Source organism: Rhinolophus sinicus, linkage group LG13, assembly GCF_036562045.2.
Source record: "Rhinolophus sinicus isolate RSC01 linkage group LG13, ASM3656204v1, whole genome shotgun sequence".
NCBI classification, from domain to species: domain Eukaryota; kingdom Metazoa; phylum Chordata; class Mammalia; order Chiroptera; family Rhinolophidae; genus Rhinolophus; species Rhinolophus sinicus.
The window spans coordinates 39,748,064-39,818,336 of NC_133762.1; the positions used below are offsets into that span (position 1 = coordinate 39,748,064).

The 70,273-nt window shown below is 50.1% G+C and overlaps 2 protein-coding genes, 1 long non-coding RNA gene and 1 other non-coding gene across 5 annotated transcripts; 2 read left to right on the forward strand and 2 right to left on the reverse strand.

Annotated features, from left to right (window-relative positions):
• Positions 1-9,336: 9,336 nt before the first annotated feature.
• Positions 9,337-9,443, forward strand: LOC141568426 (U6 spliceosomal RNA). The gene has a single exon (XR_012491543.1). It is a non-coding gene; the product is annotated as a U6 spliceosomal RNA (small nuclear RNA).
• Positions 9,444-22,249: 12,806 nt separating this feature from the next.
• Positions 22,250-30,198, reverse strand: SRXN1 (sulfiredoxin 1). Of its 2 annotated transcripts, none has more exons than XM_019755193.2 (2): positions 29,740-30,198; positions 22,250-26,285 (listed from the first exon to the last, which is right to left on the reverse strand). In XM_019755193.2, exons 1-2 carry the CDS (start codon positions 29,947-29,949, stop codon positions 26,082-26,084), a joined length of 414 nt encoding a protein of 137 aa, XP_019610752.1. In that variant the 5' UTR covers positions 29,950-30,198; the 3' UTR covers positions 22,250-26,081. The 2 variants fall into 2 exon arrangements, with proteins under 2 accessions (XP_019610752.1, XP_074174199.1); XM_074318098.1 differs by having other exon boundaries at positions 29,713-30,177.
• On the forward strand, positions 30,097-36,770 carry LOC109460112 (uncharacterized). Its single transcript, XR_002139481.2, has 3 exons — positions 30,097-30,230; positions 30,571-30,643; positions 36,286-36,770. It is a non-coding gene; the product is annotated as an uncharacterized LOC109460112 (long non-coding RNA).
• A 3,343-nt stretch (positions 36,771-40,113) lies between these two features.
• On the reverse strand, positions 40,114-54,673 carry SCRT2 (scratch family transcriptional repressor 2). The gene is made up of 2 exons (XM_019755208.2): positions 53,324-54,673; positions 40,114-42,889 (listed from the first exon to the last, which is right to left on the reverse strand). The coding sequence occupies exons 1-2, from the start codon at positions 53,454-53,456 to the stop codon at positions 42,099-42,101; spliced, it is 924 nt and encodes a 307-aa protein (XP_019610767.2). The 5' UTR covers positions 53,457-54,673; the 3' UTR covers positions 40,114-42,098.
• Positions 54,674-70,273: the final 15,600 nt, after the last annotated feature.

The following is a 70,273-nucleotide window of genomic DNA, read 5'->3' on the forward strand; positions in this document are numbered from 1 at the left end:
TCCCCACTTGCCTCATCCCATTGAAATTCTTAGAGAACAAAATCAAGACACAAGGTCAGTACCCGGCACATAATAAGCATGCAGAAATATCTGTCGAATGAGTGTGTTAAGTAAACACTTAAACCTTCCTTCCATAGAGATGCCAGGTTTCATTGTATTCTGCTGTTCTGCTCAGGTTAATGGGACAGCTACACTGACTTCACTCATGTGGTTCCTCTGGTGTGGAGCTGGTGCCTTTGATTCCACAGCTAGAGCACAGTCCCTCTAAGGTCCCTCCAGGCCATCATTTTCAAGAGTGAATTCTGGGAGATGCCCAGGTTTCCATGATTTAAAAAAATAATAAAAATCTGGGAAGCTGCATTCTGTATCCTCTTTCTGGAGAGTTACGGCACACTAGTATGTTAAAGGCTCCGAAAAGCCCTGCAACAAATAAACTCCTTAGGCTTTATTTCAATCTCCATTCTTGCGGCTCTTATCAGTGACATCCTCCTCAGTGTGAGTGGGTACCCCATTCTTTCTTGAGAGCATTTTTGATAGGAGTGTGGGGGCAATGAGCAGGTTGGCGCTGGTTAAGAGGGGGACTTTAGGCATTTTCTCAGAGCCCCACTGTGTAAGGGAGACTAAAACTTCATTGGAAATGTGATATGTTGGGGAAAAAAATGTGTTGCCTGGCGCTTCTGTTAGGAAAAGTGCACTGTAAATAGAAATAATAATAATATTATTGAGGGATTATTCTATGCCAGGCATTCTTCTAAGCACTTGTATGCATTTTCTTATTTAATCCTCAAAGCAAACCCATGACCTAAGTACTATTAATATTCCCATTCTGGGGGCTGACCCGGTGGCTCAGGTGGTTGGAACTCCGAGCTCCTAATGCCGAAGGCTGCCGGTTCACATGGGCCAGTGGGATCTCAACCATAAGGTTGCCAGTTCAATTCTTCGACTCTCACAAGGGATGGTGGGCTCCGCCCCCTGCAACTAAGATTGAACATGGCACCTTGAGCTGAGCTGCTGCTGAGCTACCGGATGGCTCATTTGGTTGGAGCGCTTCTTCTCAACCACAAGGTTGCCCCTTTGACTCCCGCAAGGGATAGAGTGCTATGTCCCCTGCAACTAACAACGGCAACTGGACCTGGAGCTGAGCTGCGCCCTCCACAACTAAGATTGAAAGGACAACAACTTGACTTAGGAAAAAGACCTGGTAGTACACACTGTTCCCCAGTAAAGTCCTGTTCCCCTTCCCCAATAAAATCTTTTTAAAAAATTCCCATTTTGCACATGAGTAGACTAAGGAACAGGGAGGTTAAGTAACTTGCCTAAGGTCACACAGATAGAGAGTGGACAGGAATTCTTTGATGAGTTGCTGTTGCGGGTATGAAGAGGAAAGAGCCAACTACAAGGCAGTTTAAGCTTAGATGCTCAGAAAAGTCTGCTACAGGGAGCGTGGGTCTGTTAGCTACAGTGCTCTGATTTTGTTGAATAGGAGATGCAAGTTTGGGGCCAGAGCAGAATTGCTCAATAATAGAGAGGAGGCTGATGTTGCCATGGGTGCCCTCCTTCAGTGTCATCCATCTAAAGAAACATTAGACTGATGCTTAAAGTCTATCAATATGAAGGAAATGCTAAATAATTTACCTTGCCCAGCCTGGCTCAGTGGCCCTAACACAGGGAGATAGTCACCAAGGTGATGCCAAATGAAACTACCATTGAAGGAGTACTTTGGAAGTTCAAGGAGTCCTGTTGAAAATCCTCCAGGCTGAGTGTCAGGGAGAGGGGCCCCATCCCGAGTTTAGCTGCTGACTGTTCCCAGGGGCAAAAATCCTCCCCTCTGCAGGCGTGTGTGGGGGATACAAGTTGAGTGGGCTCCAGAGAACTGTGATGTCGGCAGATCATGCGACCCCCAGTTCCAGGTTTGGAGCCCAGTTCAGACAGTAGGATTTCAGAGAAGAGTGAGATCAGAGACCCAGAACAGTCTGGGAAGGCTTCCTAAGAGAGGTGGCCTGGGTCAAGTGTAGGGGGTCTCAGCTAGCCTAAATGAGGGAGCCCTATAATGCAGTTGTGTTTTAGTTTAACTTCAATGGTCAGTAGTGATGCTGGCACAACAGGTGAATTTGTGGGTTGGCCTCTGAGGTTGGCATGCAGACATTGCTGTCTGCCTACACAATATCCACCCCTCCAACAAGAGAACCCCGGTTTGTCTAGGGCATCAGTTGGTCTAACTATAAATAGTCCCCTTCTCAGCCTTCGTTGCAGCTAGGGGAGGCCATGTGGCTTATTCTGGCTGATGAGATGAAGACAGAAGTTCCTAGGGAGGGCCCACTTCCTCAGATGAAATGAGAGTCTCCTGAGAAGGCTTTGACTTTTACCTTCACCTTCTTCCTACCTGGAATGGGGCTGTAATTCCTAGAGCTATAGCAGCCATCTTGGTGCCATGAGGACAAAAATCACATGCTAAGGAGGGCAGAGTGGAAAGCCAGGGTAGCTGGGTCACTGATATTCTCCTTGAGCAGCCACACTAGTCCCTAATCTCTTGGGGAAGAAAACCCCCCAAAACAAAAAGACCTCTTATTTGGTGAAGCCACTGTATTATATTTCTATTACATGCAGACAAATCCAAGCCATCATCAATATATCCAGGTCTCATCACGAATAATGTTCATACGATTACCATCTACAGTGCCCTGTGTGCCAGGCACTGAACTAACTCCTTCACACCCATCGTCTCACTTCATCCTCGCCATTCTAGAATTACCATCATATTCCAGAAAGGGAAATATTAGGACTCCTAGGAGTTAAGGTAGGAGAGGGCAGAGTCAAGATTTGCACCTGGGTCTCCAATTTTCTTAAGTTAATAGCTCTGGTGGTTTTAAAATGTGACCCTCATTCTTCCCATCAAGAGCTGGGGTCTATGTCCCCTTCCCTTGAGTCTGGGCAGGCTTGTGGCTGGTTTAGCCCATTGAATTGGCAGAAGTGACCCTCTGTGACTTCTGAAACTGGGCCATGAAAGGTGATGCAGCTTCTGTCTTGTTCACTGGAATCCTCTTGCTTGAAACTCAGAGCTATAATGTAACAAGTTCAAATGCCTTGAGACCACCACGCTCTGAGGAATCCCAGGCCACCTGAAGGTGCCTCAGCTCAGTTGTACTATTCTTCCCGTCCTTCCAGGCCAGGGGACAGATACGTGAGTGAAGACACCTTCACACCATTCCATTCCCAGCTATTGAGTCACTCCCACCGTCTAGTCTTCCCAGTGGAGGCCTCAGACATCACGGAACAGTGAGACGCCTCCCATACTGTGACTGTTATTATGAATCCTGAAGTACAGAATTTGTGAGCATAAGAAAATGGTTGTTTTAAGACAGCAACTTGTGGGGTAATTTGTCCCACAGCAATACTAAGTATAACAGTAGCTCACTGCTATGCCTCCCCAATATTATCTTCACACCTGAAAGTACCAAAACTCTGAAAATTTAATTGATTTTCTAAATGTATCATTATTCGCTGTAATTATATTCTGCAAAGTCACTGCAAACGTCGAATTAGCAAATACTAAACCATTGCTCCCAGGGAAATACAGAATTAGTTTCCTGTGAGTCCCAGGTTACAACATTTTCATCAAGCGATTAATACGTATAGCCTTGTTTTATGTGTGTTTCTGTTTCAAGGCAGCTTATTTACTATTTATTGTTGATTCATTAACATTAGGCTCATGGTCAACAGCTCTATAACTCACACCTGAATGATGCTTTTCTGACACATATTTTCTCCGTGAGGCGCACCGCAGTCTTCTTGAGCTTACAGAACACTAGACAGCACTTCAGCACTCTGCTCGGGGACCATTTCAAACAGTGAAATCACCAACGAAAAGCATAAAAGTGTGTGAAATGTGGCACCAAATAGACCACAAAAAGAACACTTGTTTCCAGTATGAGAGCAGAAACAAGAAGGCAAACCATCAGCTCGATCCACCTGCGCGGGTAACCTGTGTGTCCAGTGACTCAAATTTTTCATCGCACTGCACAAATTCATGAATGACTCTGAAAGCACTGGTGAGTATTCATTCTGGGATTACAAATCATTTTTAGCGAGTAGGCAAATTCATAAAGATGGAATCTGCGAATAATCAGAATTGACTGTATTATTTAATAAGTTCAGGGCTTGCAGTTCTAATGACTGATTGGGGAAAGTGAGGCATTAAGCAGGTTAAAAGTGTATTGCAAGAGCCTCACTTTTCTCATTTGTAAAATGTGGGTGATGACACCTCTCCTGTCCGGTTTGTGGAGGAAAGGAGTACAGTAGCTTCCCCTTACCTGAAGTTTTGCTTTCTACAGTTTAGTTAACCTGTGATCAACTGTAGTCTGAAAATACTAAAGGGAAAATTCAGAAATGAACAATTCATACGTTTTAAATTGCACACTGTTCTGAGTAGTATGATGAACTCTCACGATATCCTTTGTCCCCCCAGGACATGAATCGTCCCTTTGTCCAGCATCTCCACACTGCACATGCTCCCCACCCCTCAGTCACTTAGTAGCTGTCTTCGTGGTCAGCTCGCCGGTCACAGCATCACAGGGCTCGTGCTCAAGTCATCCTTATTTTACTGAATAATGGTCCCAAAGCACAAGAGTTGTGATGATGGCAATTCGGATATGCCAAAGTGAAGCTGTAAAGTGTTTCCTATAAGTGAAAAGGTATGCATGTACATATGTATAGGAAAAAACATAGTATATACAGAGGGTGCCAAAAAATGTATACACATTTGAAGCAAGGAACAAAATGCATTAAAATTGTAATACTCAATTTATACCGATAACAAGAGATGGATACAAGTCACATTTGACTTCTGCAAGTACAAGAGGTGTTCAAAGTCAATACCATCAGCGTCCAGACACTCTGATTATGGTGAACTACTGTTTGAGCAGCGTTGACCAAAGTGTCCACTTGTATACATTTTGTTGGCACCCCAGGTTACAGGGTTCGGTACTATCCTAGTTTTCAGGCATCCGTTGGGGGTCTTGGAACATATCCCCCGCGTATGGGGGGCGGCTACTATAGTAACAATAGCAACTATTATTTATCGAGGGCTACATGCTAAACACTCTACGTATCTGAGCTCGACTCCACAATAATCCTGAGATAGAGCCAATTATTAAGCCCGTTTTATAGACAAGGAAACTCAGACCCAACCAAGGTAAGGGACTTTGCCCAAGATCTTGCAAACTACAACAGGCATAGAGGGATCTCAGGCCCACTTCTGTCTGAGTCCCATGCCCACATTCTTTCCCATCTCGCTCCCATGAGCCCTGGTTACAAGATGCCTGGCTCACAGTCTGCTCGCAGTAATGCTTTGCTGATGATCCGAAACTGGGATCTGGGGCCTTTGAGGCAATTCTGCAAAGGGAAGCGGGAGGCTGAGCCCTGGGGTGGGGTGGAGGTCAGAGTAGGAGCTATTGGGCAAAGAAAGGAGCGTGTGTGTGGTAGGAAGGCAGGGCAGGGAGCTAGGAGGATCTAGAATCAGACCCCGTGGCCCCTCCCGTAGAGGGTTAAAGCAGCTCAGCCTCCTTCCAGCTGAGCGGCTGAGCGGCTGAGCGGAAATCAGATTCTGAGAGCTGAGCAGGGCTCCAGAGGGATGTTTTTCTTCTCCATTTGTCTGCTGTGGCTGGCCCATAAAATCCACCGGAACTCCATGCGGAACTGAGAAATTCCTGCTGACCGGGGACATGGAGAAGGCAGGCAGGGGGGAGCCCTGGTCAGGGCAGAGACCACCTCAATCTTCAAGGCCCCACCTCTGGGTCAGCTGACCCCCTCTGGAGGCCTCACAGGGTTCTTCGGATGGGTGCATGTATAAGGAAAAAGTGACACACCCTCCCCCAAATGAACTTGGGGGGCAAGAGAGGGGTCAAGCTGTGGCAGGTGGGTGGGGTGTGACTCAGGTCCTCCCCTTCTATGCTGGGTGGGACTGGGCAGGGCCTGCCTGTTTCCTCATCTCAGTGAGATGACCACCATCTATAATTTCCTAGTCAGAGTTGACAGTTTGAGGCTCTTTTTATCTAGCAGGCTTTTACCTTGCATGCTTTTCGCCCCGTGAAAAGTGACAACTATTATCACTTTTACAATAAAGCAAGGCTCAGAGCAGTGAGATGGCCTGCCATTAGAAGGGGCCGGGCATGATTCAAACCCAGACAGGCAGTGCCACAATCCACTTTATAAGCATTCTCTCTCCTGACTCCCAGTAGGTAGGTTCCTACGTAATTCTTCTTGTCCTGGGAGGGTCTCTCCCATTCCTCTTGACTTACCGCTTAATCTTTATGACTTAACATAAGCATTACCTCCTCCAGGAAGCCTGCCCCGACTAGCCAAGCTGAGCTGGGCCTCCTCTCTGGCTGCCCCCACCCCTGGGGGGTAAGTGTTTTGGTCCCTGGACTGTGAGCCTGGGTGAGCAGAGCCACTTCTGATTCCTCCCTGTGTCTCCTGCATCAGCCAATGCAGGAAAATGTCACCGTGCCTTGAAGATGCTAAGTGCTGCGGCTGTTTTAGAACATGGCCCCATGGAGAGATGTGGTCCATGTCCCTTCCACTTGAGTCTGGGGGAGTTTGTGACTGCTGTAACACACAGGGCCACATAAAACCAGGCAGCTTCCACCTGGTTCACGGGAACACCTGTTCCTGGAGCGCTGAGCTGCCATGTAAGAAGTCCCAGTGCTCTGAGGCCACCATGCTGTTAGGAAGACCAGGCCCCATGGAGAGGGCACGTGTAGTGTTCCTGCTCGCAGTTCTAATCTTCAAGTCATCCCAGGGGCTTCCAGATGATTCCAGCCCTCAGCTGTTGACTCATGTCTAGCCTAGAGTCTTCCCAGAGGAGGTTCAAGACACCAGGCAGCAGAGACGAGCCAGCCCCACCAGGCCAGGTCTGAATTCACGAGTATAATAAAATAGGTGTTGCTTTAAGCCACTGAGTTTGGGGGTTGTTTGTTACTCAGCCGTAGGAACTGGAACAGCGCTACCACCCTGGGCACGTCACTTTCATTTCTTGCCAGGATTTTTGCAATGGTCTTCTCACAGGGCCCTCTCGTTGCTTCCTTCCCCCTCTGCAGTGTGCTCGTGACACAGCAGCCAGAGAAGTCTAATAATGCACAAATCAGACCATGTCCCTCCTCTGTCCAAAAGCCTCCCTTAGTTCCCAGCTCATTTAGAGCAAAAGCCAAATCCTTACAATGACCTCCAGGCCCTGTGTGATCTGCCTCCTCTCCCACCCTACTTCCCCTCTGTCTTATCTCCTGACCTCTCCCCTCACTGACTCCGGACACTCCGCCTCCCGGCCTTTGCGCTTGCTGCAGACCGTGCTCCACTGCCAGGAACACTCTTCCTCCAGGTGTCGCCTGGTTCACACCACGATCTTGTTCATATGTGTGCTCAGATGCCACCTTCTCAGTGAGACCTGTCCTGTCTGCTCTCTTAACACCATGACCCTTCCTTCCCACTCCCAAACCACTTGCCTTTTTCCACTTTGTATTTTGCCATAGCCCTTATAACTGCCTAACGTACTATACCCTTTACTCAGTGTGTTTTTTATTTATTGACTTCTCTGTGCCCTAGAATGTCACCACTACAAGGCAAGGATCACTTTATTTTTAAATGTATCTCCAGTGCCTAAAACAGCACCTGCCTTTCAATGGTGATTTGCTGAATGAGTGAATGGGCTGCAGGACATGGGACTGACTGGGTGAGGAAGCAGATGGGGGTCGGGAAAGAGCAGGAGTGAAGAGGCCAGGCTGAGCCAGGGGGGCCAGAGCTGGAGAACATTCAAAGGAAGTGACAGCTTGCTACCCTTCTGGGAAGCCCTGAGGATGGGAGAGTACGAGGGCAAGGCTTTGAAGACACAAAGGTAGGGGATCTCCTAGGGGCTCCCTCCTTCCTGGTTTGGTGTGCCTCCGGCCCTGCCAGTAAACAGGATCTGTGGGCAACTGCCTAAAAATCCCGCCCAGTGCCCCAGAGGCCTTGACTTGCTTCTTCCTGAACTATAAATCGGGTTCCTTCAAGCTGTAACATCCTGGACACTGCTGGGGGAGGTGAGGCAGGGCAGATTTGTTACAAAGAGCTGTGTGTGGCCTTGAGCTGGGCACTGTACCTCGATTTTCTCATCAGCAAAATGGGAATGATAGAGTATGGACTTCAAGGCATGACTGTGAAGTCGAATGAATGAATGGTACGAAAGTCTTTGGCTAAGGGAGGTGCTCCAGGAACCCATTCGCGGGTAGAGGAACAGGGACCAAATCCCAGTTCTGCCACTGAGCTCAGTCTCTTCACCTGTAAAATGGAGTTAATGTGAGTCGCCCACTTCCTAGGGTTGTTGAGAGATTCAAAATGCAGAGGACATTCTTAGCACCCAGGAAACCTGCAATAGCTGATAGCTGTTATTGACAGTAATAATGGTAGAATAAAATGTCATTGAGAAGCCATCTGGGAGCCCAGGAGCCAAGGTTCACACCCTAGAGGGGACTGTGAACTTGACACAGCACAACTTCAGCCCTGTATCCTCTGTGTACATTTCAGTTTGGTCATGGAGACCATCTCCCAAGCACCAGGCCATCTCCTCCCATTGCTTCCGTCAAGGTCATACCCGTGAGAACACTGCTTTCCTAAAATGTGCTGCTGGAGTAAATGTCTAGCCTTGAAGCCAGCCCAGGAGTGGGGGGGATGGGAGTTCAAATCCAGGCCCCACTACTTGTCAGCTGTGGAAACATAGACATGTTACTTAATTGCTCTATGCCTTAGTTTTCTCATCTGAGAAAGAAGTGTAATAATAGTATCTACCTCTTACAGTCACCATAAGGATTAAATGTTAAAATGTGTCCCGTGCTTGGCAAGCAGAGAACATATCATATTGGACAGTGTTATTATCTTTATTCCACCAATGGCTAAACTGAGACTCAGCCAGAAGAACTTGGTCTAAATTGTCAGTTGTGATGTTTATTGGCCCTGAGTTGGGATTAGTTTCATTACACTATTAGAAGCCCCCACCAGTGAACTCATTGTGAGATAATTCCTTTTACCCCTTAGTGATTTTTTTTTTTAGTTAAGTGGCAGTCCATACCAGTAACCTAAGAAAAATGGGTAAGGGAAAATCATAACATTGAGAAGATGTCATCTATGAACTTTTTTTCCGGAGAGCTGAGGAAACACTTGGTCCTGGTATTGAAAGGTTTCGGGTTCCAGCCTGAGATGTACCAAGCAAGGTAATAGGGAGTCCTTAAAGGTCCTTGAGCAGGGGAAGCGTGAACTTAAAGGATATGAATTTGGCAGTGTGTATGGGTTAATTCAAGATACTGAAGTGCTGCGCTCGCTTCGGCAGCACATAGAATAAAATTGGAACGATACAGAGAAGATTAGCATGGCCCCTGTGCAAGGATGACACGCAAATTTGTGAAGCGTTCCATATTTTTGAAACTAATAAAAAATGTTAAGTATATATACATTTAACATTTTGTGTGTGTGTGTGTGTGTGTGTGTATATATATATATATATACACACACACAAAACAAAACAAAACAAAACAAAAAAGATACTGAAGTGCTGGTGGGGTACAAATGGGCACAGTATCTATAGAGGGTGACTGAATTCCACAAACATTTAAGATATATTTGTAGAGCCAGGTGCTATGGAGGTGCTGAGAATTTGCAGCAAACAAATCCAACCCAGTCCCTCAGTTCGGTGCTTATGATCTAGAGAAGAGACAGACAATAAACAAATGTACAAGTCGATACTCCGCATGTTCCGAATATGAAAGTCAATACTCTGCATGTTCTGAGACAAAATGTTATAAAGAAACCAAAGCAGGGTAAGAAGTAGAGCCTGAGTGGGGAGGGGTGGTGTTTGATTTGAGGTACAGATGAAGTAAGAACCAGTCACGAAGACCTGCCAGGAGAGAACATTTCAGGCAGAGGGAAAGTTAAGCGCCAAGATCCTGAGATGGGACTGCGCCTGGTGGAGAAGGGGAGGGCAGAAGGCACGAGGTGAGAGAGGTCGTGGGGTCAGACACGTAGCTTCAAGGCCATTGTAAGAATGTGTTACTCTGAGTAATATGGGAGAGCATCATGGGCTTCTGAGCAGAGGAGGGACAGGACCTGACTTGGTTTTAAGGGTATCCCTCTGGCTGCACATGGAGAATGGACCATAGGAGCCAGGGGGTCCAGGGATAAGGGTGCAGGGGGGTGTGGGTAGAGGTGGTAAGAAGTGCTTAGGTTCTGGATGTTATGAAGAGATGGAACTCAGGGGTTACTGAGGGCTGACAATATCTGTCCAAGGTGCAAGTGCACGTACCCTTTGACCTAACATGTCTGCATCTGGGACTCAGCCTACATTTATACTTGCACATGGGTGAAATGACCCACATATAAGAATGTTGATTGCTGTGTGAAGGGAGAACTGAACGGCTGGGTAGAGCCAAGTGTGGGTGGGGATGTAGAGATAGTGCTGGGGGAGTGAGGACTGAAGCTGCCATCTGGAGAGCAAGCTGTCAAGTTAAATATATATGTCAGAGCCTATAAAATATGGCCACCAATTCTTTGGCATTCCTCCCACCGAGAGGTGAGTCTACACCTGCTCTCCGAATCTGGGCTGGCCCATGACTGCTTTGACCAATGACTAGGGCAGAAGTGATGCTGTGTCTGTTTCTAGGCCCAGGTGTTCAAAGACTAGCAGCTTCTGCTTCCTTTTCCTTGGAATGATTGCGTGGGGAGAAGTCAGCTGCCGTGAAAGAAGTCCGACCACCCTGAGACTGCCGTGCTGTGAGGAAGCCAGTTAGCTACAGGGAGGTGTCCTCTAGGATGAGATGCTGTGTGTAGGGAGGGTGGAGGGCGGGGAGGCCCAGGTGCATAAAGGCTGTGGACGTGAATGAAGAAGCCAGCCATCTTGGAAGGGAACCTGCTGCCCCAGCTGTCTTAGCTGATACCACATGGTTCAGAGAGGAGCCATCCAGCCAAGCCCTTCTTGAATTCCTGACCCACAAAATCACAAAGTGGTTGTTTTAAAGCATCTAAATGGAGCGTAATTTATTGTGGTGCAAAAGATAACCAGAATACATGTAGCCTGTGACCCAGAAATGGCATTCCCGTGTATTTGTACAGACAAAATTCTCATACAGCTCAGACCAGGACATGGCAGTTCTGTTGGGGTGGCCGAGGGTTAGGGACCACCCAGGTGGTGGCCTACCCATTCCTGGAGCCGTAGAGAAGAAAACATGGTGGGTGCAAACCAAGGAGGCCTATTCAGTAATGAGCCACAGCTCAAGCCACAACCCAGATCCCAGATCCATATTAAACAGGGAATGAGCGCTAGAGCAAAAATAAATTTAAAATGTCCACAAAGAAAGCAACAATACACATACAATGATATTATGTTCTCCAAGAAGGCTTGCACATCGAAGAACACACACGGAACCCATCAGAGTGGGTCTACGGAGGTGCATCAAATGGGAAGGGGAAATGAGATAAAAAGAGGTAGGAAGCGAAATGTAAAACACAAGCGGCACGTGCAGGGGTCAACAGTAATAATCTGCCATAAACTGAGGAGTTTTTTTTAAAAACTTGACTTTCTACATGTGAAGTTGAAAAACTAATTTTAAAAAAAGGCAAATAAAATAAATATCTATACATAGGGAGTTGGTTGAATACATTATAGAGTATCCACATGGTGGAGTACTATGAAACCGTGAAAAAGAACAGAGAAACCTGCTGTGTACTAATATGGAAGAATCTCCAAAGTGTGTTAGTAAGGGTGTGTAGAATAGGCTTCCTTTGGGGAGGAAATAAAAGTGTATGTATTTGCATATATGTTTCTAGACAAGTGGTATCTCTGTGGAAGAATATTCCAGAAACTAGTATAAGTGGATACTTCTGGGGAAATGAGCCAGGTGTCAGCAGATGAAAGACTTCAGAAGGGCAGGTACCCAGGAACTGTGTTCAGAGAAGGAATGGCCACCAACATTAGGACCTCCTCTGGGCCTGGCCCGTGCCAGATACTGGGACACAGAGGGGAAGCAGAGCCCACCCTGCTCTGCTCAGGGTCCTGATGTTGCCCCACTCATGATGTGACCTTGGCAGAGAAGACCCTGTGTGATTTGGGCACTGCCCATCCCTCTGCTTTCATTGGCTGCCTCCCTTGCTTCACCCACACTCATTCATCTTCCGCTGTAGTTTTAAACATACAAAGAAACATAGAGAATAGTATAATAAAGCCCCATATTCTCACCAACCAGTTTAAGAAAGGAAACTTTTCAAACACAATTGAGGGTCTAGTGGTTTTAAAGTATGTCCACAAAATCTTTCACACTCCTTCCTTCGTAAGGTGGCATCTATTTCCCTCCACCTTTTAATGTGGGTTGGGCTTAGTGACTGCTTCTGAGGAAGAGACTGGAAGAAGTGATGTTTGAAGCTACGTCATAAAAAGATACAGCTTCTACACAGATGTCTGTCTGTTACTTTTGGAATCCAGTCACCTTGTCATGATGGGATCCAGGTCACACGGAGAAGAACTGAATAGAGAGGAACTGAATGTTCCTTCTTCCTGCCGCCAGCCCTGGTCAGGCCTTCAGATGACTGCAGCCCCCGCTGACATCTGAATGCCACCTCCTGAGGACCAGAACCATCCGGCTAAACCACTCCCAAATTCCTGACCCTCAAAAACCGTGAGCTACAATAAATGACTGCTGTTGCTTTTATTTTATTTTAAATACATATTTTTTTATTTTTCAATTACAGTTGACATATTGTTGTTGCTTTTAAATATTATGTTGTGGGGTTGTTATGTAAGAGAGATAACTAATACAGATGGCCCCCGGGTTCCCCTTGTAATAATAGTTCCCTTCTCCACACCAAAGAAACTACTATCCTGATATTTATTATTAACATTCCCATGAATGTTTTGACTTTTACTGCACATGTATAAATCCTTGCACAATATATAGGACTGTGTTTCATTCTTAAAAGTGTATAGCAATTCCATGACATAATACATACATTTGTATTTATAATATGCAACCTATCTCACTGTTTTTATTCCTTCCTCAGTAAGTGCCAGAGATCCCTCTGTGTTGAGGCAGGCAGTAGTAGTTCCTTTTTCATTGCTGTATAGTATTCCACTACAGTAATATACCACAATACAGTTCCCGGAACTCCGTGTTGATGAACATGTAAGTCACTTCTGGGTTTTGCTATTATAAACACCGATGGCAGTAATATTCAGTCACCCTCTGCTCTTCTTCACATGGCAACTTCGAAGTCTCAGCTGTAATGTCACCTCACTGACCACCCTTCCTAGCTAACAGGCTCTCTGTCCCCAGTGCCTCCCTGCCAGATGTGGTCTCTATTGGTGCTTCCTCTACTTTTCCTTCCAGTACCTATTAAGCTTGGTCAACATTCAGTTATCTGATCCATTCCTTGAAATGGAAAGTAAGTTCCACGAGGGCAGACGTAGTAGTGGGTTTTCTCCCCGGTCCCTCCCCGCTCCCAACACAAACCTAGCAGAGGTCTTGAATACAGTAGGCCCTCAACAAAATTTATATTAGGAATGGCTGAATATAGCTTCCCTACTTTGGGCCTCAGTTTTCCCATCGGCATGGTAAAACCTTTAGATCAATTTTGGGGTGACTTTAGATTCAGCTTCCGAGAGGGGCCTCAGTGGCCATCATAAGGTGTAGAGGAGACCTTCAACTTACATCTTAGCATTCTGGAGACCACTTTCTATTTGCATAAAGAGAGATCTTTTGCTGATTTTACAACCTTATGTCCACCTGAGATTCCATCCTTCCATCCACATTCACAAATAAGAAAAACTGAGGTCCAGAGTGGGGAAAGGACAGGTCCCCAAGCTTAGAAGGCAAAGCAGACCCGAAACCAGTCCGGGACCATGCACAAAGGAGTTGACAGGTCTCACCGTTGGGGAGACAGGCCTTCCTGGGACCCGCCCCAACAAGCTGCCAGACCCAGGCTCATAGCCCGATTCCCAGCCTGGCTTTTCCCCGCTGCTCCCCCACCTCCAGGTCCCCTTCTTAGGGATTTCCCTGCAGCTTCCTGCTGAGCCAGGCCTTGGGAGCCCCATTGATCCTCTGACAGCCCAAGACAGATCGTCAGGGAGTGTGTATTCAGGTGCAGGCTAAGCACATGGAGGCCAGATGAGAATGGGGTGGGGGGGTGAGGGGCCCACTTGGGTGGGGGAAAGAGGGCTGGGGAGGGCCAGGATAGAGGATCCCACAGACACCTGCCTCCTCTGTCCCTCCCCCACAATTCCCACCATCCTTGGGGCTTCTGCTCCCTCAGCCTCCTCTCACACAGGTGGGGCTCGCCCTGTCCTCTCCTCTCTCCCTTGCCTGCCAGGCCTCAGGGGTATAGTGAAGAAAAGTTGGAATAAGGAGTAAGCCCTGCTTAGTTTGAGCACAGCCCTCCTGTGAGGGTCAGGCAGACAATAGCTCCTCCGGAGCCTCAGTTTCCTGGGGACAATGAGGAGGGAACGTGCGTCACATGGGTCCAGCAGACTGTGAGGCGTGCCCTGTAAATGTCTCCATAGCCCTTCACTGGCCTCTTAAAACTCTTGCTGCTCAGTCCCTCTCTGGTTATGGAAACCCCCGGCTGTTTTCCCCAACTCATCCTTCCCCCCACCCAGAAGCAACTGGGGTTGGGTCTGTTGACTCAAGAGGATTCCTGGAACAGGCACCTGGGGCTGCTGAGTCATGTGCTGGCAGGAGTCGGCGTGTTGCCCCTGGGCCTCAGGTGATGGGTGCTCGCTCCCTCTTGAGGTGGCCCTCAGCTCTGCCTCTTGGCAAATTCTCCCTTCTCCTTCCAGAAACCTGTTCCCTGTGGCTTCTGCAGGGTAGTGTGGTCCCCACAATGGAGGGGTCTACCTAGATGTCCTGCCCCCTCAAAGACCTTTAGATGGCACATGCATCTCAAGGGGGTACCTGAGCATTGTGTGTTGTGCAAGAGGGTGGGGGACTGGGAGGGGGGGCGGTGCATACGCTCAGAAGGGGAAACAGGCTGGGGTGGAAGTTGGCTCGGAGAGAGGGATGGGGGTAGAGGAACGGGGCTCAGTGAAGGAAGAGGAGACTCAAAAGAGAGGTAAGCACTGGGAGGGAACAGGATTCAGTGAGATAGACAGGGACTTTGTGAGGACCACGGGGTCTCAGAGAGGCCGGGGCAGAAGAGCCAGCAGAACAGAGGGAGGATGCATTGTAGATTCAGACTAGGGCCATGATGGCTCAGATGAGGGGATGGGGGCAGAGAGGAGGGTGGACTGGGGGATCAATGGGTGCACACTGCCCACTGCAGCTCAGGGAGGAGGGAGGCTGTGCCTGTGGAGGTGGCACCAGGACAAAGCCCCGGGGAGTGGCCTGGGCCCTGCAGCTTCTTCCCAGCTGACAGATCCTGAGCTAATAATGATCATTAATGAGCAGCTGGGCCCAGTTTCCCAGGATTCGCATTGGCAACAGCAATCAGCACATCGGTGGCTCTGTAGATGGCAGCAGGCGCTAGCCTCCCAGGGGGTGGCAATTTAGGGAGCAGAGGTGAGGGCTTCCTTGGCCTCGTGTGGGGCTGGGGAAGGTGTAGTTTTGCCTTCCCTGTGGATTAGGAGATTGCAGGAGGGCAATCTTGACTGGAGGCAGGGGGCAGGCATTAATTATCCCCCCCTAGGCCAGGACCAGGGGAGAGCATCCTGGGGAGGAGGCAGGGGCTGTAGATCTCATAAACCCTAGGACATTAGGCTTGGAGCTCTTTGGATCACGTGGCTAGCCGCTCATTGCAGAGATGATGAAATAGACTGGAGAGGAATAGTGTGTTGTTCAAGGTCACACAGTAAAACAGAAACACTTGTTGAGTGTGTCTGTGCCAGACACTGTCCAAAGCTCTTTACTAAATCCTCACTCCCAACCCCAGGAGGTGACTACTATTATTAACCCCATTTTACAGATGAGGAGACAGAGGCACAGAGAGGTTAACAGCTGGGATGTGAACCTAGTCACCCTGCCTGGCCTGTTGCAAGGATAGTAGGGCTCAGGAGCTCTCAGACCTGGGCTTCCCCTGGCCACAGAGGCTGACAGTGGCCCCTCTCCCCCCATTCTCCTCTCTGCAGGGATGCCGGTATGTTTGGTGCCCCCGGCAGGGTTGGGAGGTGAGACTTAAGTATAAATAAATAAACAGGGAGCAGATGGTGGTGGTCGTGGGGTGGGACAGGGAGGGGCAGGGCCAGGGCCTCCTACTTCTCCCTGGGAAAACATTGCTGGCCGGAGCAAATGGATTCCAGACTCAGGGCCTAGCAGCCTCTTCCCCAGGCCTGCTCTTCTGTCTGCTGGTCTGGGACCTGGCCCTGCCCTTGGAGAAATGGGGTGGGCTGGGGCCCTGAGTCCTAGGTTCTGCCCATTTTTCATTTCCTTCTCTTCTTCCTGTGCAGCCACTTACTTCTGTGTGCCTCCATTTCCCCATCTGTCAAATGAGAGGAAAAAGAATGAGTGGAAGGAGGTGGTCAAGTTTCTGCTCAAGGGCAACCTCCTCAGGGAAGCCTTCCTTGATAGCTCCAGGCAGACTCTTTAGAGCAACAGCTCAGAGTATCAAGGCTGACAGAGTGACCAGACTATAGTTTTTCTCTGTAGCTTTAGCAGCTGCCCCAGAATAGCTTCTAATAAGCATTTGTCATGTGAATGGACGAATGAATGAGTGGGTGGATGAAAGAGCAGATGAGGTGCTGCCTTGTGGAACCAGCATAACTGGGGTGAGGGTGGGAGTAGACAAAAGGTGATGTGGGCAAACTGCAACAGGGAACAGTCAGCCCCTCCATATTCACAGGTTCTGTGTCCAGAGATTCAACCAAATGCAGATTTTTAAAACTTCCAGAAACAAACAATATAAGAACTATTTACCTAGCACATGCATTGTATTAGGTATTGTAAATAATATAGAGATGATTTAAAGTGTATGGGAGGATGTGCGTAGGTTATATGCAAGCACTACGCCATTTTATATAAGGAACTTGAGCAGCTTAGGATTTTGGTGTCCTTGGGGGTCCTGGAACCAATCCTGTGCGGATACTGAGGAATGACTGTATTAAATAACAACAAGATCACAGTGGGAAAGTCATTCTTTTTTCAGTATCTCCCAGTCCTTCCAATCAGCCAAGGAGAAAGTCTCCAAGGATACCAGTAACACCTTTTTTAATATCTGTGGGTTTCTCTCTCTCTTTTTCTTTTATTTTTAACCTGAAGAAAGCTGGTATTGGGCTCAGAACTTCTACAGGCAACAGTATCCAGCCAGAATTTGAGAATATTATTTTGTTTCCATTTTATTTATTTTGGTCAGTTGCTTTTTATTTGTGGTAAGGGGTTCTGACTCCATGTATGTTTGGATATTGCTGATGGGAGTGCAAACTGGTTCTGGAGAAACTCTGGAGATGTGTTTGAAACTTTCTGATAAAGTGATTATCTGGGAGCAGGATGGCAATGGGGGCCTGATTGCAAAGGGGCACAAGGAAACTCATGGCGGTGATGGAAATGCTCTGTGTCTTGACTGAGGTGGGAGATACGTGGATGTGCATATTTGTCAAAATGTATTGCACTGTACACTTTAAATGGGTGGATTTTATTGTGTGTAAATTATACCTCAATAAAATTGATATAAACACACATGTATTTAAATTTAAGTCAGCCCCCTAAGGCTGACTTAAGATGTTATATACATAAGATATACGTACTTGGGGCGGCCAGATGGCTCAGTTGGTTAGAGCGCGAGCTCTGAAAAACAGGGCTGCCGGTTCAATTCCCACATGGGCCAGTGAGCTGTGCCCTCCACAACTAGATTGAAGATACCGAGCTGCTGCTGAGCTGTCAGAGGGGCAGCCGGATGGCTCAGTTGGTTAGAGCCTGAGCTCTCAACAACAAGGTTGCCGGTTCAATTCCCACATGGGATGGTGGGCTGCACCCCCTGCAACTAAGATGGAAAACGGCGACTGGACTTGGAGCTGAGCTGTGCCCTCCACAACTAGATTGAAGGACAACGACTTGGAGCTGATGAGCCCTGAAGAAACATACTGTTCCCCAATAAAAAAAATTTATTAAAAAAAAAGATATATGTACTTAAGATATTAGGTACAGATGCTCTGTGGGGTGTGGCCAAAGTCATAAGGAAACAGAGTCAATGAATAAGTGGATAGATAGGAGAATGAATGAATGAATGAGTAAATGAGCAAGTGAATGAATATCTATCCCATATATGGTAATGAGTCCATTCTACATGGCCCCAATACATCAGGCGGTCCTGATCAGGGTTGTCCTACCTCAGCTTGCGTAACTCCTGTGATGGGGTGCTCCCACCTCATAGTCTTTTCCATTGTCTGATCACTAGGACTGCGAAAGGCTTCTCCTTGTATTAGGTTGACCTTCCTGGTGACCCCCTGCCCTCTGTAGCTCCACAGAAACATCTGCTTCCCTACCTGGAGACAGTCCAAATGCCACCTCTCCCAGTCTGCTCTTCTGTGGGCTCTTCATCCCAGATGTTTAGCTGCTCTGCCCACCAGGGTCTGCTTGCACAGTGCTCACATCATGGTGGGGCAGCAGAACAAAGAAAAAGTATACAGGCAAATAAACAAACAATTACAAGCCATGAAGGAAAAACATAGGGTGAGAATAGTGGGGGGACGATGGGAGGGATGAGGAAGCAGAAGCCTAAGGAGTTGACATTGAGCTGAGTCCTGAAGGATGTGAAGGAGCCAAAAGAATCAGAGAAAGGGCATTTCAGCCAGAGACAGGAACACGTGCAAAGGCCCTGAGGTCAGAAAGCATTTGGGAACTGTGAGGCAGCCAGCCTGGCTGGAGTGGGATGAGCTGGGGAAGAGTAGGTCATTCAGGGCACTAATGGTGAGGAGCCTGGAATTGTTTTCTAACGTTGATCCTCAAACACTTTTAAGCAAGGGTGATATGATACGACTTAAATTTTAGTGGACACTCAGTAAATACTTACTGAATTAAAAGGAACTGAAGGCCCTTCTCGTTCCAATAGTTTGGCACTTCCAAAGTGAAAATGATAGGCCTTCAATGATATGCCTGACTGGATTGGAATCTTGGCTCTGCCTCATTCCTGCGGTGTGGCTGTTGGCAAGGGACTTCATCTCACTGTGCCTCAGTTTCCTCATCTGCAAAATGGGGATGTTGTGAGGATCAAATAACTTTATATAGGGAAAGCATTTAAATATGATCATGAGTGCTTTCTGTTTGTTGAGTAAAATAAAAAAGGGTGAGGACACAGAACATGATCCTGACTGCTGCAAGGAGAGTCCGGGGTGGGAGAGGGTGGGTTTCTCAAATACTTGCTACAAAGAGAGAGTCCCTCAGCCAGATCTGGAGGAAGTTAGGAACATTGTTCTTTACATTGCTTATATTGACAGCTACATTTATTTATGTCACATGATACTGATTTTCCATTTAGGCTGACTATGTCAAGTTTCCTTAATTTTTTTTTAAAATTTAAGTAAAACAAAAGCAGATAGATTAAACAATTCAAAAACAATGATCCCCTAAGGTCGTACCAAGTCTTCCTGTCTCAAGTGACCCAAATTGTGAAGGCGTCTTGTGATGGGATTTTAAGAAACCTTTCTCTAAGCTCACTTCCTCATTGTGCTCTTGGGGAACTGGGGCCCTACTATGAAGGTTCTGGAAAGGGCTGGTGGAGTCCCAAATCTGGGGGTCTTTGGAGTCTTTCCTCTCTCTATCCCTCAGATCCAGTTCCATCCACTGGAAAATTCTGGGGCTCCATCTTCAAATTTCATCTAGATTCTCATCACTTCTCTCCACACTGGTCAGATCCATCAGCCATCACCTGGGCCTGGTGACAGCAGCAGTCTCCGCCTTCACTCCTCCCGGTCCCTCTCCACTCAGCAGCCTCACCATGACTCCCAGGTCACTTTGGAGGAAAAGCCAAAGTCTTCCGTGCCTACGAGGCCCCTCCCAAGCTGAAGGTGTCCACCTCTTCCGCCTCATCACCTGACCTGTAAACCTTGTCCCATCCTGGCTGCCCCACCACACTGGGGTGTAGACCCATGTTAGGTGTCCCTGGGCAAGCCAGCGACCTGCTCCCAGCCTGTGTCCTCATCTGGAAAGAGGTAAGACTAAGGAGAGTGATCAGCCCTTGGGGAGTGACTATGCTTGTCTCTATTTTACAGACAAGGAAACAGGCTCACAGAGGTGAATTTATCTCTGGGACAGCTGGAGCCACAGTTTGCTCCTCTGCAAAATGAGGACAATAACGCCTCCCTCCTAAGGTTGTTGTGAGGACTAAATTCGTTACATAAAGCCTTTAAGCACTTAGTGTGTCTGACACATAGTAGGTGCTACTATGTTGGCTACTATTACTGTTCTGAATTGAAAGGTGAACTTACTTACCCAGGTCCCGCAGCCAGTAGATGGCAAAGCCAAGATTTAAACCCAGGTCTGTCTTAATCCCCTCACTTCCATAAAATAATAAAAATAATAGTAATGGCAACAACAACACAACAGTAACAGTAACACCACCACCACCAATAATAGTATTTTCCATTCCGTTTAGTAGCACTCAGGGTTAGTATAAGGTTATCAGGTGGCAGCACCTGCCTAGTGCCCACGACCAGAACTAGGGCCACAGATTCCGCCAGCCCTCTCGTTTCCTCCGCAGGGAGAGGTTGGAGGCCAGCACAACCTCCTGCTGGGGCATCCCCCAATTCCGCTGCCTAGGGAGTCAAGCGTGGGACCCTGGGAGGCCCGGGGAGCCCCCTGGGGGAGGCGAGCCTGGCTCGGGCTCTGGACGTTGCTGCACGGCCTGGAAGACATTACACGGCTGTCGGCCGGGGGGCGTCGCTCGGAGTTCCGGAGGGGGTCCCGGCGGTGGACGCGCCGGGTGAGGGGACGGCCCGCCACAAAGCGCGCTTTGTTCTGTGCTCCCCCCGGGAGCTGGAACCAATGGATTGGCGGCAGCTGAGGTCATCTGTCAGGCAGCGCCGGGGGTCAGGCCCAGGGAAGGGGCTGCGAGGGCGGGGGCGGATGGGCCCTCGGGGGTCGGTGTGTGCGGGCCCATTAACCAGGCTGCTCTTGCCAGGCACTCTGCGGCACGTCGCTGCTCCGTTAGGGGCCTCAGTTTACCCATCTGCCCAACCGGGAAGATTATTCCTGCTCTGTCCACCTCTCTGGACTACTGTGCCAAGGATGGAAGCGACGGTGGTGGTGATGATGATGATGATGATGATCGTGGTGGTAGTGATAATGACAGCCTTTCTGTAATGAGACTCTCTACCTTCCTGCAGAATGGAAGTGCTACAGCCAGGATTCGAACCCCAACAGCTGGGTCTGACCAAGGCTGGCTCTGACCAAGGAGTTTACAACACACAGTGCATGTGTATGGGAGGCAGGTAGGGATGCCTTGCAGCCTCCTTCGGGCCCCAGGGGAGTCAGAACCTCCTCCTGGTTCCCTGCTTTGACCCTGGATACGACTTTGTGTGCTTTTTGCCAGGGCTGACAGGTGGAGCTGTCCAGACCTGAGTACAGGGACCTCTTGGAGACTATCCTCAGGGCCCCACCTGGTCCAAGGTAGAGCAGGTCTGAAGCCCTGCCCCTTGCCCCCCAGATAGGTATTATTTTCCTGCTGGAGACAGAGCAGGGTCTGAACACTTACATCTACCCCCATAAAAGTAGCTCCCATTTACTCAATCAGTCACACCCTCATTAGTGTGTGCCTCAGCATTCCCATTCGTAACACAAAACGATTAGGCTTCTAAACACTCAGTGCAGGGTCCTCTGGGGTGTGAGACCATCAAGTCCAGGATGCCCCAGAAATTGCCCATAATATTTGTGTGTTTCTGGAGAAAGGGATCATGGCTTTCTTAGGATTCTCAACCATGTTCATGACCCAGAAAGAAAAAGGTTAGGAAGACGCACTGTTTGGAGTGTAAGGAAAAAAAGCAGCTCCCAAACTCTGCTGGAGGGAGGGGTACTTGGAACCGCCGCTCTGGAAAGCAATCTACCAGTACCTCAGAAGCTGCAAACTGAGCTATGTATTGGCCAGGCTGTCCACTCCTAGGTACACAGTTGAGAGAGCACAGAGAGTGATAGGTGAAGGTGTTCAGAGCAGCAAAATACTTAACTGTAAACCCCCAAATGCCCATTAACAGAATGACTAATGATTACAGTCAGACCCTGGAACATCATGCAGTAATGAAAAGAATAAGGTAAGCCTCTAGGGAATATAGTCATTCAACAGCTATTTATTGAACACTTACTATGTACCACACTGTTTTTGGCACTGGGCCTGCAGTGATAAACAAGACAGATCAAGTCCTGTCTCAAGAACTTACATTCTAGTGGGTGAAAGTCATAAACTGACACAGAAGATAATTTCAGGGAGTGTGATAAATAACATGAAGAAAACTGAGTAAGGTGATAGAATGATGGGAGAGGGAGATGTTTCAGATGGTATGGACAGGGAAGGCCCCTCTGAGGAAGTGACTAGAATGAGGGAGACTCTGGGAGAAGAGCAGACACGAATGAGGGGGATGACTAGGGCACATGCTAGGGAATAAGTGCAACCTGCAAAATACTGTAGAAAAGAAAAGCATTCTTTACTTACACACATATACACACTGCACAGTTGAAAAAGTTCTGGAAGGGTATATGCCAAATTCACAAAGGTAATTGTTCCAATTAGGGAGGACGAAGAGACAAACAAAACAGTTGACTCATGGTGGGCTTGCTTCAGCTTGCCTCTAATATTTCCATTTTTAAATATTTAATTACTTAGCATTTTACTATCTTAATGTTTTAAAGGTGAATTTCATGTATAACGTGAAATTGAAACAATTGTTTAAATCTAACACAGTGAAGAAGTTCGGTTCCAGGGTCGTAAGGGAACGAAGGGGTCCCCACAATACTGCCTTTCATTGGACCCAAGTTCCTGGGGACAGCCGTTTGTTTGGGGAGGGGTGTCACAATTGGATCAGGGGAGCCCAGAAAAGACATGTGGCTCAGCCTGGAGGATCAGGAAGCTTGGAGGAGGTGTCACCTTTGCTGAGCCTGACACCTTCTGGCCCAGCTCTCCCAGTGTAGACTAGGAGACAGCCCTGGAGAAGCTGTAATGTGTGCAAGGCCACGGAGCGAGAGCAGTCAGAATAAGTAGAACTTCCCAGCTAGGTCTCCTTCTTACACCCAGAACCCCTGCTTCTCTGGGCAACTGATGGGCCCCTCTCAAAATTCAGGTCCCTCCATCTATCTTTCCCATAGATCTGCGGGTTAGAGGCCCAGCCCTGTTCCAGCAGGCCAGAAAGCAGCGCCACCTGCTGGCGTAAGAGGGAAACGCAGCTTTCGGCTCAAAACTCAGCTCTTCCTTAAGAATGACCAACCCCTCCCACTCCAAGTCTGTTCTGCACCTCCAACCCAGTGCTTACTTAGCAGGGCCCCTAGCATTGCCTGCTTGAGTCTTATCTGCAAGAAGAAAAAGCCCTTTCAGGAAGGAGCAACCATTCAGTCACTCTAGCCAATGGGTGCAGGAGACGATTACACATGTGAGACACTGGCACCTCATGACAGCACAGACAAATCATGTCCTTAGCTTCCTGAATCTTGGTACAAATCTTAGGGATAGACAGTTCATTTGACAGCTTAGAAAAAGTCCCCAGGGAAGGGCTTGTCCAATGTCACAGTGGAATGAGTGTACAAGCTGGCCCCAGACCACAGATCTTCTGGGCGCCAGCCCAATGGGGGTGGAGCGGGTGTCACCATGTTTGCAAATAGTTGACATGGTCTATCTAGATCAGCTGCTCAGCCTGTGGTCCCTGAACAGCAGCAATAGCACCATCACCTGGGAATGTGTTAGAAAAGCAAATTCTCAGGCCCCACCCGACCAACTGAATAAGAAACTCTGGGGGTGGGGCCCAGCCATCTATGTTTTAGCAAACCAGTCTGAGAACCTGAACCACTGGTCTAAAGCAATTACACCATCCCCCCACCCCCCCTTTTTTTTTTTTTACTAAATAAACTTTTATTTGGGAATGATTTTTGATTTACAGAAAAGTTGCCAAGATAGTACAGAGCGCCCACACACTTGGCACTCAGTGTATCCCAACATCCACATCTTACACCTTACATGGTACATTTGTCACAACTAAGAGACCGACATTGGTATGATATTATTAACTAAAAACCAGAACTTAGTCAGATTTCCAGTTTTTCTACTGTCTTTTTATCCTTCCAAGATCCAATCCAGGATATCACATTGCATTTAGGACTACGATTCTTTTAAATTCTATTGGTTACCTCAGTCATTTTTCCTGGTGACAGAGAACGGGTGGGAGAATTATTGTCCTCATTACTGACCTGAGGAAACTGAGGCTTGAAAACACCAACTGACCAAGATCACTTAGCAGGGCAGGGAGAGCAAGGCCTACCGCACTTGCACCTTTGCTCTACCTGTTCTTCCCTTCCCCCGAGGACTCTTGGTTTTCAGAGGCCTCTGGAATATCCCACCGGGCCTACCCCAACCCAGCAGTGCAGACAATGGGAGATGCCCCTATAAGAGTGGGACCAGCCCTGGGGGATCCATCCCCCACCCATCACCTCTTCCCCCAGATTTGAGGGCCAGGACAATGTCTTAGCGACTTTAGCTGAGGCAGAGTGAGGCCCTGTGTGTGTGGTAATGTTATTTGCCGATGCAAATCATTTGTGATAGATGAAAACTGCCACAAATTATTTTCAGTGTCTCTAAGAGGAATAGTCTGTTTCCATGCTCCTTGAATCAGGCCAGCCTTATGATTTGCTCGGACAAAAAGAACTTAGCAGAATGATGTTGTACCAATTCTGGGCCTAGAACTCAAGAAGCTTTGTAGCTTCTCATTCTCTTAGAATCCTGAGTCCCTCAGTGATTAAGCCTGAGTTAACCTGCTGGAGAGGCCACATGGAGGAAAACCAAGTCATCCAGCCAACGACTTGCCAAATGCCGGATAAGTGAGTTAGACCATCCTAGACCATACAACCCACCTGAGGTGACAGCTGATTGCACGAGTCCCAGGAATGACCCTGGGCAACATCCACAGAACTATCCAGATAAGCCCGGCCCGAACTGCCTTCCCACAGAATTGTGGGCAAATAAATGACTTGTTTTTAGCTGCTAAGTTTGAGGATGACTTGTTACACGGCAACGGCTAACTATACACAATTCCTCATTTTTCTCTTGGTAATGGGATTCTGTTTTATCTCGGGAGGCAGTGTGCCAGTCCCAGGAGATGGGCTATGGTTGATCTACTCAGTTGTGACAATTCTGTTCCCTGCTATCTTAGCTTTCTTTGCTACTAGGGTTAGTAATGGTAGTTGGTTTAGGCCACGGAGACCTAAATGGAAATATGCAGGGAGAAAGAGCAGGAAACATGCCTCTGAAAAAGGTTTGACCTGATGATAGACGTTCATTGGTCTAGCTGGCTGACCCATCCTCTTCCCCCACTTGTTTCTTCCTTAAACACAGACATGATTCATGGTGATACAGCAGCCATCTTGTGACCAAGAAGTACCAAGCAATGAGAGAAAGACTAAAAGGATCACAGAGAAGTGTGCCCTACCTTTGCTGCGTGGCTAAACTAATACCATTAGCACCTGTCTCCAGGACTGATGCTATGTGGAAAAACAAACTTCTCTTTGTCTAAGCCGCTGTAACCTAGGTTTTCCTTTACTTAGAGCTAAATGTATTCCGCACAATAGGATATACAAGGACAAAAATGCAGAAGGATCCTTGTTCTTGGGAATCTGAAGCCACAGCACGGGGCTCTCCAAACCCATCTCCTTTCTCATTTCATCCTCTCAATAATCCCTCAAGAGCAAAGACATGACCCAGTTTCATAGCAGTGGGAACTGGGCCTCCTACACCACACATAATGAGTCTAAGGTCTTGCAGCTCACCAAGAGGGAGTTTAGAGTCAGACACTCCCTCCAAGTGCAAAGAGAATGCACCCCAGCTACACCTTCTGCAAGGCCCAGTGCACTGGAGGCCAGGTGTGTTTTTTGGGCTCTTGGGAGTGGTGGTAGGTGCCAAGGAGGCTATTGCAAGTCCGGCGTGGAAGCACCCAGGTATACCCTTAGGTCCGAGAGGGTGGACTGGACAAGCTTGGCGGGGATGGTCTCTCGCTGTAGCTGCTGGTAGGCTGCATAGCGGTGGCAGCCCCCAAAGGAGTAGAAGTAGTCACCACCCTGGGCCCCTTTGATCCAGAGGACGTCGATGGGAGGTACACTGTCTGGGTCCTCCTGGAGAGAAGAAGGCATAGGGTGAATGAGCATGGAATAAGGCTTGACAGTTCGCAAAGCAGACTTTGTTAGCCTGTGTTGAACTCCTACAGGGTGTGCACACTGGCTCACGCTGGCTTGTGAGAGACACTGTTAAATATTCAGGAATTCTGTGAGTTGGTTGACATCACCTCGGTAGCTTGAAAATCAACCATGTCGAGAGTATTTACACTGGGGAAATGAGAAGATGATACAAGTCAGAACTTTTCCCCCTCTAAACACCAGGTTGTTAAACATTTATCAACATACCATATACATATACATCTGCATATACATATACACACACTATATATCTGGCAATATTCTAGACTCTGGGAATAAGGGACAGCTGAAATGAGACACAGCCCCTGCCTTCATGGGCTTTCGCATAGTGGGGCAGATGGAAGGAAGAAGTGAGCGTTAGAGTGATAAATGCCATAAAGACAATAACACAGGTTGACATGACAGGTATAGGGTTCCACAAGGCCTCGCTGAGGTGACAGTGGAACAGAGACCTGAACATAGAGAAGTCCACTTGGGAAGAGAGAGAGGTGGAATAGTTTAGAGTAAGAGCCTGACTGCCAGGTTCAAATCTCAGCTCTGTTACTTAGCTGCTACATGATCTTGGGCAATTAATCTCTTTGTGCCTCAGTTACCCCATCTATCAAATGGGGATGAAGAAAACATACCCACCTCATAGAACTGTTGGATTAAATGAGTTAATACATGTAAAGCACTCTGATTGCTTGGCACATGGAAAGTACTCAATAATAAATGCTGTGAATTACTGGAGGGAAGAGCATTCCAGGTAGAGGGAACAGCAAGTGCAAAAGACCTGAGGCCAGAACAAGTTCACTGTGTTGGAGGCATGGCAAGAAGGCAATGTAATGAGTGGACTCAAGGAGGGTGGAGGAATAGAAGAGGTCAGAAAGGTCAGCAGGAGCCATACGGTACAGCTTTGTTTCTCAGAGCAGTGGGTAGGCCCTGGAGCATTTCAAACAGGGTGAGGGGTGACATGATTTAATGAACATTCTATTAAGTTGTCATGGGAGATCAGCCTTGGTGGGGTGGACAAAGGCAAAACTTGGGAGGATACAGGCGAGGCCTCAGTGGGTATTTAGCAGGAGACACTGGCTGCGTGAGGGCAAGGAAGAGAAAGGGAGAGGTGGACAGATTTGGGACATGTTTAGGGGGCAGATCCAAGCAGACTGGCAGAAATGTGAGAAGAGAAGGAGAATCTAAGTTGATTTCCTGCCAGGTGGAGAGTGGGTGGTCCTCTAAGTAGGAAAAGCCTGGGGCAGGGCCAAGTTGGGGGTAGAGGACGTTGGGGAGACCATATGAAGTGTGAGCTGGCTAGAAGGCCTCCCACCACTGGCCCATGGGTTCTCTCTTATTGTGCTGCTTTGATGGATTCATTTATCCATTTATTCCAGAAATGTTTATTAAGCAGTAAGTTATAAACAGTTTTGAGCCGGGGCTCTGGAACCAGGCAAACCTGAATTTGAATCTCAGCAATGCCACAGAGCAGCTGGGGGACCCTGAGCAAGTGGCCTTGCCTTTCTAAGCATCATTCCTCATCTGTAAAATGGGAGTAAGACACTCTATAGGGCTGTTGAAAAGTCAAGAAGTTGATGCAAGGGAGGCATGGAGAACAGCCTGCCTGGTGAGAGTGGAACACTAATGAGCGACAGTGTGCTGGCTGCTAGTGGCATGATAGAGGGTGGGCAGAATGACAGCTCCCAAGGATGGCCACATCCTAATCCCTGGAGCCTGTAAATATGTTACCTTACATGGCACAAGGGACTTGGCAGAGGCAATTAAGCTAAGGATCTTGAGATGGAAAATTATTCTAGCACAAGATGATGTCTGATGTTGCTGGCTTTAAAGATGGAGGGAAGACACCATGAGCCAAAGAATATGGTGGCCTCTAAAAGCTGGTAAATGCAAGGAAATGGACTCTCCCCTAGAGCCTCCAGAAAGGAATCCAGAAGGAATGGAACCCTGCTGACACCTTGACTTTAGCCCAGAGAGACACACTATGGACTTTTGACTATAGAACTATAAAACAAGAAACCTGTATTGTTTTAAGCCACTAAGTTTCCGGTAATTTGTTACAGTAGCCATAGAAAACTAATACCTATGGTAAGCAAAGACAGGTCTGGTTCTTGCCCTCACAGAGCATATGGTTCTAGGGTAAAAGACAGATGTCTAAACAGCCCATTAAAACACAGTGGGAACAGAACTATGGAGGCAGGCATGCAAGTGGCTAGGGGCCCACAGGAGGTCCCTAACCTAGTAGGGGCCACCAGGGAACACACTGATCCTGAGACAGGAAGACTGAGGTGTTAGAAATCATAAAGAAAAGATGGAAGAGTTTTCCTGGCAGGGAAAAAGCCTGTGCAAAGGCCCAGGCGTGGGAGAGATCCTGTATGGCTAGATCCTTCAAAAACAGCCAGGTACTGAGCTAGTGCTGAGGAAACAGCCAAGAGAGGACACCGTCTCGGCTCTTGTGGAGTTCCCATGAGGTGGGCGCAGACAGACAATGAAACACCAACAAATAAAGAAGTAATATAATCTCAGGTGGAATAAGTGCTTCATGGAGAAATAGCTCAGGTTAATGGGGCAGCTAGAGAGGCCAGGGCACCACCAGCCAGGGAGGACAGGAAGGCAGACACCTGAACCGGATGAAGGAGCAGACCCCGCGGCTATCTGGGGAAGCTGTTCCAGGCGGTGGGAACAGCAGTGCAAACTTTAGGATTGAAAGACATTTGGGGGAGCTGTAGAGGTGTTTGGTGGGGCCTTGGGTCTCAGATGGTTACCTTCCAAGGGTTTGGGGGAAGGGGACAAGAAGCCATGCAGACCTAACCTGACACATATGTGCCCCCTCTCCCCCAAAATTCCTGCCACGATTCTTGAACACCCTCCTTCAGTGATGGGACTAACTGGTCCCCTCCCTGTTCCAACTCAAACTCCCAGCAGACATGACATGCCCAGTCCCCCTACCACTGACTGTCACAACCATAAGTGACAGCACAGCTTATCTCCAGATAGAGTGGTGGCCATGCTGCTGGGCCCTGGGAACAGGCTATGCCACTTCATAAGTGCCTGACCTTGAACAAGTTGCTTAAATCCGCCTCAGTTTCCTCGTCTGTAAAAGCGGAACAATATAGTAGGATCTACCTCATAGGGTTAGCATGAAGAAACTACACAGCTCTTGAGCCACTGCAGCTCCTCTTCTTTATAAGAGTTGGCGATCGTTATTTTAATCATCTCGTCCAATTCACCTTGCTCAAGTGAGAAAACAGGCCCAGAGAGGCTCAGCCACTTGTTCAAGGTCACACAGCAAATGCTGACCTCCGGCGGAGCCGGAGGTCGCGTCCAGTGCGACCTCCGTCCTCCGGAGCCCTACCTCCAGCCGGCCTTCCCGGGGCCTTACCCGGATCGTGTCCACGAGGCTCTGCACCTTGGCCGGGTTCAGCACAGACGGCAGCGGCCGGATGAGCACGCTCAGCGGCACGTTGTGCACCGCGGCGATGCAGCCCGAGTGGATGCTGCCTCCCAGAGCGCCGCTGCTCGGCCCGGGTCCTTCGGATTCCCCCCGGCCCGTTCCTGCCATGCCCAGGGATCTTCCAGCTCGCAGCCCCATAGCGCCGCCGCCGCAGGCCGCGCCTCCTCCCCGGGGCTTTAACCCGGCCGGGCCATACCATTCCGCGCGGGAGGGCGGGGGGTACGGGCCAGAAAAAGGTTTCCCTTGGCCCCGCGGTGATACGGCCCATCCCCGCGCCCCCCCAGCCCGACGTCTGCCGGGCTCATTGGGCGCTGCCAGACAGGCGCGGGGCTCCGACTCTCCGCCGGGGGGCGCCTCGCCGCCTTCCTTCTGCCGTGCGGTGTCCTGGGAGTGGAAGCGCCCGGACCCGCTGACTCAGGGTGAGTTTGCAGGTCGTGGGGCGGGAGGGCGCGGGTGACGCACAGTCCGGGGTGACTCAGGCCCGCCGGGTCAGGAGCCGAGGAGGTTAGGGGGCGGGAGGGAGCGGAACCTGCCGAGCGAGGATGAGTCGGCAAAACCCACAGTACTTGGCGGTCCGGCCGTGGGAGCCCTAGCGATAATGACCCTGGAGGTGATAATACCAACAGTAAAACTACGAATCTGGTGCTGTGTCAGACACTGTTCTAAACACTTTTGCATGCACGTCAAAACAGCCTTGCACGATAGGTATGATTATTCCCCTTTTTATCAATAATTTTTTTGGTTATTTCCTTTTTACAGATGAGGAAACAGGTACAGTGATTTGCCCAAGGTCATGGAGCTAGGAAGTGGCTGAAGCAGGGTTTAAATCCAGGTAGGCTGGCTCCAGGGTACACGCTCTACCTCACTGATGACTGATTCCGTACAGCAAAACTGGCATAAGGAGGCTTCTGGGATCTTGCTGGCAGTGTGTGGGCACTGCCCTAACGTTCCACACTAACTGTCGCATCGCATCCTGACATCACCACAAGCAAGCAGATGTGGTTTTTGAACCGTTTGTCCAAGGTACAGCAGCTGAAAATGAAAATCAGGTCATCTGAGGCCAGAACTCTGGGCCACTTAACCACGAACACCTGCTTACAGATGTGGACACCGAGGTTACAGGGGGTCGTGGTGATGACTTAGGTCCAGACACGCTGACTGCCAGCCCCACTTTCTTCTGTTTAAAGCCCTCTGTCCCCTTGGGCCCATGTTCGGCAGCCAGTGTCCCCTGGAACCCAGGGAGGCAGGCAGAGGCCCCTAGTTTAAATTCCAGGTGTTTATCAGCATCTTTGTCAGCGTCAGGGATTGAGCACAGATTGGTCTGGGTTCAGGTCCCATCTGGCCACCCCCTAGCTGTGTGGTCTCAGGCAAATTGCTTAACCTCTTTGAGCCTTAGCCTTCTCTTCTGTGAAATGGTTGTGGGAAGCTTGTGGTGACACTCAGAGATAATGGCTGATGGAGGGCTGGGTGGGCTGTAAATCAGTGTTTACGTAGTGGTAACCAAGGTAGGTGAGTGAGTAATTTTATCATGAACACCCAGAGTGCTGAAAGAGAGGCCATGTTTGACTAAGAGCAACGGAAAAGGCTCTCTGGAGGAGGGACATTCAAACTGTCAAGTGGCTTGGTCCTGGAGAGGGAGAGAGAAGTGGGTGATGATTTAGGGTGTAGGCTCTGGAATCACTTGAATAGTATGGGTTCAAATCCCGGCTCCATCTACTAGCTGTGTAACCTGGGGGCAGGGGAGGGGTTACCCAACTTCTCTGTGCCTCAGTTTCTTCTCCGAGTTGCCAGGGAGAATAAATGAGAATGACACTTTCACGTGTTCAGAAAGGTACCTGACACTAGGAAGTGCTGAATAAAAGGTGATGTAAATGGCATTCATCCATGGAAGCAGCTTGAGCAAAAGCAGGGAGGTGAGACAGTCTCAGATCTGGCCGAAGAAGGCATGTCTGGTTTGGTTGTCCTCCTTCTTACCCTAGTTGTCACCTGCATGGGGAATGCCTAATCACCCTCTCAGCGGGAGGAAACTAAAGATGGTAACCACTGGGGGGTGGGGGGTGGCGCTGCTGCATGGGTGGGTTACTGATACTTTCTGAACCCTCTGCCAAATGGCATAATACTGTCCATCGCTTGAAGTTGTAGTGAGGGTGAATTGCGAGTAAGCACATAATAAGTGCTCTGTGAATGATGTGACACCCATTTCGCTGTGGAAGATCATTCACCTTGGGTTCTGAGTCTCTTGCAAGCCTTAGAATGCTGCGGCATTATGCATTTCACTTGAACCCTTTCCCTTGCCTCAGTTCCAAAATATAATCCCTTGTGAGAACCTAAATCATACTTCGTTTCTGAAAATAAAACTGATACCCACTCCTCAACCCCAGAATTATTGAGAATTAGAGAATTTTATCAAGAGGGAATGTGTCCCTTCTAGAACCACTTCCTCATTACAGAAAGTAAGAAGAGGCAGAACAGCTTCTGGGATGGAAAAATGGAGATTTGACCTGAATCTCTCATCATGGTATGCCCAGTGAGGCCCCCATTCCTGGTATCAAGTTCTGTCTGTCAAGATACCTATGGTTCAACTCAAAATGGCTTAAACTTTAAAAAGAGTTGTTTACCTCCAAAGATGTTTTGAGGTAGGTGTATCCATAGTTGGTAAAGAGGTAGTTGAACAATGTCATCCAAGATCCAGTTCTTTCCCTCTTTGGAAAGAACCTCTGTGTTCCAGTTTTTATCCTCAGGCTTGCCCCTTATGGCCCCAAGATAGCTGTTATAGCTCCAAACATCACTATACAACAATTTTCAAAGGTATAAGTTATGATATCCCTTTGTGCCTCTTTTTAAGAGTGAAGAAACCTTTTCTAACCACTGCCTACAATCCTACCCCCTTGCTCAGGAGCCTTTTCCTAATAAGAACTATATCACATCTGTGCCTAAACCAGTCCCTAGCGAGGGGAGTAGGATTACATGATTGGCTTGGCTTAATTGATACTCGTCTCTGGGCTTATGAAGGTTTACCTCCGCCGAAGTTCATGGCCTCTGATCCTTGAACAGAACTGGCAAGGCCTGGTAGCTGCAACCTAGTTTTCCTGTGGGAAACCTCGCTCCCCTGCTCTCAGGGCTGTGTGGTTGGTGGGCAGACCCCATGGTGGGGGGATGGTGAGGAGGAAGGGGGACCTGCTCAGTCAGCAATTGCATTATATTGGCGCATCTCTCTCTAAACCAATGAGACTGAGACTTACGTCTCTTGTTGGGATTAAAATGAGGTACCTTCCTCTGAGGCTAATTTAAATCTGGAACTTAAAGCTGGAGAAATTTTGGGATATACACAATATCCTTGTGTTTTAGTTTGGATCCTTCCAAAAGTAGACCCCGAGACAAGGACTTGTGTGCAGGTAGTTTATGTGGGAGGTGTTCTAGTTATTATTGCTGTAAAACAAACCACTCCAAAACTTAGTAGCATAAAACAACCATTTTATTAACCTCACAGATTCTGTGGGTCAAGAATTCAGACAGGGCACAGTGGTGACTGCTTGTCTCTTCCCTACAATGTTTGTGACATCAGCGGGGAGGTGATTCAACAGCTGGGGTGACTTGATGGCAGGGGCTGGAATTACCTGGAGGTGACTTCACTTACAAGTCCAGCGGGTGGACTGCCAGTCAGCCAGAACACCTCCATGTGGGCTCTCCAGGTGGCCTGGGCTTCCTTATGACATGATGGCTGACTTTCAAGAGTGAATGTCCCAAGAGAATCTGCAAAAGCTTCATGGTGTTTTCTAGTCTAGTCTTGGAAGTCATATAGCATCATTTCTGCAGCATTCTATTTGCAGGAGCTGTCACAACCCTCGCACCACACCCCCAAGCTCTCGGGAAGGGACTCAGTCTCCTCATGGGAGGAGTAGCAAGGTTCTAAATGAGCTGTGGGTGGGAGGCATTGTTGTGACCATCTTTGGAAGACACATCTGCTATAGAGGTGATTCCAGAAAGGACTGGGGAAGGGAGAAGTGCCAATAAAGGGCATACTGATGAGCAGGTTCCCTTGCTGGACAATTGGGGTCACTCCTGCTGGGGACTCTGAGAAGAAGTGTCATGCATCAGAATTGTCCCTCTGAAGGAGAGGGGCATGGGCATTTATTTACTGACTTCTGTCCCCTATTGGTTAAAGGTGGCCTGAGGATGTTCAATCTTTGGCATTTCTGGGCTGCCTTATACTCAAACTAAGCGAGCATCTGAGGACACAGAAGCTGCTGCCTACTTATGGTGACTTCAGAGGTGGCCCAAGGGAATAAGGGGCAGGACATCAATACATTCCTTTCCCATCCAAACCAGCCAGAGTCCATGTTTGTTGTTTGCAGCCAAAAGCCCTAACTACCTATTCTCCCCATCCTGCTCCTGGGCTCCCTGCCCCACCGTCTCTTCCATTTTTGACAAAGAATCTGGTACATTAGGTATTTGGGTATGTACAGGAGTGTTGGGGGAGATAAAAAAGTATTTCTGTGCCACAAAAGGAAGGAACATTAAAATCTCATATTCCCTTACCCACACAATGCTCTAGTCCATTTCTGTAACAGCTTGGCTTACAGGTTGGTCCCATTCTCTTTCTGTGTTCTTCTCCATCTCTTCCTTGTCCCCTCTGTCAACCCCTAAGTTCCTGTACTTGTTTCAGGCAGAAAGCTTGTCTCTTTCTTCTGCGGGTTCATGCCTGCTGAGCATTTCCTTGGTGTCTTGAGGCAGCTTTGCACTTAAACTGCATCTCCTCACAGGCACAAAATGACTGCCTGTGCCAACTGGGGCAAGCTCCTTCTTTGTTCTTGTCTTAGCTCAAGCTGCTATTGCAAAATTCCATAGCCCGGGCGGCTTAAACAACATCTGTGTCTCACAATTTGGGGAGCTGGAAGTCCGAGATCAAGTCCCTGGCAGATTTGGTGTCTGATGACGGCCCACTTCCTGGTTAGTGGATGGCTGTTTTCTTGCTGTGTCCTCACGTGGTGGTGAGAGAGCTCTTTGGGGTCTCTTCTTATAAGGGCACTAACTCCATTCACGAGGGCTCCACTCTCATAACCTAATTACCTCCCCAAAATCCCACCTCCAAATACCATCACATTGGGGGTTAGGATTTCAACATATGAATTTTAAGGGCACACAAACATTCAGTCCATAGCAGTTCACATCCAGGAAAACAGAAAGAGAGCCTGTCCCCCAGTGATGATGGAATTACAGCTTTTCAGTCTGATTCGGTTAGCTTGAGTCACATGACTACCTGGGATTAATAGCATCTTCAGGGACCTGCTACAGGGCTGAGCTGCTTAAACATGGGTGGAATGTGTCACCCATTGGGATGACAGTGATTGGCTTAGAGGAGACCAATGAGCCACAACCCAGGAGTCAGCCTCTTCTGAGCCACCTACAGTAGATGGGTTAAGTGATGGGTGGCTGTCTGAACAAATGGGAGGTTTGTTGATGAGGAAAGGGTGGAGCAAAGGCCTGGGTATCAATGTCACATCTCCTTGGCCAGCCTTTGATTTTAGCCGTAGTTGTGGTGGGAAGTTCTATGCAAGTGAGAACTCACCTAGCACTGCCAGCTTTCCAGCCCAAGCTTCCAACGCTTCCACATTTTCCATCCCTGCAGGTGCTCTGCCCCTACACAGGCATATCCCAGAGGTGTTGGGGTGTTCACTGATGGAGACAGGAGCTGATGAGTAAAAGCCAGTCTTCTAATGTCACAGGTGGACAGTTGTGAGGGGCGTTCCAGACCATTCATACCTTTCTGGACCCTTCTCAGAGACCATCAGTACCCAGTCCCATTGCTGCAGCAGTGACCCTCTGTCTCATTTTTCTTACCCTGTACTCCTGCTTCCTGGGACCACCTCCCACATAAACCACCTGCACTCAAGTCTCAGATTGCTGTTGGGGAACCAAAATTAAGGCAAAGGGGGAATATCATGGATCACTCTCAATAGTTCTGCACCTTGCCTGGGTTAAAATTACACACATCTTATTAGATGTGTGACCTTGGGCCAGTCACCTGTCTGTGCCTCAGTTTCCTAACCTGCAAAGTGGCCATTATAATGGCACCTAATCAGTAGGGTTGTTAAAAGAATAAAAGAGATGTAGGTAAAGTCCTTAGAACAATGCACAATGCTCGCACATTGTAAGTGCCCAATAAATAGGAGCTGTTTGATAACGTTTTAAATTAATAATAGATCTCGAAGGTCTTTCTGTGTTTGCACTTGCAGACTAGTCTCAATGTATTAGCCAAGACTCTTGTTTGCAAGTGAGAAAGCCAATGTGAATTAGCTTAATAAAAACGGGAACACTTGACTACTCCCTTGAAGGGGGTGGTGGGGTGAAGCTGGGCCTCAGGGCTGGGTGGCTAAGAGGTGAAGCTGGGGTGGCTGCTTCATGGTCACCAGGGGCACAGGCCCTTTTTATCTTTCTACTGTAATCATTCTAGAGTTGATTTTTCCTTCTCAGGGTCACCTTCTGGTTCAAGATTGCTGCTGAAGTGCCAGCCTGGAAGGAGGTGGAGAAATGGAACGGCAGAAGGATCTGACCCTCTCCTTTCTGGATGGTGTCTCAGAAGTTCCGTGTAACACTTTCCCTTGCATGTCATTGGCCAGAACTTGGTCACATGGCTACCGCTGGCTGCAAGAGCAGCAGGGATATGTAGTCTTCATTCAATGAGGCCATATGCTCAGCTAAAATTGGAGTTGTCTTACTAAGGAAGGAGAAAATGGAGCTTGATAAGTGGCTAGCAATCTGAGCCACAGCTCTCAAATTACAGGTCATGACTCAGAGAGAAGGAGACAGAACATTTCCAAGTTCTAGTCAGATGACCACAATTGAACTAATCAGCTATGGCCGTGAGGGACAGAGACTTTAAAAAAAAAAGCAAAAAAAAAGCATGAGCCACCATAGTTTATTATGACTTAAATATATGTTGTTCATTAACAAAATAATTACTGGTCATCTGCTATTGGTTAGGCACCATGCTAGACCCAGGGGATGTAATGATGAGCAAAAAGAGATTTTAGTCTCTGCCTCATGAAGCTTGTAGTCTAATGAGGGAGATAGAATGACCAAAGATTACACTGATTAATGGAAAAGTATACATTAATGGTAAAATGCTGAGAACAAACCGCATGTGGTCCCTGAAGAGGTGACCACACAGCTGGGAGATGATGAAAAGGCATTGACTAGTGAAGGGTGGTGATGATGGCAGATGGAACATGGTACTGGTGGAGAGAACAGCTTACGCAAAGGCCCTATGGCAGGAGGGAGCAAAGTTGCAGAAAAGAGGCAGCTGGAGCTCAAAGAGCAAAGGGCACATGGTTGAAGATTCAGCCGGTGTGATGGAAAGAGCCACACCAGGTAGGGCGTCAAAAGTCACCCTGAGCAGGTTCTACTTTTCCCACACACAGTGGGAAGTCACTGAAATGTTTTAAGCAGAGAAGGGGGATGGGAGTGATATAATCAAATCCGCATTTTTGAAAAGATCTGTGTGGCTGCTGTGGAGAGAGGGAGGGAGGTGGGGGAGGCAAAATGGATCCAGGGAGACCAGTGAGAAGGCTGGTCCTGTTGTCCTGGCAAGAGATGACGGTAGGTATGGACTAGGCTGGAGACTGAGAAGGTAGGAAAAGTCAACAGAACTGCTGATGGATTGGGTAGGGTGGGGCAGACAGAGGTGGGAGAGATGACGTCTGGGTTTTGTGGTTACAAGACTGGATGGGTGCTGGTGCCATTCATGGAGGTGGGAAACCCTGGGGGAGAACCAAATCGTGGCTTCAGACTTGGGCTGGTCTGTGGTGTTTCTGAGATATCCTTGTGGAGGTGGCCTGCTGGGAGACATTGATTTGCAACTCAGAGAGGAGGTCAGAATTGAAGATGTAAATTTGTGAGTCATCTGCATTTGGGTGGAAATGGAAGCCATGGGTGTAATGAGATGGCTTCATGACAGTATACAGTGAGAAGAGGAAAGAACCTTGAGGAATACAAACTGGAACATAAGAAGGAACAGGAAGTGAGTTCCTTCTTTGGGTCTAGGAAGGTAAGTCTGCAGAGTTGCTAGGTAGAGCAGCCAGACAGGTAAGAGGAGAACCAGAGAGCTGCATCATGGAGGTCTTCCTTTCACAGAATTGAGAAAAGCAGACTAGATCAATAACGCTAATTGAGGTGCTCTGGGCTGCAGGTAACAGAGACCTGATTCAACTGACTTACACAATAGACACCCATGTCACAGACCATGAAGTCCAGAGGCAGAGCACTGAGGGCGTTTCAGGGTGGATTTTCCCATGGCTCCCTGATGTCATCAGGGATATGGGCTTTTCCCATCTCTCTGCTCTGCATCCAGGCTGTGGGCTTCATGCTACCAAATGGTTCCCTGGAAGATGACACACTTCCTTGTTCATGTTCCGGGCGTCTCAACCTCTCCTTAAGTCTCGGCCAAAATTGAGTCATATACCCGTTTCTCAACCCATGGGGATGGGATTACTCTTCAACCAGGCATGACCATCCCTTAAGCTGATTCAGTCCCCAAATTGCATGGCTGCCAATCAAGGAAGGAGGTGTAGGATGGATGAGAGACCTACAACTGGGATGGATATGGTCAGTTGGCATCTAGCATCCATTTACATCTCCCTCTAGGGTGCCTTTTGTATCGTGTGTTGGAAAGTTAAAAAATACTTTTCTCAGACTTCCTTGCAGCAAGGATACTGACAGTGAATTAGATTCTGCCAGTTGGATGCACTTCCGTGGGATTTGGAAGGCAGAAGTGAGCAGGGCCCGTTTTCTTATTGCCTTGTCTCTTGCTACTGGCAAGATGGTCGTGAAAAGGCTAAGTTTCCCTGTAACAGTGTTCTAGGGTTGAGCCACTATCACAGTGGGAGATGGGAGAGAGTTATAGAGGCAGTGGCAGGGGCCTCCTCATCTCTGGGTCAAGAACACACCCACACGGCTGTGTTCTTGAGCTTAGTACTTCCAGGGCAGCCGCCTGACTCCCATCTGGTATGGAAGAGGTAGTAACTCTCCTGGTGGGCCAGTTCTGTGGCGATATTCTGGGGGTCTAGCTGAGGGCCCCCCCTCTCAAGCCTTTCCAGCAACTTTTGTCAGCAGCCAATTCCCTGTGTTAAATACTTTCCACTTCAAAGGGATTTGATACAGGGAATTAGATGTTTATAAAATGCTGATCTAGAATGGGTTCTGTTCCCTGGATCTGAAACGAAAGTAATTGATGCAACAACCAATTAGAAGCAGGGTGTAACCACAAAGGACTGTATGTGGATGGCCAGGGAAGGCCACATGTGCCTGGGCCCCTCAAAACCCCACCGGAGACTTTGGGGGGTTCCCACACTGCTGTCATTCCTGGAGACATCTAGCACACAGCTCAGAATGCAGCCACCTGTCCAGAGGTGTGTGAAGGGAAAAGACAGCGCCAGGGTGAGGGTCTAAAAGTTGAGTGTACTGCCTACAAAAGGGGGAAATCTGAAAGGTCGCCCCAGGGGAGATGGGGGCTCTAGCCTGCAGTCCCCACCCCTCAGTCGGGCATCCAGCCCTCAAAGCACACAGGCCCTACCTCTTAAGTGAGTCTGTGTTGCGGGTTAGAAGTAAGTAGCATGATGTTGGTGGTCCCAGTGAAGTTCTTAGTAAGGCAAGGCCAGATTTGTGTTTGGAAGGACCATGGAGACAGCTGGCACAGAAGACGGATTGTTTGTGCAATGTCTTCCTGAACACTTTCCGTGACAGGTTGCTCATGAGCCCTAGGGGCAGTTCACTGTTTTTGGACAACTTTAGTCAAAGTCAACTTTTTCTGCACGCATGCACTTGCTGCCTGTGTGACCAATAGGGCTGGGCAGAAACCCAGCCAGAGCAGTAAGGGATGAGGTGGGGAAGAATATAGGGGTTGTAAGCTGGCTGTCGAGACGAATCTGGCTCACAGTTGTATTTGTTTGAGAGGTGTAGTTCATTTGAAGTGCAATTCTTTAAGATGAGACACATTCTTTCCTGTTAGTCACAGGTTCCATCATTCCCTGTTTCTTAAGGCAACCTGCTTTATTCACTTATGTTATTAATCAGGTTCTTGAACGCTTTGAGTTTCCATCCCAGTATTTGAGGAATATTTAAGACTGAGGACTCCTGGGACCTTGTGGATGTCAGGGGACCCCTGGATGTGTGCGACCCCTGGTGGCAGCTGCAGGCTAGTCAGGCTGCAGGGAGGGGAATGGAGTGGAAAGATTTCGGCTTCCTCTCACACGCCCTCCCCCAACTCTTTCCCCTCCCCACAATCACAAGGTCTAGAGGCGCTGGTGAGTGGCCAAAGTCCCTTTAATATCCCTGAATTGCGTTACAAGTAATACTGCTGGAAGTGAGGAAGGGATGGTATCTGGGGCGGGAGATGGGGAGGAGGAAGGGGGAGCGCCAAGCGCTGATACAAAATATGGCCAAAAGGCTTAGCATGCACGGAAAATTATTGCTGTCGGAAGTTCGTATTTACAGGGTCAACACCCTCCGTAATTGCTTCTGCGACCCCTCTCCCTCCCCTCATCCCTGCCGCCTCCCTACCCGGGTGCGCCTAGAGCTGAGAAGCCCTAGAGAAGTGCCCCTGCTCCAGGGGCCCCTCCAGTCTCCACCCACCTTTGTGGCTAGGGAGAGAGGGGTAGGAGTCCAAGACTCCAGCCCCAGAGCTGGGCGCCTAGCGATGGGGCAGAGGCGTGTGCTTAAAAGCAGAGGGGGCCGGCCCCGTGAGCGTGGAGGTGTGTGCTTCGGTCCTCACCCGGGCATGCCAAAGCGCGGCGGGGGAGGTAGTGGCGGCCAACGGGGGGTCGGGGGAGGGGGCGGTTGACATTCTCTGCCCCTCTGCCCGGGAGAGTTGCATAGACGTGGCCGGGAGGGAGCGTTCCTCCCGGGGAGCAAAGCGGGCCTGAGGCCCCAGCGGGGTCCGGGGCTCAGTCGGTCCCTGGAACCTGGGGTCCCTCGAGAAGAGGAATAAATAGGAAACAAATCAGGAGGCTCCTCTCTCCGGTCTCCCTGGAATGGGAGTGGAAGGCTCAGGATGCTGGGGACCTGCCCCATGACTGGACCTTGACACCCTTTGCCGTCCCAGCCCCAAGGTGAAGGTCAGCAGGCTATCCTCCCATTTCCGTGCCCCTTTCCCCAAAGAGTTCAGGCTCTGATGAGGGTGGGGGCTTCTCCTTCACTACCCAAGACCGGGCGTGGCGGGGGAGCCGGAACAGCCCTCTATGGCCTTTGTTGCGCCTCTCCCTGACCTCCCAGTCCAGCTGGGGAAGCCAGACTGTCCCTGGGTGAGGCCAAGAGATTAAATAGAATAATAAATAGATAAATAAATAAATACACAAATAAATAACTGGAAAGGCCCAGCCAGACAGGATAAGGGCATTTGTGAGGTGCCCTAGACCTCCCCCCAACAAATAAGGAGGAGTACCTGTAGTCCTGGGGGTGGGGAAAGTGCTCAGAGAATCTGGGGAGAGGGCAGCTTGAGGCTGGAAGCCCAGGGAGGGGCTGTCCTCTGGTGAGAGAGGGGCTACATTAAGGGACAGGCCTGAACTGCCCCTCAAGTCTGCTCCAGGTCAGAACTCAAAGAGGTGAGAGCTGCTAGAGGGATGAGGGGGTCTGGAGAAAGTAGCAGGTGCGAGTGGGTGAAAAGGCCCCCGAGGACCAAAGAGTGTGGGTGGTGGTGGTGGTGTGTGAGTATCTGGACCTAAGGCTAGGGAATGGAGGGGTTCAGGATGGACACACATACAGGGAAACAGCAGAGAGGCCAGAGGGATGGTCTGGAGTTGGATTGCGGTCTGGGGCTGCATCTGAGGTGTGGATGGGAAAACCGAAGCTGGCATGAGCATCAAGGGTAGGTTTGGGCCTTAGATTGGGTGCTGTAATAGAGGAATGGCTAGAGTAACTAAGCTGAGGTGAGAGGAAACGTCTGAACGTTAGAAGGGGAGAGGTGCAGAGTCTGGGCAAGAGAAAATTCCAGCTCTGGGCCCGGGAGAGGCGCGGACCTGATGCCTGAGTTGGGAGCCTTGAGGGCACGGCAGGGGGTCAAGGTCCGAGCGTTGGTAGCGGGAAAGGGCGATGTAAGTCGGAATGCGCTGGGGCAGACAACGCGGGGTATGAGTTGTGGTTTGGGGGCTGGAGAGAAAAGTTCCAGGCTGGGAGGAGGTGGTCCCCACGGGGGGCGTGGGCAGGGAAACGTAGCTGGGGTTTCAAGAGGGAGCAGGTGGGGTACCCGGGGCGCGAGTAGAGCGAGGTGCCGGCGCGGGGGCGCGGCGGGAGGCTCAGCTGGCGAGGCCGGCGGAGGGCGGCGGTGGTGGCTCGGCACCCTTGACGCAGGCGGCCTCGCAGTGCTTGTGGAGGTAGGACTTGAGCGCGAAGCTCTTGTCGCACTGGCGGCAGCGGTAGTGCTTGAAGGCGGAGTGCGTCTGCATGTGCGCGCGCAGGTTGGAGCGGTCGGCGAAGGCCTTGCCGCAGTGCGCGCAGCCGAACGGCTTCTCGCCGGTGTGCGAGCGCATGTGGCCCTGCAGCAGCCAGGGCCGCGAGAAGGCCTTGCCGCACACGCCGCACTTGTGGCGCAGGTTGTGTGTGAGCACGTGCATTGCCAGCGCCGGCATGGACACGTACGCCTTGCCGCACGTCGGGCACTTGCGCGCCAGCTGGCTGTCCAGGCTGCGGTGCGTCTGCTTGTGGCGGCTCAGGTTCGACGACGTTGCGTACGTCTTGCCGCACTCGGCGCACGCGTGCCGGTGCCCGCCGCCGGCCGGCGCCCCCGCGCGTCCTGCGCGTCCCCCGGCGCTCCCGGCGTCCCCCGCGCCCCCCGCCTCCACGCCGCCCCCACCCCGCCGCCGCCGCGAGCGCCCATCTGAGATGAAGAAAGCGTCCATGGAGTAGCTGTCGGTCACGGCCGCCTCCCCGCGAAAGTAGCGCGCCGACAGGCTGGACTGCGGGCTCTCGGGGTCGCTGTACTCCTCCGGGGCCGCCGGCGGGTACGCGGGTTCAGCGGGCGCCATCTCCAGGCCCGGCTTCTGGTCGGCATCGTAGCTGCTGGGGGACAGGCAGTGAGGAGCGTAACCTGGAGGGGCGAGAAGGGAGAGGGAGGAAGGTGAGGCGCCGATGAGGCCGTCCCCCTTGAGATAAGTCACTCCCCAGGTCCTCCAGGTCGGAGTTCCCTGGCTGCTTTTGGAAGATGATGGCTGCTGGTAAGACAGTGGTCTCGGTCAGGCACCTCTGCTCTTGGTGTCAGTCTGCCTGGGTTCAAATCCTTCCTGCATGGGCCGCAGTAAAAATAACTCCTACCCCATCCTCTTGGAGCACCGTGCCCTGCAGGGTTCTACTGGCTTTGTGTTCACTAGCTTCTTAAGGGCTTAACATCCACGTAGTGAAGGTCTTATTATTACACCCACTTTACAGATAGAGAAACTGAGGCACATACAGGCTAAGCTCACAGCTAGTAAGTGATGGAACCAGGATTCTAACTTTGGTCATCTGGCGCCAAAGCCCATGCTCTCTTTCTTCCCACATCATTCTGCCATTCTAGTCCTGTGACTTCTCTGAATCTCAGTTTCTTTATCTACAAAACAGAACTTATAATTGGACATTCGTTTCCCAGGGTCTTTGGAAGGGCTTGAGTAAAGTGATGAAAAGAACTGCGTATTACGAGCTTACTGTGTACCAGGCTCCACCTCAATACTTTACACATGTTAACTCTTTTAATCATCACAGACTCTACAAAGTAGGTACTATTATAAGCCCCATTTTACACGTAAGGAAATTGAGAAAGAGAGCACACAGTAATTGCTATATAAATGATAGGTATTATAATTATGCTTTTTATTTGCTTGAAAAAGTGACTACTGAAGATTATTTGTCTGCCTCCCCCACCAGACTGAGCTTCCCAGGGCTGGGTCTGTGTGCCCAGCATGTACCTGGCTCAAAAGAGGTGTGTGATGAATAGATGTTGTGCAAATGAATCACAGCCCTGTTAGACCCATCCCCCAGGGTTGCTGGAGGATTTAAGAGGTCAAGTGTATGGCATGCAATATGTGCTCCAGAAAGGAGACTTCCTTGTACTTTGCTCCCTGCTCCACTACACGCCTTCTGCTGTCCTCCTGTGAGAATTCATTTCCCCCTCCTCCCTCCTCTCTAGAGTTGGACCAGAAATCCTGTCCATTTTGCATTGGAATGATTGGTGAGTGTGTAGGCCGGGACTGTCCCAGAAGATTCCACAGGATTTTCCCAAGGGCAGGGGCCACCCTGATTTGTCTCTGCCTCCCAGGGCCTAGCATGGTCCCAGCACCCTCCTGAGCTCCCAGGAGAATTTCTGGCAGACATTCACAAACTGACTAACCTGGTACTAAATTACCAAAAGTGTTCCCATGTGTGTTGATTCCAGAGAACAGTGGAGTTCGGCCTGCTTTGCTTCTCATCTGGCACCTAGGATGGTCACAGGGTGAAGTCTGTGCAGACTGTCCTCCAACCCTGAAGGGAGGGTGTGCCCTTATTTCTTCCTCTGTCCCTTCAGCTGCCAGCACAGGACCGTCTGCACACAGTCGTGGTTGGGGATTGTAGGGGTGGAGGGCTCAGTAGGAAGGAGTTCTGGTCAGGTGCAGGGAAGGCAGTGGTGGTGGCAGTTTTTCAATTGAGGGGCTGGTGCCCAGCCTGTCAGCACCCCATTCCTCCTCCTGAATGCCTTTGATCTGGAGGTTACCCCACCTCCCACTCCAGGGATCAGGTCTTGTACTCAGCCCCCAAACAAGCAGTATTGTTTCAGACTGAGTTAAATACCTGTTGGGCACTTCCAGACCCCCTTTTTCTTTAGTATTTCTTCCCGTTGTAATTACTGATGATAGTAACAATAGCTAATATTTATTAAGCACTTACTATGGGGCAGGCTCTGGGCTAAGTGCTTCACTTCCATCACCTCACTGAATCACAAAAATCCTTATATTGCAGATAAGGAAACAGGTGCAGAGTGGCGATGGCGCTTGCGCAAGGGGCGGAGCAAGGAGTGGAACTCCCTGCACCGCTCCCCTTGTTTTCCATACACTGGCAAGTCCCTGAGAGGACGCTGTGGCTGGGTTGTTCACTTCCTATAACCAGAGCCCAAGCTAGTTTTATTTACTGGGCACTCAGTAAATATTTGTGAAACAGGTGATAAAGATTTGCCAGACCAACCCAGCAGGGTGTGCTACAGGCCATTCTGTCTGCCTGGTCTTAGGATGATTTGATTCCTGACAGATTCTACCGTAGCTGGGTGACCTTGAGCAAGTCATGCGTCTTTCTGTGCCTCAGGTCCTTTGTCTGGATATGGGGATAGAATACAGTCTATTTGCAGGGGGGGTCACTGATCATGTGACCAGTGTCTTGCATGTTCTATTACGAAGGATGGCATATTGGTTAAGTGCACACTGTGGTGCCAGGCTGCCAGGGTTGAGTTCCAGCTTTACTATTCCCAGCTGTGTGATCTTGAGCAAACTACTTTGCCTCTCTGTGCCTCAGTTTCCATAGCTGTAAAAAGGGGGATAATAAAAGCACCTAATTCATACAGTTGCAGTAAGGAGTGCGTGAGTAAACAAACAATAAGTGACAAGTAAATAATAACCAACCCTCCTAGAACACTTACATGTCAGACATTGCTTTAAGGGCTTTAGAGACCTCAGTGCATTCCACCCTCATGACCCTAAGGTTGGTACCATCTTACAGATGAGGAAACTGAGGCACAAGGTAGTTAAGTAACATGCCCAGGATCGCACAAAGTAACTTATCTCCAGGATTCCAACCCAGTGCCTGGCACACTGGAAAATGTAATACACGGCCATTATTGTTAAGTAACAGTAACAGTCTCCCCAGATGGGTTTCTGTGCTGCAGTTTTCTTGGCATCTGCTTGGACACATCTTGCTGCTCCTCTCTGTTTGCTCATCCAGAATGTGTAATTTCTACCTTGTGTTCTGGTGAGAAAACTTCTGGCATGTAGTGGGAGCTCAATGAACGGGGCAGTCTTCACCAAACTGGGCTCTGTCCGCAGTGCCCTCTGGTGGCGGCCTTCAGCACTGCAGCACCTTACTCCCGTCGCTGGGAGGCTGTTTATACAGAAACACGGGTTCCTCAAACAAAGGTTGCTCATCTGCCTAGGGACAGATGCGGAATTGCCTTTGGGACAGGATGGTGGGCCCAGACCTGATGCCGAACAGCTGTGGAGTTTGGTGGTGCCGTGTGGGGTGAGGATGTTAGGCAGAGGAGGTTCTAACTTGGCTTTGTGACCTTGGACAGGTTGCCTAACCTCTCTGGACTTTGTAAGGATGAAGGTTGGCTGGGATGTTCTAAAGACCCCTTCCACATTGAGCTGAATAGATCCCTCAATGATGTCCATTGTCCTGTCTCCCACCCTCCATCAACTCTACCTTATTCTCCTCAAATCCACAGACCTGTCCCTAGTAGCTATGTGACCTCAGGCCAGTTATTTCACCTTTGTATGCCAGACCAATGCCACATCTCCATAATGAAGCTCGTAATAAGATTGAATGAATAAATGCATGTAAAGTCCTGAGTACAATGCCTGGCACACAATAGCTTCTCAAACTGTTATTGTTGTTATTATTATTGTCATTGTTATCCCTTAATTTCCTGGGGATATCCATCCCATCTGCCAGAGAGTAAAAGAAGACATTCACGGTGTCTCAGGCTGCTGTGTGGCCTTGGGCAAAGCACCTCACCTCTCTGGGCCGCAACCCTGGAGAATCCTTTAGGACACTATAAGCTGTGCTCTTAACTGTACATGGAGCACAGATGGGTTTTGGGTGCCTTCCTCTGCTGCACAAGTGACTATAGAAGGCTGAACTGGCCCTCCCTCAGTTGACAGGATGAGGCAGGGCTCTCATTTGGGTCCTGATAGAGGCAGGGAGGCCCCGGGACTCAGAGAGAAGAGACCTGACTTTCATCCTGTACACACACCCTAGCTCTGTGAGTTAGGGCAAGTCATGTAGCCTCTCTGGGCTCAAATCCCCCATTTGAGGGATAGGGACCAGAGCCACCTCTGCTGTGTGGGTCTCTGGGGGAAGGCTCAGAAACACCTGGGAGATGGTTAGATGTCATGCACATGTCACCTGAGAATGACTCGTTTTCTCTGCCCAAGACTTGATAGTTTAGGCTGGAAGTCCAGAATCCATTAAAAAAAAAAAAAAATCCTGCACCCAAAGGAGTGGTGGGAAGGGAATTTTATGAGAATTAAGGTGCTGGGCCCTCTGCAGATACCGTCCATCCAGCTGACCCCTTAGGGTGAGGGTGGGGGATCTCTGACAAGAGCTGCTAGGACTGCTACTGCCTCCAGCTCCCGCTGAGCCGTCCCCAGCAGTGTGCACCCAGCAGTGTGCACCCGGCACTGCACAAAGAAGCCCGGAGGCCCAGGGAGGGGAGAGGATTCACCCAAGGTCACTGGAGGAGGACTTAGGCTTGAACCCATCCAAAACCTGGGTTTTTCCCCAAAGCCCTGGGCAGGCATAGAGACCTGCTGGGGGAGGAAGGGTTTTCAGTCGGTAGGGGAAGGGTGGTGGTTTTGTTCAAATAACATCCCCCAGTTGGCCTGTGTCTGATGGGATGATGGGGTGTTGGAGGTTGGGAAAAGCTATTCTAGATAATGCTCCAGCCCCTTGTAAATTTTAGAAATAATAAAAAGGAACTACTAATACTTATTGAGCGCTTACTGCATACAGGGTACCTTGCTCAGTACTTTAGGCACATTAGCTCATGTCTTAGGGAACACGATGGTCACTTCTGGTGGCCTAGTTCTGCAGAGGCTGAGGCCCAGAGAGGGGCCTTGACCCACCTCAGGTCACAGAGCACATTTGTGTCAGAGTGAGGCTGGCCTCCTGCCTCCAGGTCCTGGGATCCTTTCTCTAGTCTCTCCAAACTTCCTCCAGGGAGTTTGCAGCCCCAGTCCCACTTGCCTGTCTCGAGATGGGCCTGGTGGTGGGCCAGGTTCCCAGGTGGCCCACTTTCCTCAGGAGGACCCAGCCCTGCTTGGTGGTGGGGGCTGGAGGGGCTGCTGCCTGGGTATATTTAGAGCTGCTTCTTGCTGTGCCAGGGCCTCGGGCCTCGAGAATCAGCTCCAGCCAGCTGAGCAGAAAGCCAGGTCTGTCAGCAGCAAAGCGAGATAAAAATAGTTTCTCCTGTCTGCTCACAGCGCTGGGCAAAGGGGCTGGTACCTCCCCCTCCCCTTACTGCATCTTTGTTAGCGGTTCCCTGGGCACTGGACCAGAAATGACACCCACCTCCTCCAAGGGCCTGGCTGCTGGTACACCTGCCCACTGCGGGCAGGGGGGTCCCTGAGTCCAGGTGAGCAGAGGCAGAGTGAGGTCTGGCCCAACACGACCAGGGCTGTAGGGTGTAGGGCTCATGTCCCCCGACCCAGACCGGGGGAGTGTCTTGAGGATTCCAGGGCCACTCCCCACTATCCCTACCTTCTGAAATCCCCCATATTGTTTTTTCCTGTGACCCAGTTCGTGTGGCCCACAGGGAGGCCCACAGCTCTGCAGGAATCAATAGGAAAGATTTTTCAAGGGGTGTGGAGACACGCGTGGGTGGCTGAGGGTCTTGAATTGCCTTGCACTGGTTGGTAGAGCAGCCTCCTGCTCCCTCAGAGATCCTCTGGCGGGCCTTTTTTGGGCCTCTTTCTGGAGCCCTGGTGTCTTGCACAGCGTGAGTCATCTCTCCAGGCCTCCTGCTTCCTGCCCTGTCCTCTCTCTGCCCCAGAAGGGTGCAATCAGAGGACCCATTCCAACCTCCCTTCCTGCTCAAAGGCTGGCAGTGGACATTGCTCCAGGGAAGACCAGTACTGGGAAGGAGAGCAGGAGTTCTGGGTGCCTCATCTCTCAGCAGCGTCTCCCCATGCCCCTCAGAGGCCTTCAGGCTGTGGGGACCCCTAGAACATGTGGATGCTGCACTCCTCAGGGAGGTGTGACAGGGTTACCATTTATGCCCTTTGCTCAGTGTAGGTGTGTGTGCGTGTGTGTGCCTGGGGCATCTCTGGGATGTAGAAGTTGTGCAGACAAAGGGACTTGCTGTACTCGCCTGCCTGCCCTCAGGAACCACGAATTGAGACTGTGCAAAGAGTGGGTGCTCAGCTCAGGTCCCTCATGTCCCCCTTGTGACCCCAGGTTTTAGGGGGGACTGTGGGCTCCAGATTCCATATCCCCCCCGGGCTCTGTTATTCTATACTCCCACTGAGTAATTCTTGGGAAAAGCAGATTTCTAGGTCCCTAGAAAATCAGAGCTTAAAAGAGATCAAGTTTAACTACTTGATTTCATAAAAGGGAAACTGAGGCCGAGGTAGGGGAAGATTAGTCCAAAGCCATAGAAAAAGCTAATGAACCCGGCCATCCTTGTGAATAGACCTGGACATAACTTTGGACTAAAAATTGGACCTGGATTTTGATCCTGGACCCTGAACATTGACCTGAACCTACCTGATCCTGGGCATTGAAACTTAAACTTGGACATGAATTTGTTCTGAATCTTGGACTGGACCTATAACCTTGGACATTGGCCTTGGACCTAGACCTTGGACCTGGTCCTAGACCTACCGTACCGTAGGATGTAGACCTCATGTTGCATATGGACATTGGACCTGAACTTAGACCTGGACCTTGGACCTGGACCAAGACAGATGCCAGGGAAAGTGGTAGTTAAATGAGACCTAGATGGGCCTGCTGTGTGTCCTTGGGCACCTCCGCAACCTTCTCTGAGCTCTCTGCCAAGGAATTGGGGCAGACCTGTCGAATCCCTGCTCCCAGATGGACTTTCTGAGAGGTGGGGAAGATGTGTTGGGGATTAAAGCTGGGCTCCCAGGCCTGGCCTGGAGCGACACCCTGGCGCCATCAGAGGGAGTGAGAGGAAGCGGGCGCTGGTGTAATGTGGTCAACTAGATAAGCCCATGGGCAGAAGTAGGAGCACTTCCTCAGCCTGCTAGCTGGAGAGGCTTAATGTAGCTGCGGAGGGCAGACAACTGCGTTATTGGATTGGCATTGATCCCTCGTCTGCCTGGGTTGGATGCACTCTGAAGGAGTAGGGGGCCAGCATGGGGGGTGCAGAGAAGGGGGGACCTGGGGCCCCGCTGGAGTTCAGAGTTAGGGTGTGAGGGAGGTAGACACTCAGCTGGGTTCCACAGAGACCACTGCAGTGCAGAGAGATGGGCAGCAGTCTTTTCTGGGATGGCGAGTCTCCTGCTGGGGGCACAGGCCTATGAAAGGGTGGGCTTGGTGGAGTGGGAGGGTGAGGTTCTGAGAGGGTTAGGAAGATGTGAGTTGGCAAGTCACCCAGAGACTGAATCTGTGCTCAGAATCACCCAGGGGAGAGGAGGAGAAGGGAAGGCTCCACTAAGACACGAAACAGTAGAGGAGCGAGAGGAGCAGGAGGGTGAGAAAAGGCATTGTTTTGGAGAGGATGGTGAAATGAGGCCTGGCTTCTCTTTGGGGAGCTCTGCAGAGGGACCTGGAGCTTTCCCCATTTGGGGGGCTTCCCCTTCCCTATTTATGGGTTCTATGAGTTCAGGGGGAGCCTGGAGTAGGGTGGCAGAGAGCCCTGGGGTGTGTGTGTGTGTATATGTGTGTGCTGGAGGAGGCGCCCTCCAGGAATTCACACTCCCAGGCATTCCCTGGGCTGGGCTACGCCTCTTTCATTTGAGGTCTTGCATCTTCATCAGTTAGGAGCCTGTGGTTCCACTGACCTCCACATTCACAGGCCCCCTCCCTGCTGATCCCACCCCCCAGATTCCCCTCCCACCAGCCTCCTCCTGACCCTGCAGCCCTTGCTGCAAGGATGGCTTGTAAGAGGATCTTTCTAATAACTGGAACTATCTCCAGCCCCAGGCCCTCCCCCTGCCTCTCTCCCTCTCTCTGTCCCTCCCCCCTCCTCCCAACCTCCCCCCTCCCTCCTTCCCTCCCTCCTTCCCTCCCTCCCTCTCCTCACTTCCCCCCCTTCCTCTCTTTCTCCTTGTTTACCCAGCACACTTACACACGCTGGGAGAGGAAAACGTCAGCTCAGCAATTTTTCACACTTCCCTCAAACGCTCAGCAAGGTTATTTCCGGCAGAGCGGAGACAGCGGACTACTGGGAGCTGACAGGCTCTCTGAGGACCCCTAGCACCCCTACCCACCCATGGAGTGAGGGAACCCTTACTACCCAGTCTGGCCACACCCCATGGATGGGAGAGGCCCCTGAAAACAACAAAGCAGACCCTATGTTTCCAGCCATAGGCAGCCTGAAGGGTCACCCCTTGGTCTCTGGCACTAACCATCTACTGCAGACACTGCCAAGGCGGCCAGGTGAGGGTGTATGTCCTCACCATGGGGCAGCCTGCAGAGACTGAAGCCAAGAAAAATGCCAGGTCTCAGAAACTGTCACCCTCAGCCAGGCATCAGATGGTAAATGAGCCCTATAGAAACCGTGACACTAGCCCCCTGCATTCTGTTAGACTCTTGTCCAGGCATCTCCAGTTCCTCTCACCCCACACTTGACCTTCACAGAAGCTGAACTTGTCAAAGTTAGAAGGTACTTCCTTCGCGATATCCAACTCTTCCTGCTGGGGAGGTGGAGTACCAGAGAAAGGAAGGCACTGGCCCAAGGTCACACAGCAAATCAGATCTAGAGCCCAGGCCGTCCAGAGTTCCAGGCCAAATAGCAGACTATTGGGACAGCTGCGGGATTCCCTGGAGGCCAGGGAGCTGGCGTGGCGCATTTGGTGAAAGGGCCAAAGATGGGTAGTTCTAGGGTGTCCAATCTGGTGACCCTTCATAGCAACACCCCTGCTGGTGGATTTGCCCTGACCCTGCTCCCCACCATTCACTCAGGGGTTCTTTTTAAAAGCTTTTTTGGACTGGATTCAAGGCAGGGCACTCCTCCCTGCCTCCTGAGGAACAACCTGCAATTTTGGTGCATGAGAAATTCTCTGGGCTTCTCCAGGATTCCTCAGCTGGCCTGGGTACAGGACCAAGGGCGCCTCAAGGGGTGGGAGCCCAGGGCTTTGTGTCATTCCTCCAAGGGATCCACAGCGCAGTCTTGCAGGCATTTCAGTTTCTACCCAGCTCCCAGCACCCCCCCCCCCCCGCATGGCCCCAGGTCTACCCTCTGTCCTACCAGCACTCAGCCAAAGCTCAGCCATGTCCCTGGGCTTTTGTCCTGGACCCCAAGAGGCCCTGGGGTCAAGAAAAGAGGACAGTAGAATAAGGGCCATGTGGGCAGCAAGAAAGGGGGTTTGTTCTTTGGGGATCTGCATGAGGAGAGGGGTTGCGGGACTGTAGTTGTATCCCTGATAACTCCCTAATTTCTTTGACCTTGATGAGGTCACAGAGCCCTTTGCCCAGCGCCCTCTTGCTACCTGCCTTGGCAGAGTGATGGAATGTGGGTGAAGTGCTTGGAAATCCCCGGGGCAGTAGCTCCCACCCTCCCGGGCTCCTGCTTTTGCCACACTAGCTACCTCCCTCATCCTCAGCCCTTTCTTCTCTCCTTTTCCCTTCCCTTCTCTCTCCCTCTCTCTCTCTCTCTCTCACACACACACACACAGCAAAGCTGATGCCACATGTGATGTCAGCTTTCTTATTGCCAAAGGGACACCTCCTCTCCAGACACCTGCCCTGGTGGGGCCATCAGAGGAGAACCCTTTTGTGATCCCCTTGATGGGGGATGGGGTCCACAGGAGCGGTGGCAGATTCTTCTCCACACCTCCCAGAGCTCACCCCCTTCCGGGCCTGAATGACCTCCCTGTCCCCCAAACCCTTGTCCCCGTAGGAACTTGCTCTGAGAAGGGACGGAGTGTTAGGGGAGAGGGACTTACGCGGAGCAGCAGGGCTGGGTCTGGAGGGGGGTGAGAGCTGGAATCGGGAGGCAGTGCAGCCAGGGGGCCAGGAGCCACTTTGTGGGAACCCGTCCTGGAAGTCCCCTTTTCCTCCAAGTCCCCAGGACAGGCCCACCCTTTGGCAAGCATGTGGCTGAGGGTAACAAAAGAGTTGCTGAGAGAGGGGACCTCAGAACACTTGTCTGGCATCACCGGGGGCGCCCAAGCTACCCCCAGGAGCCGGCCTCGTCTCCCCAGAGACTGGGAGCCAGGCGCTGCTTCCCGTCCCCACCAGGGGAGCACACTCAAGCCGCCAGCCTCCTTCATTCAACCAGGGAGAGGGGACCCTCAGACTGCCTTGTGCATTAGCCCCCTAGCATTAGCCCTTCATGGGCGCCACTCTCTCCATTCTCTCAACACCCCTCCCTCCAGCCCCGTTCCAGGGCCACAACTTTCAAAGTCCGGGTTGGTGCGTGGCTTCGGGACGGCAGACCCTGCGACTTTCCCTTTGTACGGACCTAGACCCTGCCCCGCCCGCCCGCTCTCAGGAAGCCCAGAAGGCGCACACCGCCAGGGAATCTCTTCCTGGGGTTCCCTGCCACGCGCACCCCTCCTCAATACCCGAGTTCGGGAGGGCCCGAACCCGCTCCCTTCTTTCCCCTCTGCCGGGTCCCACTCACCGTTGTCCCCGGGCGGCCCCCGGGCGCCAGGAAGCACGTAGGCGGTCTCCAAGGGGTGGTAAGTGGGCGCCGGCACCCCGCTGCACTGGAAGCCGTCCCCTTTGATCTTCTTTACCAGGAAGGAGCGCGGCATGGTGCAACTGGCGGGGGGCTCAGCGGGGGCACTTGCGTGGGGCCCGAGTGGGGGGAGGCCGCCAGCCGGGCGCGATTGGCTGTCTTCGCGGGGTTTCAGCACTGGACAGCTCCCAGCAGGCGGGCGGGCGGGCGGCAGCACGGAGCCGGCCCGGGTGGCGGCGGCCCCGGCTCAGAGCTCCGGCTCCGGCTCCGGCTCGGGCTTGGCGGCGGCGACGCGCAGACAGGCGATCTCTGGAGCTGTGCTCAGCACTCCGGCTGCCGGCTTTATATGGGACGCAGGCTGGAGGAGATCAGGTGGTCCCCTAGCAATGGAACTGTTCAGCGCTCTAATCCATCAAATGTCCCCCAGGACAATCGCTCCGCACACGTTACCCTGAACCGGCGGCGGTGGGGGCAGGCCAGGCGCAGGGAGCAGCGGGCAGGCAGGAGGGGAGAAAGTGAGGATGAGAAAGGCGCAGAGATATAGAGAGACAGAGAAAGAGGAGTGTGCATGGGGGATGGGGTGGGGGAAGAGAGAGAGAGAGAGAGAGAGAGAGAGAGAGAGAGAGAGAGAGAGGAGATACGCGGAGAAAGACAGAAAGAGACATACAGAGAAAGACAGACACACTGAAAGAGGTAGAAATAAAAAGAGAAACCAAGACAAGGACAAAAAGACAGGAGAGAAGCAGAAGAGATGGAGTGAAGTAGCAGCATACACTCACACACCCACGGGAGGCAAAGAGATCCAGACACACAGAAAGAAAGCCCCCAGCGATGCAAAGAAAGGGAAAGAAAAGTGCAAGATAGAAGGAGAAGCCGAGGGGAGAGGAGGGAGAGCCGTCCGGGCAGGCAGGGTTCAGGCACATGGGGACACAGCGAAGGGCTGCAGAGGAGTGTGAGCCCGCCGGCCAGCGGTCCTCCTGCCTCCGGCCCTCTCCTTTGCCCCCAATTCTGAAGTGACCAGTGTGGACACTCAGCTTTAACTAGAGGAAGTCGTACCACCCCACCCCAGCTCGGCCTCCCATTGAAGCCCCTTATTGGGTTTGGGGTTCAACTTTCTTCTCCCAGACTGGTGGGGGGAGCAAGTCTTCCATGTCGATGCCCGCCCCCGCTCAGCCGGTCCTGTTCCGGTGCCTCGCTCAGGCGGGCGCTGCAAGAGGAAGTGAAAATCGTCCAGTAATTAATTTCCCTGCTGCCGGGGGGTGGTGGTTTTGACACATCCGAGGCTGTGTCTTTCCCTGAAGCGGGGAGCAGACAATAGAGACACGTGGACTGAGAAGGGAGAGGGGGAAAGGGAGGGGGAGCGGGACTCCCGCTGGAACTCTTTGCAGGTCAGCTCCTTTGTCTCCGGGAGGATCTGAGCAGACCCCCAACCCCCCACTATCCCGGCCCAAACCTGGGGGAACTCTCATATCTTGGCAGGAGCTAGGAACAGGAGAACTCAGCCCCTGGCCCAGAAGCTGCTTGGCAAAGTGCCCTGGTGGTGGGCTGGCCTCAGCAAGTATGGGATGGCTAGTGCACAAGAGTCTCAGAATGAGACTCTAGGAATGCGAAGATCTCATTGGTCAGTAGCATTCTGTTTATGGGATGCAAGGCTGGTGCAACAGGGATGTGCTTTTGGGACTGGGTCATCCAATACCAGTAGAGAGACTAAGACCCAGAGACGTCCTGGAGGTGCCCAAGGTCCCACAGTGAGTCAGCAGAAATTTCCAGAGACCCAGTGGCCTTTGGGTATCACTGAGTCAGGGGCTCACACCATCTTTGAGGTGTGGCTTAGAAACCTCAATAAAATTTGGGTCCCTGATCTTGTCAATGTCCTGCCATCTTCCCAGTCATGTTGCCTCATATTTTGTCCCCTGGGACTTTTTTTTTAACCCCAGTCACTGAAGGTTGAGGTGACCACATCCCGCGAATCAGGGCACACCCCATATTCTCTATTCCAGCCACACAAGCCTCCTTCTAGTTCCTCAGGCTTACTGCTTTCTCGCTTGTCTCTTAGTTTCCTCTCTGTTCAGGTTGTCCTTTCCTCCACTTCATGCTAGCCCTCTCCTACTTGTCCTCAGGACTTAGCCGAAGCATCACTGCCTCCAGGAAGAGTCCCTGACTGCTCACATTGTGGGCTAGGCCCACGTGCTCATTAGCACCTGAACTTCGTAAGGACAGTGACTCTGCCCTGTGTTTGGCTCTGTACACTCTTACAGTGTGCAGTAGGGTATCCCAGTTCCCCTACATACTAGCCCTGGGATCTTGGGCAAGTTATTCAACTGCTCTGTGCCTCAGTTTCCCCACTTAGAAAATGGTAGTAGTAATTGTTGCTAGCTCAGGTTATTGGGAGCATTACAAGAGTTGCTCTATATAAAAGGCTTAGTTAGCACGGTGCCTGGCATATAGTAGGTGCTCAATACATGTGGGTTCTTTTCTATATGTACTGCTCTATATGGAGCACCCAGGATTCATTTAGCACATGTTTACGGGGTTCTGTGGAATAGTCCCTGCTGTCTTAGAGGTGACACTCAAGGGACAGTGGATGGACACTGAAAAGGAACCACCGAAGTCAGTGTCCTTCTAAACAGCTGTTCAGTGCTGTAAGGAACATAAAACTGGGCAGGCGATGGAAAGTGATGGGACGTGTAAGGTGGTCAGCAAGGGTCTCCTAGAAGAGCTGACATCTGAGCTGAGACATCTGAGCGATCAGAGGGAGCCAGCCACGGGAGGAGCCAAGGAAAGAGGGCTCCAGGCAGACGTTTCATGAGTTCAAAGGCTCTGAGCCAGGAATGAGCTTGGGCCATAGAGGAAGTTGTTGACAGTTACTCATGGTATATTCATATTTTTGAGTTTGGGATCTGGATCTCTGTCCTCTAGGGGTGCCTAGTCCAGTAGGTAAATAAGATAAGTGGGTGCCCATGAGCTCACCTCTGCCTATCTGATGGTTCTACTATTCCAACCTCCTACAAAGAGATAGTAAGATAGATCCCAGAGAGCTTCACAAGACACTGAGGGTCCACGGTGACTTAATGACAGATCTGGGACAGGACTCTCCCTCATCAGTTTTTCTCACTGGGCAGAATGGGGATGTAAACCACCCCTGAACTGACAGATAGGAGCCACACAGAAGTGATGTATGCAAGGTCCCGCAATAACCACGAGTGTCAGGTTGAGGATAAGATCCCAGGTCTCTGACCTCTGGTTGGAGGATGGTGTGGGCACTTTTAGCAGATAAGAAGAAACCTTCAGCCCAGAAGGTGAGGTTCAAAACTACCTCTGAGGGAGGGCTTTAAGCCTGGATGAAATGGCCAGCACAGTTTCATCACTAGAGAAGGGCCTTCTGTGCCCCAAGGCTCCCCTAACACTAGCTTACTGGTTTCAGAAAGTCCACTGTTAGGAATTCATTTCTCCAAGTCACATCAAATAAGGCAAGAACTTTATTCCCAGGGATGTTTGCTGCAGCATCAGAGACTAGAATAAAATTCCCAAGCTTGAGAAAACGGGAGGGGGTTGTGAAGAAGACATCCTCTTGATGGAATATCCCGCAACCATTAAAAATTATCATATAGGGGGAAAGCTCATGGAATTATGTTAAATGGAAGTTGCAGAATACAGACATCTCTCACAGCATGTTCACAACTATGAACCAAAATAAAAATAAACATGCAAGTGAAAGGAGGGTGGTAGGATGGGTTCCACCCCCATTCTTTTCGTGTTTTCCAAAAAAAAACCAAAATGTTTTGGTTCATCAAGCGTTTATCTCGAGCATTTGCTAACTACCCCCTTACTTCTTAAGAGAAGAAGTGATAAAGTTTTGTAAAACATATCATGGTATTCGTATTCCTCACTTTGGGGAAGATAGCAAATATCCCCAACAGCAACCATAATTATTATTATTATATCAATGGCAACATTACCGAGCAGCTCCACGTGCCTGGCACTGCGCTAAACACTTTTACACATCACAGAAGCTGTTTACCAGGGGCTTTAGACAGGGATTTGGAATCAGCCTGCCTTCAAATCCATGCTCCGCCTTGTCCCAGATCTGTGATTCTCTGTGCCTCTATTTTCTCATCTGGAAAATGGGGATATTTATAGGGCCTGTCTCACAACATTGTAGTGATGATGAAATGATAACGTACTTGGAAAGTGTTTAGAGCAGTGCCTGGCACACAGTAACTGGACTTGATCATTGTTAACTATTTTTAGTTACATATCTTAACTCATTGAAACCCTGCTATGGCCTCATGGGAGAAGCTCTGTTATTGGCCTCTTCTATCGATGGGGGTAAAGGACTGGCTCAAGGCCACACGGTCACTGTGTGGAGGAGTTGGGGAGGGTCCTGCTGCCTGCCTCCCCAAGAGCCTGGCGCCTGGCACAATGGACCTAGCTGGTGGGGGCTGCAGGCTCTGCCCTCCCTGCCCTACCTAGTCTCCTCCCACAGCCTCCAGATTTCAACCCAGCCCTGCCAATCAGAAAGGAGGGTAGCTACTAGTGCCCAGGTGTGCCTCTCAGTGCTGTGTCACCCCAGGTGGCTGCCCTGAGACTCACTCTGCTCATCTGTGCAGAGGGCAGGTGGCATTATATTTGCAGGCCTCACTCCATGGTCTTAGGAAGGAGGACTGGCCTGGGAGTCAGGAGCCTGATTCCAGCCCTGGCTTTCCTCCCGCTGCTCCTTCTTCTGGCCCTAGCTTTCTCATCTGTCAAATGGGCATGGGACAAGATGGTCCCTGAGCTGCTATCCAGAACCGATAATGGAATTCTGTATGAATTCCAAGGAGGAGAGTGGCCATAAATGCATCCACTCCGTGCTGATGGGGCTTTTTCTGGTGAGCTTCACTTCCTCTGCCCTCGTTCTCCAGTGTCGTTTATCCAGGCCCTCCTCCTTTGAGCCAAAGGAAAGGCGGTAGGAGAAGGATAAAACTGCAACTATTTCACAGGCCTGTTCATCCAGACTCCCAGAAACGACTTGCCCAAGGGATGCCGTGCGTCCTCTGGAATCTGATAAATTCTGTGTTCTCTCTTGGATCACTTTGGTTTCCTGGGAAGCAGATGTGCAGACGGAGGTGGAAATGCAAACGATTTACTGGGGATAACACCTGTGAAGAGAAAAGGAGCACCTTCAGAGCAGCGTGCACAGGTCACTGGGTCAGACACAGGTCTGGCACCTGGAAAGGAGAGCGGAGAAAGGAAGATTGGGTCAGAGGAGCCTCGGGCAGGGGTGCAGCTCTAAGGAAGTCAAGCCAACCCCACACAGCTCCAGCTCAAAGAGGAGTCCCATGCTGGACAGAATGGCCAGGCCCTGGCTCCCTGCTGTGCCTGGTCATTGGCCGGGGCTGTCCTGGAAGAGTGTGGCCTCGGCTGAAACACTGGCAGGTTGAGAGGTTGCTGCAGCTGGTGGCTCTTGGTTACTGCAGCCCCGAGGGGAGCTGAGTGGTGGGCAACTCCCCATTGCCGCCGCATGTTTTTCTTTATTCATTTAATACACACTTAGAGCTCTGGGCCCTGTGCCAGGTACTTAATTACCTTAGTTAATCCTCATACTTGCCTTTGAGGCAGACAATATTGTTAGCCCCATTTGACAGAGGAGCAAACTGAGCCCAGCGAGGTTAAGTAACTTGTTCAAAGTTTCATCTCCCGTAGGAGGTGGTGAGCCATGGTCCAACCCTGTCTGCTCCAGAGGCTGGGCTCTGACCTCCCCACCACGCTGCCTCCTCTCCAGCTGCAAAGGCCCTGGGAACCTTTCCATTTGCATTCCTCATGGGCTCAGGTGCTCAGAGCTTCAACAGACTTCAGGAAGGGGCCGACTGGGGCAGCTGAGGGCATGGCAGGGTCCCAGACCCTCCTAAAGCTTCTACCCTTTTCCTTGAAAGCCTTCCAAAGCCTCCTGTATTTAGGGCGTCTTTACATATATTGTTCCTGCTACCCAGACACTCTTCCCTCCCCTCTGCCTAGTTAACCCCTCTACCCGTTGTTCCCCTGCATGACCCCAGGATCCAGCCCAGGAAAGATGATATGTGGCAGAAAGGAACATGTTTCAAAGTCCCAGATAATAATAATGCTTGTTGACATAAACTGAGCGCTTATGTCCCAGGAACCAAATCCAATCCTGCACGTGGATGACCTCATTTCACCATCACAACAACCTGTGGGGTGGGGCCTATTGCTATCCCCATTTTACAGATGAGAAAACCTAGGCTCAGAGAGACAAGGTGACTTGCCCAAAGGAGACCCAGCTAAGTGTCAGGATTCAAACCAGGGTATGTGGCTGCAAAGCCCTGATCTTAAACCACAGAGTGTACCTGTCTCAGAGTGCCACAGGTGCCACTGCCGGGGTGCGCAGGGGAGCTCTCTCTGAAGGGGGTCTCCCTTTTCCCCTCAAGTGGGGGTCCAGATCTGCTCCATTCACTGCCACACCCCATCACCTACACAGCGCTGGGCAAATCATAAGTGCTCAACAAATATATCTCCTGAATGAATGAATAAACCAATGAGTGAAAAACCTCCTCATGACCCCCCCCCCCCCCCCCCCCGCGCCTTGGTCCTCTTTGGCTGAGCTTGTGTTCGTCAACCCTCAAGACATCCTGTCCTGATTAGCATAGACCTTGACATTCCCCCTTTAGTGTTTTTCCTTTGAAATTGGAGGTGTTCCCGGACGTGCCCACCACTGTCCTGACAAGGGTCCCTCTTGAGCAGCTCCCTGGAACCTCTAGAAAGGACTGGTCGCAGGAATCTGATCACCTGGTTCCATGGGTCAAGGGACTTGAAACAGGCCCCCAGCATGTGTTGGGGGGACCGTGGCTAAAAGGCCCTTACACAAGAGCCCCACAATCAAGCAAGTCAGATGGTTCAGAGCTTGGGCCTGGGTTACCCTGAGCCAAGTTTTAATCCTGGCTCTGCCACGTCAAGCTGTGTCACTTTGGGCACGTCACTTTTCCTCTCTGTGCCTCTATTTCACTTCTATAAACTGAGGCCAGTGATAGCACGTACTGACTAGGGCTGTAAGGGGCCTGGAGCGTAGTTCGCCCTTGATAAACGGAAGCGCTACCTGAACAGCCTCGCGGATATCAGCATCGTTCCCTCCCGACTGCCGTTTGACAGGGAAACTGAAGCACAGGACAGAAGTGCCTTCTCTGGAACTTTCAGGCTCCTGCCTGACCGATCGAGACTGGCTCCCTCACCCCACCGCGGCCTCTCCTGCCTCCCTCTACTCCCCACCAGCCAATCCCCGAACCATCCCTAGCAGATGCTGAGGCGGCTGTCGAAGCTGCAGAGTTGGCATTTCCGGGCTCCCAGGGCTCCTGGAAGAGAGGAATCAACCCCTCTCAGCACCTCGGGCTCTGCCTCCTGCTCCTCGCCTCTGCTTATACACCAGCTGGGACCCATCAACTTCTGGAGAAAGCCAGGAGGTGGCCCAGGTGTGTGGAGGCAGGGAGCTGTCAATATTGACCTGTGGCTGACCCCAGACTTGGTGGGTGGAAGACTCCTTAGAGGTGAGAACGTGCACGTGCTCCCAGGGTGCGGCTTCCCAGCCTCCCCTCCATCTCACCCCAGCTGCAGAGGGCCAGGGCAACGGGTTAAAAGCAAGGATGGTCTGGGTTCAAATCCCTCCTGTGGACTTCCTAATAAGTTATCTACCCCGGGCAACTTACACATCCGCATTGTACTTCAGTTTCTTTGGCTGTGAAGTGGGGATGGTAACGCTAATGGTACCGGCATCACAGAGCAGGTGGGAAGTGAGGGAGGTATTTAGGACACCACGTTGTACACCGTTGGTGCTCAGTCATGCCAGCCATTGTTAACTCTGAGTCCACCCTCTTCCAATTTACCTTTTGGAGCGTCTCCTCACTTCTGCAGTGAAATCCCTCTGGCCTGGTGCACAGTAGGTGCTTGTTAAGACATCTGCTTGGCTGTGATACTGCATGAACTTATGGAGTCCTCACAACCATTTTGGAGGTAGACAGTGTAATTGTACCCATTTTATAAAGGAGGACACTAGGCACAGAGAGGTTAAGAAATTGCCCAAGGACTCCCAGCCAGGAAGTCCACAGAGACTTCCTGAGTCCCTACTATGTGCTGGGTGCTGTGCTGAGGGTCGGGGACACAGCAGCGAATGAGACAAAGACTTGTCCTGCAGCTCATCCTACTGTGCCAACAGATAATAAACAAGTATGTAGATATGCCAGCTTACTGTCTGCAAGGACTAGGAAGGTAAGTGACATGGAGCAAAGATAGAATGGGTGGGGGCTATTTTAGATGGGGAGGGTCAGAGAAGACCTCTCTGAGAAGACTTTTATGTAGAGTCCACAGTGCAGCAAGTGCTTGGTTGGGACACGGGACCCATTTCAGCATTGCGGTGGCAGGTTCCATTTGAAGTCCTAGAGATCCCAGGACTGGTGGCGCCTAGGCCTCAGTTGCCTGGGTCCCTTCAAAGTGGGTCGTGATCCCCCACTCCAGCTGGCCCACCCCTGTGGAGCAGATAAAAGAATAGGGCAAATGACTTAGCGTCTCTGAGCCTCAATTTTCTCATCTGTAAAATGGGCACTGATAAGCCCAGTACACACTGCAGAGAGCTGAGATGATTAACAGAGACAATCCATGGCAAGTGCTGAGCACAGAGCCAGGCCCACCAGAAGCACCTGGTCCATGGTGACTGGAGTGGACAGGTGAACATCCTTTCAACTGCCCAGCACCTTCCCACACCCTTGCCTTAGGAGTCCCCTCCTCCTACTGGTGGTGTCCATATTGGCCTTCCCTGCTTCCTCTGCAGCCAGGGGTGGTCACGTGGCCCAGGCTAGCCCCACACCATCCTGGCTAGAGCATGGCAGCCTTTACATTGAGTGTCCAAAAGCAGCAGGGATGGGGTATCGGTATCTAGCATCGGTGTCAACAGCATGAGCCCTGGCCTTGGGGCCTCCTGCTGTTAGCAGTGTAGTCTTCCCCAGGCCAGGGCTATGACCCAGTTTGGGGCTTTTCTTTCCTGGATATGAAGCCTTCAATCCTGGTTTCTGACTCTCTTGGAGATGATTCAGCCACTGTGCCATTGTCTGGAAACTCCAGTAGTAGTAGTTTTCTCAGGTCGAATGGAATCCCACAGACTCCATCCTTCCACCCAGGATGGCTCCTAGGGGGTAATATGCAGACACCCAGTTCTTTCCATTGTCCTCCTCCCAAGGGCAGGGACCTGAACTTGCTCGCATTTGTCCTCCCAGCTCCTAGCACAACATGGCCCAGAGGAAAGTCAATGCATGTTCATGGTATGAGCAAATACGTAGCACAGGTTATGGAAACCATCTGCCCGTCCTGGTTGCTTCCCTGAACTGTGTTCTAGTTTTTCAGTGTTTTTCTGCAAGTGTAGGACCCAGAACTGAACACAGAACTCACAGAAATGTATGAGCAGAGCTGAGCAAAAAGGGGCTGTCACCTCCCTCACTCTAGATATTGGACTTCTAATAACATGACCAGACATTTCATAAGCTGTTAGTGACTGTTTGCCCTCGTGACATACATTAAGCTACGATTAAGTGTTCTGTTTTTATGTTGCCTCCCATATTGTTGCTAAACCTCATTTTACCACCTTTCTCCTTTAATCTCATTCTCATAATGGCATTGCCCCCTCCTCCAACCCCCCAGGAATGGCAAATTGATTACAGCTTAAGAGCCTATTTTTGGTTGGTGGCAGTTGCCTGGAGCATGGTGTTGAGATGGATTCTGGAGCTGAGCTTGGGCTCAGTGGGAAAGACTGTTGTGATTGATTAATGATGTCTGCGAAGATACAGGAAGGGAATACTAGTATATTCGTGATGTACTTGTCATTCCCTGTCACACGTACTCCTAATCTGGGGTTCATTGAAAGAATTCAGGAGGTCCATCATTAACTTGAATGGAAAAAGTATGTCTTTAATTTCACCAGCCTCTATCTGAAATTTATCATTCCTTCAGTGATGAATGTAGGCAACAGACTACAGCGGTATTAGCCGGACCTGTGACTTTATCACTAATAGCAGTCACAGATATTTCCTTATCCTATTACAGATGTTCCAGATATCTTGGGATATCATGTACACTCATGATGACTTGGAAATTACAAGATTTGCTAAATCTTGTGTTATATAATAAAGAAGTACTTGTATACTGTAATGCAAGTGTGTTTTTACTATTTTGAGAACTGTTTCAATATACGCGGTTTCCTTTGTAATACTATGTATTTTATTTTACTAATTTAAAAACACTATTCTGAGAAAGGGTCCTTAGGCATCACCAGATATCAAAAGGTTCCATGAACTCTGGCCTATCCGGTTGGAGGAGCTCCCTCCCCACCACCTTTCCAAGTTCCCCCACCCCACCGCACCCCATTGTGGATCAGGGAAGGATGCAGGAGGATGAGATAAAGTTCCCTAGACCAGGAGAAACCGATCACACAGCCAGCTCCTATGCCAGTTGTCCTCAGGTGTAGACCCGCAGAAGCCTTCACGTTGATGGAGAAGAGGTTGTACAGGCTACTTCTGGGCCAAGGCTGGACTAGCTCATGACAGAGGTGAGAAATTGGTGTTTCCTAAGGTGACCTGAGGGAAGGAGGCTGAGCCTGACCTGCTAGAGGTTGGAGGGAAGTTTCAGCCCCAGAGAGGACCCAGATCATCCACACTGAGCTCAGAGGCCCTAGATGGCAGGAGCCTGTCACATGGCAGAGAGGAGGCCCAAAGCCCTTTGTCCTGCACGTGCAGCTTACCAATCGTCACTTCATTCATTCACTTATTCATTCATTCACTCACTCACCTAGTAAGTGCCTAGTAAATGGCCTAGTAATGTGTCAGGACCTTGGCTGGGCACTAGGCAAAGGGAGATGTATAAGACTCAGTCCTTCCTCCAAAAGACACAAGCAAAAAGACAATGACAACATAAAGGCTTGATGCTCTGATCGGAGAAAGTATAGGAGGTCCCTAACCCAGTCCGGAGGCATCAGAGAAGGCTTCACAGAGGAGGTGATCTTTCAAATGAGTAGGAGTTAACCAGGCTCTTGGGTGCCCAGCAGGAGTGTCCAGGAAGTAGGGGAAGAAAAAGGACACGGGATTTGCAAATCATTTCATGCAGTGGGTGGAGGTGGTGAGAGATGGCTGGAGGGGTTACCCAGGAAGCTTGGAAGTCACGCTTGCACAGTTCCGTGGCTGTGGTGAGGAAGGGGTGCGGTCCTGCTGCCCCATCTGTCAGTGGCACTGAGCTGTAACTTCAGTGGCCTGGGGAAGTTCAAGGTCACTGTCTGGGGTGGGGGAGGTGGAGACCATCTCATCAGGGCTGGCAAAGGCTAACTGGGAAGCTGGGACCAATGTCTGAGTCTCATGGCAGCCACCAGGAAGGTCCTTCTGCTCTGAAGACCTGAGCGGACCCTGTTCCTTTATTTATGGGCTGTGTGAGCAATTTGCTCCTTGCCGTCCGGCTGGCTGGCTGGGTGTATGATGTGGGGATTACTCACGCCCCAGTTGTGGTCCGGCCTCTGCAGGCTGTGGGGTAATGAGTGAGGTAATTAAGTGTAAAAGACAGGATCGGGCAGGGGAGGGCTGAGGGGAGCGAGCAGTCACTGGCTCTTTTCAGGAGCAGGGGAGTGAGATAATGTGGGATAATGGCCTAGCCAGGCCCTGCCTGGGCAGCCAGGCCTGTGCCGAGAGGTGCCCTCCAAACAGCCGAGACAATTCCGTCTTTTCAGGAAAGATGGGGGGGGGGGGGCTTGGGCAAGGCCGGGCTCCTGGGGACAGCTGTATGGAAATGACATCTCTCCTTGGTCCTGTCCTGTGTTGGCTGAGGGTGGGGACCAGGCGCCTTTGGCTGGGGTGAGGCTGAGAAGACGTGGATAGGACTATGAAAGTATGAGAGGCAAAATGAGGGTTCCACGTGGGGCTGGAAGACTGAGCTGTGTGTGGAGAGAGGTGCATTGAGAGTAGGAGGTGAGGTTGTTAGTAGCTCTAGAGTCTGCCTCACTGGTGGGAGCTGTGAGATGGCCATTGGCTAGCTGTGTGACATCAGCGCAACTATGCTCCCTCTCTGGGCCTCTGGACTCTCATCTTGAAGTGGGGCTGTCAAAACAGTCCCTACCTTACAGGGTAGTTTGGAGGACTGGCAAGGTGATGCACTGCATCGAGCACACAATGAGCGCTTCATGTATCTTGAGACAATCAAGTGCAGAATCAGAGAGTATTGGTCATTCATTTATTGAACACATATTTATGAGTGCCTACCATATTCTAATGGTTCCTGGTGCTGGGAAAATAACAGGGACTAGAAGAGAGTCCTTTTCCTCTTGGAGCTGACATTGTAAGAGGGGAGACCATTAATCATCAAACATATGAGTACATAAGGTCACACCAACAATGCCGCTTCGGAGAATTTATTCTATGGATGTATTTGGACACATGGAAAGGAATACATTCAAGGTTATTATTGTAGTCCTGTTTGGTCTAACAAAATCTGAGGGGTCATCTAAATGTCTATTATAGGTGAGCTGATTAAGTAAAGTATGGAATAGCCAGGGGAATACTATACAGCCACAAAAAGGGTGAGGCCACTTTTTATGTACTCACACAGAAGATCTCCAAGCTGTATTGACAAATAAAAAAAAGGAATGTGAGGAATACTGTGTGTAAAAGACAGGGAATTAAAAATATTTTTTATATTCGCTTGTATCTATGACAAACTAATAATACTTGTTACCTGTGGAGAGGAGTGGGATTGGAATGAAAGACAGGGGTGGGAGGGAGACTTTTCACTGAGCATTCTTCTTTCTGTAGTTTCTATTTTTGTACCAAGTGAAGGTATCACTAGTTTTAAAAAATGTCAGCTTCCTCTTTCCTCCTTCCCTTGCCCAGTATTTATTGAAGGTGGTGGGTGGCGTACGGGACCAAGCAGGGAAGGCAGCTGAGTAAGGCTGTGGCTCAGAGGAATGGGGGATTGAACAAACAAGTACATATGCTGAGGATAACGAGAGCCAGGTTTCTCACTGTTGGAGAAGGGAATTACTATTATAATATGGACATGGGAAAGGCTGTTGTGTTGGAATGGAGTTGGAGGGACCAGTGCAAATGCGTGGTTTTTGGCATACATAGATAGATAAGCATAGATGGAAGTGTGTGTGTGTGTGTGTGTGTGTGTGTGTGTGTGTGTTGCATACATGTATTTCCCAGCTCTGTCCACAAAGAGAACCCAGGACCATTAATATCCATGGAGAAATGAGTAGTTGTGTACCCAGATCTTGGTTTCTAAATGTAGCATCCTCCACAGAAAGTAACCAGGGCTCCTTAGGAAAATGGCTGGTTTGAGGGCTGGGGCAGTGAGTCTGGAACATCTACTTGTGCTAGAAAGTAAGTAGAAGTGCTCTAGTAACGCTGGGAATGTGTCAAAGGAGTATCAGAGCTACTGGCCAAATCTGGGACAATTTGAGCATCAAAATAAATAATGACAGTAGCAGATTGTAACCTATTGAATAAAAATAGGACTGTATGACTCCACACTGACGTCATGCATGCATGCATACATACATACATGCATACATGCATCATACATATGCATGGAGGAAGAGAATTTTTTTTTAAATGAAGCATTTTTAAAATTTTTTTTAAATTGGGGAATATTGGGGAACAGTGTGTTTCTCCAGGGCGCGTCAACTCCAAGTCATTGTCCTTCAATCTAGTTGTGGAGGGCACAGCTCAGCTCCACGTCCAGTCGCCATTTTCAATCTTTAGTTGTAGGGGGCGCAGCCCACCATCCCATGTGGGAATTGAACCAGCAACCTTGTTGTTGAGAGCTTGCGCTCTAACCAACTGAGCCATCTGGCCGCCCCGAGAAATTTCTTACAGTAGAATGTCTAATAAGAAACTTAGAAGGTAATGTGGTAATAATTGATTCTGGCGAGAATTGTCACTGGGTGCTAAAATGAAAACCATTGTGTGAAAATTTGTCGCGGACAGGATATTTGCATAGTCTTAAGGTATCTCCCCACAAGACAATGTATTAATTACAAAAGGAAGAAGAGTAATTTTATAGTGGAGAAACAGGGCAGATACTCGAGAATCAAGGGGTCCAAGGTGACATCAGCTTTTACAATGGGACAAGCTGGCATGTGCCTCCTGGTAGGCTATGCAGAGAAGAGCACAAAGTCACTTTTGTGATGTTCCTGCCAAAGATGCGAAACCTAAGCCTAATCACAAGATTGCCATAGGATAAACTCCCGCTGAAGAACCTTCTACAAAAGCATGGGCCCGTAAACCTGGAGGCAAGAGAACAAAAGGCAAGAAAAAAACTGACGGACTGTTCCAGAGGAAAGGAGACGAAAGAGAGAAGGCAACTATGTACAGTGAGTATTTCTGATGGGTCTTTGGCTTATACAAGACATAATTATTGGGACAATTGGCAATATTTGACTGGCGTCTGAAGATTAGGTGATAGTAATATATCAATGTGAGTGTCCCGATTTTGGCGATTTTATTGTGGTTATTACGTAGGAGCATTTCCTTGTTTGTAGAAAATACGGACTAAAGTATGGGGCGGGGGTGTCATGAGCATTGGATCAGCTACTTACTCTCAAATGGTTCAGGAAAAAATCTATACAAAGAGAATGATAAAGCAAACATGTCTGCATGTCAGCATTAGGGGATTCTGGGTGAAGGAGACAAGGGGATTCTTGATACAATGTTTGCAACAATTCTATAAATTTAAAATTATTTCAAAATAGGAAGTTAACCAAAAAGTGAGTCATTTGAGACTGAAACCATATGTCAGGTAATAATAAGGGATGCATAGAAACATTAAGTGGGCAGGGGAATAGCAAATGAAGAGGTGATGCTATTCTAGATAGTGCAGAGGGCAAGCCTCTCTGGGAGGGGACAGTTGAGCAGAGACCTGGGTGAAGGGAGGGAGTGAGGCCTGTGCATCTCTGGGGGGAGAGGCTTCCAGGCTGAGGGACCCATCAGAGGAAAAGCCCAGAGTGGAGCTAGCTTGGCACATGTATTAGTCTCTGTTACTATGTAACAAATTACCACAAACTTAGTGGCTTAAAACAATACCCATTTAGCTTACAGTTCTGTAGTCACAAGTCTGGCATAGTCACCTGTGCTATATACCATAACTGCATCACAGGAGTAAACTCCGTGATACTTACAGTTCAGGGGAGTTACAGCTGGTGGGGGTGGGGAGGCTGGAAATCTTGGGGGCCATCTTAGAATTCTGAATGCCATAGTAGGGCGGTTGGAAAACAAGGAAGCCAGTGTGGCTGGAGAAGAGTGAGCGAGGGGGTGAAGCGTAGGAAAGAGCAGCGTATCTTAGGTGGAGAGGCTCAGATAGACCATAGAGCCCAACGGGAGACTGAGGTCCACGAAGTGGTGCATTTTGACTCTTGAGGAAGGGCAGGGTCATGCCAATTCCCCATGGACTCACTTGAATTAAAGAGCAAGCCTGAATGAACTCTATACATGATTTAAGTTGAAGTAACACCTACCTAAGAGTGGCTCTTGGGGCATCTGTGGCCTGCTGGGCGTGGGTGATGAATGGAACAGCTCCATGCATTTGGCCTGGCGGGCACAAGGCAAGAAGCCATAGGCTCTTCAAGGGTCTGTGGAAAAGACTGAAACCTAAAAATGTTGGCTGGAGAAGCAAAAACAAACAAACAAACAAACAAACAAAACAGAGTTGAAAGCTATATGATTTATTGTCTACAAGGAAGCATTTTGCCAACTGGTGATCAGCAACTGATTCAATGGTCTTATATATGTGTTATATTTAATGTGACTGTGTTTTGTTTCCATTTTTAATGACTGTATTTATTTTTTCATTGTAGCACATACAGTGTACAAAATAAAAAGGTACAAAAAGGGATGCAGTGAAAAGCTTCTCTCCCACCCCCGACCCTCAGCGACTCATCTCCCTCCCCCTGAGGTCACTTTCCTGTGCTTGGACGTATTTTATGCATGTCCTTTTCATAATGGTAGTGGCTCTGTCTGCTTTTTTCCTCCTTCGTAATATATCTTGGAGATGCTTCAGATTGGCTCCTGTGGCACTGTCATTCTTTTGTACTGCAGAGAACAGTGTTATTTGGATGAACTGTCACTTACGAACTAGCACTACTTGCAACCCTGCCACCTCTTCTCATAACACCCTAAGCACCCTTGGCCTTTCCCTGGTCCCAGGACAGTCACTGAAGCTCTAGCTCATCCTGCTCCTTCCACCCAGATGATGAACACGGGATCCGGCTTGCTCAAGGGCTGCCCAACAGGGTTGGGTCACACGTGGAGAGCGTGGGAGATTGAAGTCCTAACCCTGGGGCGGACATTGTCCAAAGGAAGTCGGAAGACCTGGGGAAGGGAGATGAATTTGTCAGGTGCCCAAGTGCAGGGCGCTGAGGGAAGGGTTCCATCCGGTCATTCCAAACGTTGTTGCCCACATCTCCTGTGCCCACATACAGGTTTCTCTAGAATGTCTCCAGGAAGGGGAATGCTGGGTTGCAGAGTAAATGCAAAATAACGCCAAGTTGTTCCCCAAAGTGGTTGTCCAAAGTGACCCCCCCCATCGCCAGTGTCACAGAGTCTCCCTTGTTCCACATCAGTGATTATATTTGAATCTGTCCAGCTTTTTAAGTGTTGACAATCTAGTGGACATGAAATGAGCATTTAATTTGGGTTTCTCTAGTTACTAAGAGGTTGAGCATCTTTTCATATGTTTATTGGCTGTTCATGTTTTCTATTCTTTATGTCTGTTCAAATCTTCAGACTATTTTACTTCTTGTCTTTGTTTTATTGATTTGTAGGAGCCCTTTATATATTTTGGATATTAATCTTAGTCAGATTGTTACAAACATTTTTCAGCTTGTGG

What these genes read in the sequence shown, in the direction of transcription:
- SCRT2 (XM_019755208.2), bottom strand. Translation starts at nt 53,456, where the DNA reads ATGCCGCGCTCCTTCCTGGTAAAGAAGATCAAAGGGGACGGCTTCCAG. An exon ending in GGGGCCGCCCGGGGACAACG is followed by an intron (nt 42,890 to 53,323) that starts GTGAGTGGGACC and finishes TCGCCCCTCCAG; the next exon opens with GTTACGCTCCTCACTGCCTG.
- SRXN1 (XM_074318098.1), bottom strand. Translation starts at nt 29,949, where the DNA reads ATGGGGCTGCGAGCTGGAAGATCCCTGGGCATGGCAGGAACGGGCCGG. An exon ending in CCCGGGAAGGCCGGCTGGAG is followed by an intron (nt 26,286 to 29,712) that starts GTAGGGCTCCGG and finishes TCTTCTCTCCAG; the next exon opens with GAGGACCCAGACAGTGTACC.